The sequence below is a fragment of the Numida meleagris genome, chromosome 3 (genome assembly GCF_002078875.1).
Source record: "Numida meleagris isolate 19003 breed g44 Domestic line chromosome 3, NumMel1.0, whole genome shotgun sequence".
Classification (NCBI taxonomy): domain Eukaryota; kingdom Metazoa; phylum Chordata; class Aves; order Galliformes; family Numididae; genus Numida; species Numida meleagris.
Window position 1 is genome coordinate 10,280,270 of NC_034411.1, and position 72,089 is coordinate 10,352,358.

The window sequence follows — 72,089 nt, forward strand, 5'->3', positions numbered from 1 at the left end:
TTATTTACAACAAGGGTTGGATGTGCCATAATAGCATCTACCCAGCAGCTAAGAAACATATAGGAAATGGGAGAGCAAACCACAGAGACTAACAGAAAGATGCCTGACAGCTACAGCTGCAAGCCTGATAGGAAGAATAACATACGCTTAACTAAAATTATTCAAAGACGGGAACAAAGAGATGATCAATTCATCCTGTTCCCCCTGCTTAGTAATCAATCTACAACAAGAATACAAGGATTAGAAAACTTAGCAGAATTACAAATCTGGTATATTTGTTCATGTTAAGCATGTATATTTCTATGCAAATAAAAATTTTGGTTGCCAAGCCTTCACTTTAAAAAAAAAAAAGTGAGACCTGAGATTTCCCATACAATAATAATATACAAACTTTCAGTTAGTATCTCAGTTCTCACATTGCTTTAATCATTATGTTAACTGGCGCCTACCAATAGTACTTATATAAGAGCATGTGACTCTTAATCCCAGGGTTGTGGGTTTGAGCCCCACATTGGGCACCACAAAGACTGTTGTAGTTTAACCCAGCAAGCAGCTAAACACCACACTGCCCTCCTCCTCCTCCCAGTGGGATGGGAGAGAGAACCGGAAAGAAGGTGGAACTTGGGGATTGAGATACAAGTATTTACTAAGACAGAAAAGTAAGAGAGAAATAATAATGATATATAATTATTGTTATCTTTGTATGCGTATACATATATCTTATTATTGTTACTTCTCTGTGTGTGTATACACAAACACACACACAGGCAAGTGATGCACAAAACAATTGCTTGCCACTCACCAACCAGCCAGCTGATGCCCAGCCAGTCTCCGAGCAGAGGACATTCCCCCAGCCAACTCCTCTAAGTTTTATAGTTTTTTTTCACATGATGTCAGATTGTATGGAACATCCCTTTGGCCAATTTAGGTCAGCTATCCCGGTTCTGTCGCCTCCCAGCAACTTGTGGCCCCAAGCTCCCTTGTTGGCAGGACAGTACCAGAATCTGAGAAAACTGAAACGTCCTTGGCTCCATACAGCACTGCTCACTCACACACTTTTCACAACTAGAAATATCAGTGTGTAATTAACATCTGCTTTTCTCCTAAAGCCGAAAGATAGACTCATACCAGACGCTATTAAGGAAAACATCTCTGTCCCAGCTGAAACTAAGACGTGAGTACAAGATTAGCCTTGGTAGGTTACTTTCTGAAGGTACAGAATCACAGAGTGGGATTGGAAGGGTCATTGAAGCCCACTCAGCCTCAGCCCCTGCCATGGGCAGGGCTGACCCCACCAGCTCAGGCTGCCCAGGGCCCATCGAACCTGGCTTTGGGCACCTCCAGGGATGGGGCACCCACAGCTCTGGGCAGCAGTGCCAGAGCCTCACTGCTCTTTGAGTGAAGAATTTCTTCCTAACATCTAACCTATATCTCCCTTCTTTCGGTTTAAAGCCGTTCCCCCTTGTTCTACCAGTATCTGCCCATGTAAAAACTCCATCTCCCTCCTGTTTACAAAATACTCTTAAATACTGGAAGACCTCAATGAGGTGCCTCTGTAGCCTTCTCCAAGCTGCAAATGTGATAATAAAATCAACTCTTTCAGATGCGGTTCGTAATAGGGAAATAGAGCAAAAAATACATGTTTCTTATTTTGCATAGAACCTCATTTCATCTCTGTCTCCTTGTTATTGAGGTATAAGTTTGAGGTGCTGGAGCAAAAACCCAGGATGCTGATCTGCAGATACAAGTCCTTGCACACTATAGCATGGAAGCAGGAGATAGGGGCCAGTGAAGTAAAAATACTAGAGGGAACTTAATCCAAATCCCTTTAATAAATCCATACTTCTACATTCCTTAATCTCTTTTATATCATTGGAAATCAGCCATCTTCATATTCAGTGCTTTGAATCAGAATTCAAAAAGACGATGCAAAATAGTCAGTGTTCACTATGTTTTCTATAATTACTTTCAGACTCTAAAAGCTTCCCTCCACAACCAGAGAGCTGTTAAGTAAAAAAAAACAACAACAAATATTCACACTCTTCACAAGCAAAAACTTTTCAGCCTGAAACCTTTCCCATAAGAAGATAGTCAGAACATTACACTGACTAGACTGCATTTCTGTCAGATATTTTCAGCTGATGCCATGCAGGTGGTGTAAAGCGTTTGGGTTTTGTTTTAATGTAGTTCTCTTTTCCTTCATGGAGGCTGGCTGAGCAACTGAAGTCTACTAGCTATACAAGGCAGTATGTAACAAATTTGGGGGAACAATACTCACGTCTGCAAAGCTCTTCCACAAAGCAAGGCAACACAGCATATGTACTCTGCATAACTATGCGTTATGAGCAAAGTTTTACAGATGAGTAAAAATGCTCGTCAGATCCTAAAATCTGGTAACCCCTTTGCTTCAGAAGATAATGCTGAGGTTGTGAAGGGCATACACTGGACTGTGCTGATGCCTCAGTCCATGCTGCATCTACAAATTTCATGTTCCCTATGATGGCTAAAAGTACTGCTCCACTCATGTGTTACATGGGCACAATGAGCAGAGCCAGGTACACACTTACACCTGAGTTTCAGTCATAAACCATTCTGCAGAAGGGAATTGTCCAAGCACCATCTTCAGGGCCATCTGTACACTATTCATCACACTTGGTGAAAGCCCCTGAACTCAGTAACACCCTGTTTATTGTCCAGGCCTGTCACCTAAATATAACAGAGCACAAACTAATCATTTTTACTGCTATCACAAAGCTGAGCATGGGAGGCAAGGATGAAGCTGAGAAGCATGCTAACTTGCAGTAAGGAACCTGAAGCGCTACTTCACAGTTTTTTCAGAATGGGCAACAGAGGCTGCTCTGCACTGTGGGCTACTTTGTAGTTTTCAGTGGCAAAAGTGATTACTTCACATTTTTTATGGACCACTTTGGAAACATGCATACACCCTGGGCAGCGAGGCTGGTATCCTACTTCCAGTTTTTCCAGTCTTTCCATTTTGCTGAGGACAACGCTGTCCTTCCTCACTGTAAACAGCTAGAGCTCTATAGTATGGGTGAAACTACACATACAGCAACCTTTAATAGTTTTGGCTGAAATCAGAAGCACATTTAACAAAACAAAACAGTTTTACATTCAAACAAACTATTCAAACCTATGTTACACTTCTCATCAAATACTAAATTCAAAGGGGGGAAAAAGCTCCAGTTTGTCACTGGAAAGAAAATCCCATCATGGTATTTTTAGGTACAATTCTCTTATTAACCCCGCTGTGAATTCTGAGTAATTCCACTGATGTCAGGGCTATAATGGTGTAAAAAGCATGAAAAATATGTGGACAACTGTATCCCACATCACCACCAGAATCACACAATGAGTAATGGACAAGGTGAGGCAGAACTTCAGTGTAACCTTGCAGTGCTGAAATGCACAAGTTATTTTATACCCCCTACTGATGTTGGTCTATTGTCAACAATATTTTCACACATTTACATTAACACACCTGCTAGGAACAACATAATATTTTTTTGAAGTACCATTAAGATCACAGGGATTATTGAGTAAATTAAGGGCTTGGGCAGTGATTAATCATTTCAATATAATTAAAAGTTAATTGCTTGCCTAAAGAAACAATATCAGAAATTTATTCATACGGTGGGAAAATAGGATTGGACAGCTTAAGTTAGAGCAAAACTTTTGTCCTTCCACTAAGGGAGAGAATTAAATTACACAATGATTTTTAACCAACACCACCATTTATGCCGCAGCATTAAACACAAAGATTAAACTGAACAGCTGCAGCAAAGAAACTGGAGCAATGGCATTAATAAAAACACAAGGGCCAGCCATGTTGTGCACCACAGGGAAATTCAGTTTTGCACAGTTGGTGTTTTAAGGCACATGTGACAATTAGCATAGCAATATAACTTTCTCCTTGCTGAAGCATTATACTGCAAATTGAATCATTAATCTCATTTACAAAACATTCACAATATCTAGTACACCTTGATTGGCTGAGGCAATTTCTTCTCATTAGTGTGTAAATAGCTCAATCTTGTTCGCTTTAAATGCGGGTCACTTTAACTAAATATAAATACTTCAGCCTCAAGACCCTGTAAGAACTGTTCCTGTATTCATACGAGCAATTTAAAGTTCCAACATGTTGAGAGTGCTCTGAGCTAACACCTGCCCAGACCCCATGGCTGCCATAGTAGAAGGCTTATTGCAGTCATCATTGTGACGATGAAGGCTCAAAGTTCAAGGGAATCAAGGCTAAGTCCATTGAAAGGCTTCATCTTCTAAAGGAAGCCAAGTTGACTGAGGATCCTAAATTCACATTTCTGTAGCATTGAAACCATGCTTTCCTACCACATGTACAGAAGGGCAAAGACCAGTCCCTCACTAGTAGAGGACTGCTGCCAGTAAACCAGGCCCCAAAGGAACAGTCTGTGCTTTCTGACAGCAAATGTAACTCAATTACTTGTTGCCTTGACAGGCTGTAGCCTCTGGCTTCATCATGTAATCCAACCTGCTTCTACATTCACTGCTTGCCTCTCCTTTATTAAGGAACCCTTATTTTTGAAGAGCAAACATTGGGTGAATAGAGAGGGACTGAAGCTGTGACTTGCACTGGGACACAAAAAGGGACTTACAGAATTTCTAGCAAAATCACCCTTTCTCTGGGGAAGCTCTGAACACAGAGCTCCACACAAACAAAAGCAAAACAAGGAGTCACCTACATTCCTTATATGCCTTTTCCTTCAAGTACGTAACTTTAAAGCCTTCGTTCCCTGCATACATAAACAGCTGGATGATTAAAACTGTGCTTCTTTTCATTACAGCACCTAATGTAACAGAATACCACTGACGCTACCAGACACAGAGAAGAGACCACTAGATCAGCAGTGCAATAACCCCCATCCCACAGAGACAACCCATGCAGGGAGGCAGGAACACTGCACCTACCCACCACCTACTCTCCCACTGACACCAAGCACAGGCTGTTTTCAGTGCTTTTAACTTAAAGTAAATCCTTCTGCCACCTGTTTGGAATTTCAATCCCCCTCCCCCGTACGGCTTCCCCATCAATAGAACAAATATAGGGTCAGGTGTGGTGTAGCATAACACAAACCCCCTTGATCTGGAGCACGCAGCAAACTCCAACACATAATGGCTCTGAGGTTTGATTCCCATTTCCTTCAATGTCTATCAGTCTCATTTAAGCCAAGTAATAAACTGCTAAGTAGAAAAGGAATCTAACTTTGGCCTTCTTGCATTTATCATAGTCAACTCTTCTTGTGTTTCCAGAAGAACTTCTAAGGCCAGCCAACAGGTCATATTAGTCAATGGGCTCATCAGATCATCACATTACAAAGTACCTGATTTTCAGAGTCTTTAAAAATGCATGAGAAGACCCCTTAAAATACTAAAGAAACTATTACATGTAGCAACAACTGTCCTGGCTTTGGCTGGGAGAGAGTTAACTTACATTCCAAGTAGCTGGCATGGTGCTGTGTTTTTGATTTAAGATGAGAATAAATTTGATAGCACAGCAGTGTTTTAGTTGTCGCTGAACAGTGCTTACACTGTGTCAAGGACTTCCCAACTTCTACTACCACCCTGCCAGCAAGGATCTGGGGATGCACAAGGAGCTGGGAGGGAACACTACCAGGATAGGCCAGGAATCAGTCAGCAGGTGGTGAGAAACTACACTGTGCATCACTTGTTTTGTATATTCTTTTGTCATCATTATTACTACTATTTTCCCTTCATTTTCTGCTCTACTAAGCTGTCTATCTCAATCCATGACTTGCCTTTTTTTCCAGTTTTCTCCCCTGTCCCACTGGGGGGATGTGAGCAAATGGCTGTGTGGCTCCCTTGCTGGGTTAAACTACAACAACACCTCAGCAAAGAAAAAATGAATAAGTAAATAAATAAAACCACCTATTTACCTAGCTAAAAGTGAAGGTGTTAGCCCAGACTGCTGTAAGCCTCCCATCCTCTGCCTTGGGATCTGGCACAGCTTCCCTCTCTGTTTTAAGGCCCACATTCTCAAGAAGTGTATTTAAGAAGAGAGGCAGCAATGTGGCTAGAAGTGTTTCTGGTAAACTGGGAAATTGCTGTTTGGACAATGTAAGAGGGCTTATTATGAGCATCTGCTGTCTGCAGGCTCTGCCGGGACAGAACCTTCTGCTCTACTGTACTGAATTTCTGTCTTCATACATACAGAGTTGTATAAAAATTGATGTCTAGACTTATGTTGTCTTGTTCTAGATTGATTTTTTGATATTTACAAATGAAAGCTAAAGTTCAGGGCTTTTTCCCACATAAAATCCTTGCGCTCTGATGTGAAGCACAGCCTTACAGTGGCAGCTCTGACTGAGGGATCCTGCTTCTCACACCGCTACCACTTTGGCTGAGCTGCAAGATTCTGGGGCAAAACGTGGTCAGATGCAAAGCGTTTCCAGAGTTACAGTATAATGGGGTCGTCTGGCTCTGTGAAACCTCCAGGCATTTCTTCATTTAGCTAGTCATAGTAAACAATTAAATAGCGTGTGTGCTTTCTGAGAGTTTAAAAACATTAGCATTTTAAGACTGTTATTATGAATTTTTATCCATCACTGCACTTCCTTGATCCAACTGAAATTAAAAGTGCTGTCACATCACAAGTATAAGCTTTTCTTGCTACATCCATCCTAGAAGGAAGCAAAAAATGTGAGGAATCTCAGGGAAAAGGATCACGATACCTCGTTTGTCAGACCAGTAAGCCCCAGAAGATTTGTCTAAATCTCTGAATTCAGAGATTTTGAAATACTTCTATGATACTACAAACAACTGTACCATCTGAGAGTAGGATTACATTTCTTTATAATGGTCTTATGTTTTTTGTGTGTGACTGAAAGGGCTTTCTCATCTGCTTCTTTCACCCAGCAACACTTAACTCTCTTGGGCCAACCCTCCCCCAACCTTACAAGAAGATGCAAGGAGCAATGTTTATCTGCTGCTAATGTACCTGCAGGAGTTAAAGTATGACACTCACTGAATACCATGAATATTTATAATTGTAACCCACTGTGGCATGTGTTTTCTGTTTGTGCTTTCATCACGTTTCTAGGTGATATACATTTTTTTGTTGTTGCTGAGAGTAAATACAGGAACTCTGAACTATGAACAATTAGAGCTCTTGCTGCTGTTCATGAAATATTAGCTGACCTACTTCATTGCAGTTTTAATTAGGTATTACTCCCATGCTGGTCTCGCCCCTGTGGGCATTACACAGTTGGCACAGATATAAGCATTTCTAAGGCAGGGCAATTCGCCGGGAAAGATGTTTAGAAAGAAATCCTTCAAAACAAAGGAGCACCACAGGCACTGCAGTGGTACCAGGTCCTCACGAGCCTCCCTGCTCCCAAATCAGGATGCAGCAGTGCCAAAAGGGAAATCCAACCCATGAACCCACCTGGGATCAGTCCCGAATCCCCCAAATACAGCCTCTGTACCAAAAATACTGAAAGCCTGGCACTCTGTGCGGGGTTTTGTCACCTGCAAACTCAGGTGTAGAAGCATATCGATGACCTGCAAGACTCCTGCAAGTCACTGTAACAGCCATCAAAGCTGGTGTTTAATTTCCCCAAATAGGTCTTGCTGCTTCACGCTTCAGTAACTGAAATCATTCCAAATGAATTATTTTTAGTTTAAAAGAAGTCTTCTGAGGAACAGCGAGGCACAGATCTTCGATTATCTACTTCTTATACCCATCAGCAGAACTATGGTATTTTGTTGTTTCATTATGGTAGTTCAGCTGTATGCTGCTGCATACAAATACATACTGCAAAAATGTATTCCCTGGGAATTTTTACAGATTTCCTTCTCTTTTTCCTCCTTTTGCCAAGATGAATAACTCTGTATGCAAAATTTCAGTGTTCTTTGTCCAAAAATAAGCAGCAATGTATTGAGCAAGAATATGATTCCATGTCACATTAAGCAGATAAAGTTGTACACACATCAAAATAATTTCAGGAGCAATTAAGGATGAAATAGAAATCAGGGGAGCCTGTTCTCCCACTGAAGTGTGCCAGGAGAAGAAAAAACCCTTAATGGCCACACTCCTCTAATTATACCTAACACCACTGTATAGGATACAATGAAATTGATACCTATAGCTGCATCAATAGGCATTTGGAAACAAAAAGAAAAGTTAAAAGCTTCCACAGCAGTGAGGTTTTGAATTTCACACAACAGGTGTGTTTTATCTTTTTTCCCCTCAAAGAGACAAGTTTTGGGGTCGCTTATCTCATAGCTGTGCATCAGGCCATGATTCTCACCAATTTTCACTGACCAACGTTAGGAAACATTTTCCCTCTGTTTGTGAGTTTTAGAGTGATTGAAATTCCTTAAATCTGTTTTTCCTATCTCAAATGAATGTCCAAGTGGCCACAACCAAATCCAATTAAAATGACGGCACAGTCTAACCTTTCATCTTTAAAATCAAATCATTTTTCATTAAAGCAATTCAGAAACCTTGAAATGAAAGGTGAGTGGCTGGAACTTTAATGCTTCCAAACTCAGGCACGGATGAAATGAAGCACCTGCATGTCCAGTTAGGAGGCCTCACACCCTGCACGCTTCTCCACTTCTTGCAAAAGGGGATATGTCGTGATTTGGTAGAATTTCCCTTCTACCTTTTATACAATATGAAAGACAAAAGAAAATGACGGTCTGGGGAAATAATATACAGTCTGTTAATTAACCATTATAAATTATCCATTATGAAATGTTGACTGAGCAGCTGGATGACTACACAGAGTCCTGGGCAATATGAAGGAACTCATCCAGCTGCCCCTTCACATGGTTTTGCAAATATCTCAGCTATGTAAAGGGAAAACTTTCACATCATCATCCACAGACTGCACGTGCAGTGCCTCACACATGTACAGCGCTCTGTACAGCAGCCTCACGTCTCTTGCTAATCAGAGCATCTTTCTTTTTCACCTCAAGTAAGGTTAGACAGCCTCTGTATTTGTTTGGACAAAACTGGAGCTCAACTCCCAACAGAAGAACTGTCACACTTCTTGCACTGTGTCATGGTCTCAGCAGGAATGGAGGAAGTGAAGGAAATTAGGACTGCAACGTCACACAGCACGTATTTACACCCAGGTAAGGACAGCCCTCAAGAAGCTCACTCACAGCACAGTTCACCTGCCACAGGGCAGCTCTCGCAGCCTGACTTCTGCAGCCATCTGAGGATACGTCCAGCTTGCTGTTGGTGCTCTCTGGGTAAAGCAGGAACAGGCAGACCACCACATAACACAGCCCATGCTGCCAGCAAGTTAGGTATTTAGGTATTAATGTCATCGTTCAGGTATAGTTTCTTCTATGAAGAAATGAAAAAATGGCAATTGAACCACAGGTACAGGAAAGAGGGACAGAGAGCACTTGTAGCTACTATAAAACTGAATAGATGTAATCAATAGTTACCCAAGTTCAGGACACACCTGAAATACTTTAGTTCACTCATTAGGCTTTTTTTTTGTTAGCATGCTAGTGACTGCTCCGTTTGTGATATGACACTTCATAAAGGTTGTGTGACTTAATGAAGCAGTCTTTCTTCCCATCATCTACAAACATCCCGTTAAACCACAACAGGCTTCATTAAGGTGACATAAAATGAGTCAGTTTTCAAGACTTCGCAGGAGAATTTAGTCACAAAACTTCACAATGACATTTATAGGACTTGCGTGACAGGAATCTCAGATGAAATACAGCAGTGTGACACCCTTACCCAACAGCACTCCTCAGCTTTCCCTCCCTTCCCTGGAAAGGGGTGTTGGGCAATATCATTTTGTCATGATCCAGGATACCTAAGGGACCAGACCAGAAAGATGAAATAATGCTCTTCTGAAATAATTGCAAACTCACCACCTCTCTCCCAGACACCACTGAATGTTGCTGGACTGTGCCCAAAGACACAGAGGTGGGATAGAAGCGTTTCTAAAACCTGTAGTAGGACAGGATTCCGCACCCGGGCTGTGGATCCTCTTTAGAGATCATAAAGATGTTGCCAGCTTTGCCATTTCTTCTCCCCATTCATTTCTAACTTTTGCAGGGCTGCAGGGCTGACCACTGGAACCAAACAGACAAGACTAGGGGCAAACATGCGAATGGAAGCGTGAATTTAAGTGAGCAAAACAAGGTGTTTGTTTTGTATTTACACAGGCTAGAACTTGAACAAAGGGCCCCAAATTTTGTCCCATATGTCCATATGCAGAAAGCTTTACAAGTGAACCTTAGTTCTGTCTGAAGGATGTGAAATTTTCTGTCATAATTATACTTATTTCAGTGAGGGGATATGTATTCAGTAAAGCCTCTTCATTATATTATTTTTCACTTCTTATTTAATGTACTAATTGGAGACACCAAGAGGTGAAATAAGAGTTAAGGACTATGATTTCAATGGACATTTTGCCTTGACAAATCTGAAGACCAGGGTTAAGCCTAACCAGTACAGTGTTTGAACAGGTGAAGTAGACAGTACAAAATTGAAATTGGCACTGCTTGGTTTTGTTGCAATAGTTTGGCACATACCTGCTGCACATGCAGATAGCCTGAGAAACAACATTATGCAGCAGTCAAGCCACAGCATTCTGTAGAAAGGGTGGAACTCTCTGTGACCCCTATCATCTTGACATCTTAAACACGATGACAACAGTGCATATCTAATCTATCCATAACCCACCTTGCCAAAGCAGTCAGTCTTAAGCTGATGAAATGGAAATGACTAAGTGTAATAAATCTGAGTCACAATATAGGAGCAGAGAAAAGAGATTTGAAAACCTGTATGCTTTCTGTTCCTTTTTTTTTCCTCTAAGATTTAAAAATCACCATACACAAATTGAATTATAGCTTGCTTTTCCTGAACTATAAGTAAGAGACTTGTCTTGGAGAAAACAGAGAAGAAAGTGATGACTCCCAAAGAAATGTCACACACTAAAGACACCAGAAAACTTATTGCAAATGCTATGTTAGGCCATTAATCTATATGCAGGGCAATAAGAGATCCCTTTGTGGTTACTCTTGTTTTAATGGCTTGTGAAAATCATGGTGTGTTCTGTGTTGTGGGTTATTCTTTTTGACTGAACATGTAACAAAAAGCTCTCATGCACACTTATCCCTTCTCATACAAGCATATTAATCATCACATTTCATTTTTATTGGCATTTATTTCACTATTGTTACACGTGCTGGCATTCTGACTCAGCTAAACATGTAACGAAAGGCACTTGTGTGACACTTTGGAGAGGCTTAAAAGAAATACTAGTGAAAATCCATCTTCAGGGATTTAGCAGCAAGCTACAAAAAGCATAATATGCTTGTGAAGATGACTAAGTGTTGGGCAGACTGAGCCTAAGCAGGAACACTTTCAGATGGTCATAAAAAATACACTTGTAATGAGCGAAAAGTAAATATGTTTAGCTTTTGTGGAAATATGTTTAGTGAATCATGCAAGTGGGCAGTTAATTCCATTTCTAAGGTTGTGGTGTCTGGATTTATAAATTTCTAGGCAACATTCAGACAAAGAAATCTTCTACAAATGAGATAATTTCTGTTTATATTCTATATTGATGCTTATATTAATTTTCAAGCTACTAACAAATAACTAAAGACAACAGTCACAGAATTTGCTGCTGTGTGAGGTGCATGGCATACATAGCTGCTCATATTCATATAGTGGGACTATCCATGTGAGGATATAGCGTGAAGAGAGAGACTCGTGCATTAATGTTTCAGGAGAAAGCCCTTGGAGCATATTACACATTTTGCTTCATGGAACATAGGATTATTTTATCTTCCATCCTATTTGAAGCACAATGAAATCAATGTATGCCTTGCTTTGAATTCACTGAGGTTTGAATCAAATTCACAACTGTAATTACGGAGGGCAAAAAGTGATCATAATGATTTGTGATCACATGGGTGATTACAAACTGAAATGTTGATTTACCATGTTCATAGTCCATTTCCTTTTACTTGTGTGAATTGAAATTGATTCACGCGCATCAGTAGAAAATGAATTTGATGTTCTGCTTTTTTTCTTCCTGTAAATTTGTCCTGAGCAGACAGCAGCCATTTGCTTACTGGAGGCCACCGGCATCTGCCATTAGTGTTCTGACCTGCAAATGCTAAACTGCTAGTGATGCCTTTTTTATGACTGCCGCGAACAGTTGCTTAGAACTTGAGGGCTTGCCTTGGTGGGGAATCCCATGATGGTGGTAGCATATGCTTCCTGCTGCCACTCAGAGCACTGGGTGAGAAGAAGGATGGACACGCTCACAATCTCAAGATTACACATAGCTGTAATTTGAAGTGATGCTAAGCACAACAGGTTTGACTATGCTGAGTGCTCTGCTAAGTTTACCCTGGCTAATAGTTTTGATTATATTTGCAAAAACAGGCAGTCCTTAAGGCTCCCTTTTGTCTGATTTCCTACCACTGTCTTTTTAGTGCTGGTCCTAACACGTGCTCCTAGCTAATAGGGACAATTACAGATATGCTGAGAGTTAATTAGCCCAACACAAGGACAGGTTTTCTGGCAAGTTTCCCAGGTACTTGACTGACATCTTGGCATGGGCTCATCACAAGTGCTTCATTGGTCTGTGAATACGTATACATATCACAAGTAAGGCAAGGGTGGAAAAGAAGGGGTGTTTTCACCTAGTTATTAGAAATAACAACAAATCACAAAAAACAGGTGTAACACCTTTGCCATTCTGGCATAGGACACAGAAAAAATGGCCATCCGGTAGGCTGTGGGGAACACAGGGAACCTCCCAGAGGCGCATATTTCCTTGAAAGATTTCTTAAACAATTCTAAGTAATGACCATGACTATGGAAATACACAGCTTTGTGCAGAACTAATTAAAAAAAAGGTGGAATGGTACCTTGACATGAAAAAAGCATGCATCTTTGTGTTGAAATGCATCCATCTCTATCCTATTCATGTCCATTTTCTAATACAATCTGTCTATAGCCATTTAAATAGGATACTGTTTTAATTTGTTTACATATGTATGTCACTCTGAAAGTAACCTCTCTTATTTATTTCCATGAAAACTACAACAAAGAGCACAATAGCACTGTTTGATAGAGCAAATGCTCAGCTACAAAACACTACGCTACAAAACAGTTCCGTATCAGACATCGTTCTGTCAGACCACCCCTCTGCTGCCACCTCTCACATGGCAATAAAATATAACAGAATATTGGAGGGAAGGTTCAACTTCTGCTGCCATATCATCAACATCCACCTCTGATGTCATGGGCCAGCACAATAAAATAGGAAGTGTTACTTTCAGAGCAGCCCTATTATATCCTTTCTTATTATCTATCTGAGAGAGCAGACCAGACCTCTTGTTTATTTATTTGTAAATTATACAGATTTAGAGGCTTTATTTTCAGAAACCTCTTTCATGGTATCTGGCTATTCCAGCAGGTTAAGTGTCAGATTCTTTCTCATTATAGACAAAAGAAAGTCTTGCACTAGTTCTAGCGCCTTTGCAAAGCTCTTCAGAGTTTCTTCATAGCATCATAAAATATTGGAAAATATTGTTCAGGATGCTTGGTGTCACAGAAACTACTGATAACATGATAATGTTGCTTTTTGTGCTTGTTCTTTTTTGTTTTATTGTACACTAGGATTTTAACGTGCTTTTTAAGTTCTGCAGTAAAGGACTTGAGAAACTTAGTAAACCCACACTAAATAGTCTGAAGCAACCTACTGTTTCAAATACTGATAGCTATCACACTGGGATGTATACACATATATATGCACCTATAAATTGGAGTTAAGAGTTTAGTCTGGACTGCAACATGTCAAGAAAGACGACAAATAGGAGTGAATTTGGAGGCAAAGAAACATTTGAATTGAACTTTGAAAAAAGGGATAACAAATAAATAAAACGGATGGAATTTGATCCGTGAAGTCTAGAGAAGAGAGGGTGAGCATAACAGTATTGAAATTCCTACGTTGCTGGTAAGAGAGTAAGAATACTGTGCTTTCTCTGCCCTGGCGGGCTGAACTGCAGCAAGGAGAGAGCATTCTGGCTGTGAAGACAGTGAAGCACTTGAGTAACTATCCTGGCAGATTGTCCGATGAAATATGGTACAAATGGATCAAGCAGACATGTGTTGGGAATGGCTTCGGACATTCATCTGTTTGTTAAGAAGAGTATCAGACTGGAAGCGTCCCTTCCAGATTTATGAGAAGACTTTATGGTCTATGACTGTTTAGGAGGAGTTATTTTCCCATATGCAAATAATAAGACTCCAGATTGAATTATGAGTCCTACTGAGTTTTTTTCTTCCCTTTACCCAGAATGGGATCTGCATTATGAATAAGTACCCGAATAATCCTATATCCTTGTTAGATTTTGTTATGATAACAAGTCTCCATCTATATACAAAAGACTCTGGACTGGTGATCTAGCTAAGCTAATTATAACAATAAAAGTGAGCATACTCACTGGGAGGTACCTTCCTTTGCAGCTCACATCTGTCCCAGTTGTCCAGTGGGTGTATTTGATGGAGATGAATAACCATTTCAAAGCTGCTTCTCCATCATTTTCCCACATTTGAAACCCTTCTAATTCTTCCAGCACCAGACTGAGGAGCTTGTCATTTCCCAAAGCCACCACGTCATTAATACTATCTGAGCCAGAAGCGTCCCCAGATTCAATCTCTTCAAAATTCTTCTGCAGCTTCATCTCCCAACGAGGGATGCTCCTGGGTTTTGAAGACTGAATGCCTACAGGAGAATAAAAAAAAAAAAAATCCTGCATAAACCCGCAATCTGTTTAGCGGTCAGTAAGAACTGTTGTAATGATGCAGGTCAATTTCGTGTGTGTGAACTAATGCGGTTATCCCGAAAAGGTACATCTTAAAAACTAGTCCTAAGCTTATCTGAATTTGCAATAGCAGTGCCCACTTCCTTTTCTACTACAGCATCATGGCAGTACCCTGATTTCTGTTGTATTAAATTATTTACCTGTAAAGTGTGACAACCTCATTATTAGAAAAAATATCAGGCCAAACTGAATTTCTTTCAAGCTCTTCTTGTAGCTCAAAATTTACGGCTTGCTGATCTGTAACTTAAATCCCACAGATAATGAATACTCCAGATGTAGTCAAGAAAATCACAGAAGGCTCTGAGGTTAGGACAAGAGGTTTTTTTCCTAGTCTCCAGTAAAAATTACCTGCATACTAGAAGCTGAACATCTGCCTGAGTGCTCTGTTGGATCAAAATCAAAATGCTTAGCACTTTGCCAGGCAGCGCTCTGACAGTCTCAAGGCCAGTGATTTTTTTTTTCCCCCAGGAGAAAGCCAAGCTATCAGAAGATTAACAAAGGAGAAATAATGTTGAAAATATCAACTTATTGCCTTGCTTCCTCAAGGAGATGACATTGTACATCTTTATCTTAAATTAAGAAAAAAAAAGGTTTTAGTGGTGTAAGGTAATAGTAATAACTGCGAAAGTTGGGCATGCCAGGCACAGTATTTAACAAGTCTCTACTTCATCACAGGCTGCATTCATTTACAAAGGAGTCCTTCACGATAAGAACAAAAGAAACAAAATTTCTTTGAATGCTCTGAGTGCGCTGACTGCCTAATGCTTTAAGTGCCACTTCACAAGCTAAGCTGACAAGAAATAATAATATAATTTGCCAATAACGACCTTCAGGTTGGGCAATTCCTGGCAGTTAACCCAGTCTTTAACCCGACAGCTCTGCTGCTCCTGGAAGGTGCCTGATCCTGAGGCTTCCATAGCTAGGACAACTGTGGGAGTGCTCAGAACAAATAAATTAACATTTTTATGTGTTGGAAAGTTTAAATCTGAGCTGCACATTGCCATGGAGACAGTGCTATTTAGAGCACAGAGATTTTCCAAGTAGTGAGAACGCAGCTTAATATCCAGAAGGAAAGAAGGCTTCAGGATTTACATTTTCTTAGGTTTACAATCACTGTACTTTGCATGTAGGAAGTACAGAGATAATGTTAATTGATTCTCTGAAGTTATTTGTACATTCTGGAGACATATCAGGAATGTCATATTGGAACCATCTCTCTCTCCTCTGCTCGGCTCCAGTTCTTGTAGCATGGCCTTCCTGCAATACCTTAGCATATTACTTGAGCCATCAGAAGGGACAACATTAAACACTGCTTAAGCATCAGTCAAAACATATTGCAACACTGCCTTGAATTTGCAGGCTCTACATACTGCACCATGTACCCCAATTTACAAGTGTCAGAATCTGTTTGAAATTCTTTAAAAAAATTAAATATATTTTTGAAAACCAGAACCATTCCATAAGTCTGCTGGTAAGCACAAGAGAAGTTGCACTGTCTGGATGTCAGACAAAAACTTGGTGTTTGTAAAAACACTGTGTCCCCCAAAGCATGAATCCATTTTACCAAGAAAATTGGTAAACTGAATATTGAATGAAAAAGCCATCCTGACATTTCACATTTCTTAGTGTTTTATTTTAAGGGCTTTTGTCATCTTGTCAGGGACTAGAAAACAACATGAATGAGCCTGTATTGTAAATATTGATTCTAAAGCAACCTATTAGAAATTCAACATATAACAAACGTGTGAGAAGATGAAAACTGCATGAGTTTAGTTCCCAAGTGATCATCTGCAGTTTTCACTAGTGCTTCAGTTTTGTTTTATTGGCTACACCCTTTGATTAGCAAAATTGTTTTTTTTTATGATTCCCCATTTCTTCATTTTAATAACTTTTTAAACAAACGATGATTTGTGAGATGGCTTACAAATGACTCAGTGCAGTGTGAAACAGAGTGCGATTCACTCATCAGGATACCGCCAAGTGACATAGGCTTTCCTTGAGCTTGCTTGTGGAAAAGTCATAATACAAATGGAGCAGTCCTGCTGAATGCCTGAAAGTGGGTTTGAAAGGTGAAGGGATCTAGGATCAGAGTGTTCTGATTAATATGTAAATTGTAAAGGAAAGCATATGTAATGTCATGTGCAACAACATATTGCAAACAATGCTATGTAAACTAGAAGTACAGCAATAGCAAATGAATCAGCATTCCTCTCATCAAAAATGCACAAGACTAGACATTGGATGCTTGGATTTTAGTTCTTGATGTGTGTAAATTCTTGCAAGGCCTTTCATATTTTTCTCCCTGCTCCAGATGTGGAACAGTAAGGTGATACCCAATAATAATCCATTACAACTGTCAAAGTGAAATTCATTGTGTTGGAGGGTGAGCAGGTGCTATGTATTAGTTACTTTTCTCTCAAAAAAAATTCTAATGTTATAAAACATGCACTGCAATAGCCTGTATATGAACAAAGATTAATTTACTCAGATGTGCAATAAACTATTAAAAACAGCTCAGCTGTGCAATAAACTATTGAAAACAGCTACCCCAAACTAATATGGCAAATCATTATAAACAATGAGTGAATTTGAGAAAATCAGAAATTGCTCTCAGACTGCCTCCTGTATCTTCTGTATTTCACAGTATTGAGCTACATTCAGGAGCATCTCAGGCTAAGGCTGTCCTCTGCCTGAGGGGAAGATCACTTTTCAGGAGGTGCTGCCATTTGAGGACTGGTAGGACACGAGTATCCCAGGTGGGAGAGGGGACAAGATGATCTATGGTCACTCCCTCTCCACAGATGTTATTTCTCTACGTTCAAGGATCTGAATTAGCATATTTAAGTGTATGTTAATGCAGCAAGTTAGTCTGCTCTGTATTCCAAGCTAAATCTTGGAGCCACAGTTAAAAGTGCACCAACCTGAGCTAATAAACTCATCTTCTGCATTAGCAGACCAACATAGGACTTGGAGCAAAGACAGAACGAGCTCACATTTTCCCATAAAAACCCTCTTAAATACACATTATATTGGTATCCAAATACAGGCATAACCACAATCAGAAATCCCAACTGCCTGCACTAGCAGTTCTAGCCAGTGTATGAAAAATCGCTTCATACCTCTGAGGTAAATGAGAAGATCATGCTGAGTGTAGTCCCAGAACAAGATACTGTGCTTGGGACTCTGCCAAGCTTTGTTTGATCAGCATCCAGAGCTGCTGTCTTCTTTACGGAAAGGAAACAAACACCACTGAAACAGAATAGAGATAAAGTGAGAAGAGTGATAAGAGGGAATTCTTTAATTACTCACGTTCTGAACTTCCACTCCAGTTGTGAATTTTCAGACTCACCTTAGGACAAGTATCTGGCAACATTTACAAATACTCCCAATGAAGCAGGAGAGTCTCTGCATATCTTTCAGAAAGATGCTGTCAATTATGCGCCCTTAGTACTATCTTCATTTGCTACTATTACATCAATAAGTAATTGCTCCCCCTCTTGCACAAGTGATCTCTGTCCATGTAGAGCAGTAGGTGATAAAAGACCACAAAGGAATGAACACAACTCTTTCGCCTTTAGTAGACAAAAAAAGTTTACAAACATATGAACACGCCAATAGAAATTCTTCATGATATTTGAACATTCTAGAACTCAAGGGAACGTTAAGTGCATGCTCCAGGAGTGGCATCAGATTATTTCAGGTGGAATCCTGCAATAAGGTGTCTTACTGTAGGGATGAAGGACAATCTGACACCTTTCCTTTCCCCTCATCTGAAAGGGAGGTGATGGCAAAATAAGCAAAGGGGAAAAAATAACTAGTGAAAAACGAAACAAACAGACAAAACAACAACAACAACAACAAAACCACAGCAAAACTGTTTCTTCCACAAGATACAAAAAATTCCTGGAGCATCATGGTGGAACAGTGGCAGCAACACATTCGCTGAGAAACGGAACAGAGCTGGCACCAGCGGAGACAGAGGTGCCAAAGGCTAGCTGGTTCATAATAACACAATAACCATTAAGATTATTATTGCCTATTATTCACTGCATAACAAAACAAGATAAACATTACTGATCTACTTTTCCTGGCTGAGGCTCTGAAGTATCAGCAACTGTGAAGTCAACTATTGTATTCATTCACTTCTCTTAAGACACGATTCACCAAAGTACTAAGTTTGTTCCTAACTTCTAGAATCTAAATAGATTAATCAGTTTTAATAGGACTACTCAGATATATAGATCAGACACTGAAATATGTGTCTTGCAGAATAAGGGTATCGAAATCTCACAAGTTGACAGTAGTGCAAATCCTACCAATTTTAGTGGGCATACTCCCAGGTCAAACCAGAGCGGAAGAAGAACCTGTCCTGCTAGAAACATCTGGCTCCTGAATGAGTGCCCAGGGTAAGAGATAGGAAAATCTATGAAATCAGTGAAAAAATCTTCACTTAGGGGCCTAGAAAATGGAAACTTTTTCACTCTCTCTTGCTCACTTCTTCAGTGTCTTCCAAACTCTCACCCCTCCCTGACTGAGGCAGGGATCCTCAGGGCATACAGGTTTTGTGCACTACCTCCCACTCAATCACTCCACAATTTATTTACATTATAAGATTTTGAGTTATAACCATTACTGCAAGACCTTATGCCACTGCTAATGGACAGCAGGATGCCACCCTGCATGTAGTTGCCTAAGGATACAGGAAGTAACACCAGCTGTACCTCCCTGGGTACTGCAGGAAATTTAGACCACACAAACACTAATAATTTTTGGAATCATCAAAGCTCCGTGTATCAGCAACAACAAATCATTCCTGGTGCACACAAGGTTGCTAAATGGGTCCAAAGCGTGATAAATTCCCATTCTCAGTGAAGTCAGTGGGTGCAGGGTATTATCTCATTCGGAATTTGTATCTCAGTTGAGATCTTGTACTTTAGTGCAGCAGTGCATGACCAGTTAAGGCAAAAAATCATATTTTAGCAATTGTTACCAGCAGAATCAAGCAGTGATTCTACAAAATAGCCATCCATCCCCTCACTTAAGTCTTACAGCTCTTTCTCTCTAATAATATCCTTTCTAATGTCATGTCCACTCTTTGTAGTAGCTTGGTAGAACACAGAAGGAAAATTCTCACTCCAGAGAACATGTGAAATAAAAGCTGAAGTTAATGGGGCGATTCTTCCCCACTGAAAAACAAAAGAAGCTTCTCAATGCATGTCCTTAGGCTACATAAAGGAAATTCAGTGTTACTTAATCTTCAACAGTGAAAATCTATTGCACATACCCTAGGGCTAAAAATAAATCAATCAGACACCAAAAATATTGTTGACAGTAATGAACTCAAACTGTAAAGAATCAAGACACATATAATTTTTCTGATTTTTAGGTTATGTTCTACAGAATAAAAAACTCCGAGTCTGTAGAGTATGCTGGATCTGTAAAGCCCAACCTAATAACAGAGTCCTGCTCACTCAGAACACCGGTTCACAAATGAACCCACTTCCTAAGGCTGACTGTACATATTCTGAGAGCCCCCCTGACCGCATGCCATGACTCTCCTCCAGCTGCACATCCTGCTCCGACACCTGAATCGCCTCTCTTTTTCCCTTCAAACAAATGAATGACACCCAGCATCCCCGAAGATTACAGAGCATTTTAGAAAATCTTTACTTATTAACAGATAACTCCTACAAGTTTATGGGGAAATGAAAAAAAAACATCAGATGATACGACCACTAATGCTCAGGCAGAAGACAACAATACTTCCAGAAGCCCAACAGAGAAACTTCACCACTTTGTTAGACCTTTTTCATCCTGTAATGTTTTCTGGTGTGATATCACAGTCAGTAAATTTTTCTCTCCATGCTTGGCAAGACTCCAGATGGTTTTTATGTCACTTGTTCAGACACAAGAAGAATGGGACGTTTGGGGTGAAATTATCCTAGTGGGCATTGCTGCAATTAGAGAGATGAATGGCCATCGGCTTTAATTAGAACACTAGGCTAGGTACATGCTTCATACCCTTATTTGGATCCAGCTCACTCAGCTAGGTAGTGTGGGGCTATGATTCAGTATCTGTAGAGCTGCAAACACTACTTCTAAATGAGGGGCCACTTCAACTCCCTGTTTACTTGCAAACAAAATACAACTTAGTAGGAAAAAACATCCTGATTGTCAGGAACACTCCTGCCTCATTTCTCCTAACAAATAAGAGCTGTCCTGTGCTGGGAAAGGTCATACAAGGATGAAAAGTGAAACTGAGACATTTATATTACAGTTATAAGAATACCCGTGCCAGATAAGATACAATTACATGCTTCAAATCTCATTCTAACATTGGAGTTGTTTTTGTGCTACTTGTACAGGAAAACTGGCCTTCAAGACATATTCCCTTTGCTTTTCAAACTTCATGAGATAACGTTCTGTGCTACGTATCTACACAAACACAAAAGTACTAAGAGAACATTATTAAGGTCATCAAGACAAACTCTCTTAAGGTTAGGAAAGAATTAAGATTGCTAATGCTGTCTCAGCTCAGATTCCCTTTTCTATGTGACTTAGGATATAACCTTTGATGATACAACCATATTTTCCTGCTTCCTTTAATGCAGGGAATGGACTGTACTCATTTAATGAGCATCAATTCAATGTGTGTTTTCTGCTTGTTGTTCAGCGTATTGCCCCAGGCTTAATTTACTTCACATTTACAAAAGTGGTTCTGAAGACAGAATTACTAATTTCCTCCTGGATGTTCTGTGGTGCTCGTTTTGCCACAAATGGCACAAACATTGTGCCCTTTATCTCCCCAACACTTTTGTTAGTGAGGAAATGGAACCATACACAGTTTACAGAAGGGAAGCCAGTACAAATAAATTTGAATAAGGAAAGAAACCACTAATTTTTGATATTTTGTTTAGTGCCAAACAAAAATCGTGATTAATGAATGACAGGACTTTCTATTAGTCTCATTTTTTTTTCCTCTTGTTCATTGTTTAAGTCATTTCTCAAATTGCTTTGGTTTCAACTCAGTCAGTTCTCCACTGTTTCCTCTTCCCAAACTTCACCTTCCTTCTGACAGCAGTTCCCAGTGCCAAATGGTTGATAGCTCCTCAGCCAGCCGGTCACAATGCCATCTTTGTCCTTCTGTCAGATGTTGCTATGAATCCCACCCTCAGTTGCTTGTCAACATTTTTCCTTATCCCTTGCTTCATTATTATTTTAATTATTATTTTTAAGTCCAGCCAGTCTTGCTAACTCTTTCTTCACACAAACTTTACCTCTTCCCTCATCTATTCACCTCTTGTTCATCTTACCCAGCACTCCCAATCTCCTTTCCTCACAGCTTTCAGTTTTTTTTTCCCCCCTCCACAACCTCTGCACTTCTAGCTTTTGCCCTTTTGCCTCATGTCTCATTGGCACCAGAGTACACCCATCTCTTCAGCAAATTCCAGCTCTTGCTCTTGTGAAAGGGTTATATTTCTGGTATTGATGCCCAGCAGGGGATATGCTTCTTGTAGAGGAGAAACAAAATCCTTTTTGTTAGTAGTGCTCAATCTTGACATTGTGATTACCAGATGGGTTGTTTTAGTCCCATAGAACTCATGCCTCATGCAAGCAGAAACTTTGAAAGACTTAGCCATCAAACTTATAAACTTACTTGAACTCCAACAAATCAGAAATTTTCCAAAGGCTTACAGTTTGACTGACAGTGGAATCTGTTACAGTTTGTCATTATTCTTTTTTCCTTTAATGGATATGATAATGGGAGCATCCCTGACAAACTACCTGCTACACTTTGACTTTGAATCTGCACTCTGAAAGTGGGAACCAGTCACCTCTGACAAATCACCCAAACAGAAAACTTTCCATGCTTCAGCTGTTCACTTGAACAACTTTGTTGAAATGTTAATAGTTACATATATATACACACACATATGTATATATTTTCACATAAAATTTTGATGGGCCTGTTACAGAAAACACTGACCTCAACATCCATGTTTTAGAGAGTTATAACATTCTATTTTCAGTTTCTTGTAATACGAAATGTTTGGTAACTTTAAATTATAGAAAATGTCAGCAGCTATACCTATAATACATGAATGCACAGACAAAAGAAGTGTATATGTACTTCCATAAAAAGAAAAACATTAATAAAAATATCTCTCTATATAGATACATTCACAGAAATATGATCATATACAAATGCCTTTAAGTTTCCGTTTACTAAAATTAAAAGACCTAGGGAAATAATTTAAAGGAAAATATTTAAGGCAAGAAAAAGTCAAGTTTTCTAAGCAAGCTAACACATCAATTTCCAAATGCATATTCCAACCATACTGTCCTCTCACAGCTCTTGCAAAAAAGTTAACTAGCTCTTGTTAGTAGTGGACAAAATATCAATACCATAGTACAGCTGAGATTCTAAATATGTGCTGTCAAGACTGCTAAGTTCGGGAACTTGTGGTAGTTACAAAATGCACCTTGAAATCTGCCTGCACCCTCCATTGCCATTGCAACAGCAAAATTCCCTGCATATTAATAGCACTAGGATCACAATATTTAATAATACCATGACAGTTGACTTTTTATCAGTGTTGTGAAAGACCCAGATGGTAGTGATGACACTGCAGACTTGAGGACTGTCGCTAACACCCAGAACAAGACGGCACAGAGCCCATAGCGAACAGGTTTTGTTTTGTTTTAAAACAACAGATGAGATCAAACCCAATATCTACCAGAGTCAGAATTCCTCAGGCTTCTGGCACATTCTGTTATCTCTCTATACATCAGGATATCTATCTGGATGACATCAATGGCCATCGGATATTTCTCTCATCCACACCCTATGTCCCAAGTAGTCCCAGAGCCTGGAGCTGCTACTGCTTGGCCACCTGGCAGAAAGGTATTAAGGCAGTAGAGGATGTCTACTCCTTAGGGGAGTTTTTTAAGGATACATTTATATGCCTGACAGGGGAATGATTAATTCACTGAATAGTAACATGTTCTGTCTAGTTAAATTATATATATATACACACACGTCTTAGCATGGTACGTTCTATGTACTAAAAGCTTGTAAAACACACTGACAGTTATTATGCTTTATGTAAAAATATTTAAAATATAAATACTTAAATAGATATTAAATAAATGTTTAAAACATAGATTAAAAACATAGATAGTAAAATTCACATAGCACATTCCCACGAGAATGGGATTAGATTACAAAAATCAACTATGGCGGAGCTGATTAATGAGTTTGGAGACATGGGTCCTCACAGCCGGCCAATGCCTTGAAGAATGCTGAGCAAGAGGTAGAACTGCTTTGTGCAGGAGCAGCCCTGAACGAATCAGGCAGCAAAGGGGAACATCCTGATCCCCAAAGTGCTGGCCCAAACACGCACAGAAGGACTGTGGCCTCGACTGGTGCAAGCATGATGTGTACAAGTGTCACTGAAGTGAAATCTTACTATAAAAATTGTTATTGGCTCTCCTGACTCTCCTTACTTGTTAAATACATTTATATGTCACTGAATTATGTGACCACCTTGTGGCCGTGTGGGCACCATGACAACGTGCTCTGTCTCCTCGGCACTTCCGACTCCAACCGAGCATCACTCCTTTCTGCACAACTCTTTTCCAAGAACCTGTTTTTCAAAACCCAAGGAAATATTGCATAACTACTGATTAGCAACACACTTTGGCTAACCTACACTCCTGCAACCTTAGATTTGAACAATAATAAGGGAGATCAGAGTGCCCACTAATAGGCTTTATAGTGCACTACTCTGAAGGCTGAAAATTACACAGCATAGCAATGCAGTTGGCTTACAAAGCACTGCTGTAGGAGTTAGATGGCAAAGATTTATTGCTTTTGATTTTATGCCCCTCCAAGTGTTGAGCATGGAATCTGCACACTCTAAAGACAGTTGAACAAAGGGGAGAGTGTGCTACAATGCTATAGGTGCAGTTACTCACCAGCTGGGAACTCTACACATATGCGCTCCCTTGGGCACTGCAGCTTTGCCTTGGTCTTTTCCTGTGGACGGAGGATGAGCCAGGAATTTCCCTCAAGAATAGATGCTGGAAGTTTATCTGATAAATGTCTGTATGGGAAAAAATGCTAGGAGTGTTTCCTTCTGTTACTCCCATCAGAACTGCAGTCTGAGAGAAGACTGAGAAGAAAGGTACCATTCTTATCTTAAATCTTACTCATCTGTGAGGCAAAGTGAATTTTATTATGCAATGTGTTTTCCTTTAGCAAGGATCAGGCACTGATCCAGCCTAGCAGTGCCTTCGAAGGCAGCAACACATACCTGCTCCTGTGGCCACAAACTGGTCAGAACCCAATAATTGAAAATATATTTTTTCCTGCATACTTCTACAATACAAGCAGCCAGCAGCAGTATTTTATTCATTGTACCGTTGGTTTCTACGGAAACAGATGTAGAGGAGTTAATTAAGATCAAGGGTTAGAGCTGATAAAAATTGGAGTTTCCAATGCAGATCATCTATCATGCACATTCAAATTAGTTTCCACAACAAAAATATCTATTGCAGAGAAATTATAATGGCTGAAGCATTTTAAGAGAAGTAAATTAAAGTGGTTAAGAAGAGCATAAAGCTATACATTTGTATTTTGTTTATCCTGCTGAAAATGTATTTACTTTCATAAATAAATAAAAAGTTTTAACAGTTTGCAGCATTTGGGTTTTACCACCAGATGATCATGCTCAAAAGCAACTCTCATTCCAATCTGCTTACCAACGTTCATTTCTTTCCATTCACCCAAGGACCCTACATGATTTACACAGCTGTTAAAACATTAGGTGAAAAGGAAACACTTCTCAAACCTTGTTTTTTCTTGTTCATTCAGTCTCCTGCATATAACAAAGAGCTGGCTGCCCTCAGATGCTCTCTGTAAGGCAGCATGCACATAGCCATCTCCACGTGCACCATCTGAGGCTCTTAGCTAAAGCTGGATGGGTCCTTGCTTTTGAAAGCTGTATCTAGATGAGGCAGTTCCCAAACCCAGGTTTTAGCAGAAAAAGCTGTCCTCAAACTGTAATTAAAATGTTGTTGATTCTGAATTTCAAAAGCAATACCACATCTAAATCACAGAATCATAGAATTGCAGGGGGTGGAAGGGACATCCAACCCGCTTAAAAAATAAAATAAAATAAAAATAAAAAGTAACAGGAATAACTCTTTATTCTTGCTTTCAACATTTCAGCTCTGCAGGGAACATCCTCTCCAAATAAACTTGCCATCAATAAAATGAATTAAATTACTGCCGTCCTTCAAAACGGCATCAAAGCCACAGCCAGAGACTGGTTTGTATCAGATGTAGTTAGATTTGAATTTAGTGTTTTGCTGCCTTTCCCCACAAGGGGTTTAGGAATGGGCCAGCATCAGCTGGATCTCCTAGAGGTCGAGGGTAGCATGTGCCACCACTGAGGATGCTTTGTCTTAAGGATAGTTTTCCCCATCCCCTTGTCTCTCCCTGACACCACCCTGTTCATCTGCCTGCAGGCTGCTCTGTGAGCCAGGAGGATGCACTGCCGTGATTAAAAACACAGCAGCCTTTCCAAGCTGTCTTTAGCATAAAGAAAAGCGTTCAGCTTCAGAAGAAAGCACGGAAATTCTATGTGGGAAGAGTAGGGATGAAAAAAAAGTGCAATTCCAGCTTGTCTGTCAGTTTACTCACTTCTAACCTGTTTATATTATGACCATCACTGTAGGAAGGAACTCCTGATGTTTGCTGCATGCACAAATCCTACTAACACGTTAACTACAATTAAACAATCACTCACTCCTTACTTCCACTGCAATGCAATCACTCTGTGCTTTTTACCAGACAGGATTTACCAGATGCTGACACAGTACACAACTGTTCATAACAAGCCCAACACATGCAGATGCGGTATAAGCCATAACTTATCCAGCAGAAATTCCATGGGGAATGCAGGTAGCCAGAATATAATTTCTTAAACTGGAACTGAGACAGGACAACGGGGTTTAAATCCCTATGTGTTTGGATTAATTTAATTGCTAAATATATTTTTCCACTAGTTGTTGCAGGAACAACTTTATTTTATTTTATTTTTTTAGCCAGCAAGTTAAATAGCAATGTCATTGCAATAATTCTGTTCCCACCGGTCAATTCTGCTTTTTATGTGACTTCCAGGTCTTCTGCATTATCCCTGCCAGACTTGGAGCTGCAATTCCTAAGGATAGGTACAAAAAGCCACAATATTGGGGAAAAAAACTGGCAAGGCAACCTGTGAAAATTCACCTGGCATACACTACTTCAGCCAAAGAAAGCTGACAACAGACGTGAAAATATCCTTGTAGTGGCCATATTCATTCTTTAATAACATCACGGAGACAAACGGTCATAGAACCTTTAACTGTTGAAATAAAATTAGCTTTCGTTACAGTCTAAGAAAGTAAATATCATGGAGTATGAACGCAGTATTGCTGCGGCATACCGAGAGGCTTATGCTGTCTATCTGCTGTATTGTAATTTAACATTACTACTATTTCTCACAGGATTTGCCCTGGCAAACCCAAGCATTAAGGGATTTCTCCCACCTCACCCAAGACTGACACGATGCACAATGTCACAAGGCATAGTAGCACAGGAAACTGCTCAGGAGTAGCTTTGCACATTCCCACTGAGATTTTCCATCCTGTCCGCTTGTACTCTTTTATGTTCTGCCCAAAATGACTTGGGAATGTAGAAAAGAAACACCACCCACAGGTGTCCACAATACTGCTGCAGGATGTGGTGGCTGAATACAGACAAGGCACCCCTTTCCCTAATAATAAGCGCACACACAGTCATGTGAATAAGACCTTATTCAAAAACACCTCCTTCTGGCCTTCTCGTTTTCCCCACTGATGTTCCAGATCCTCCTACCTGCAAATACTTCGTGCGTTTCCCTGGGAGATGAGGAGAACAATGCCCCTCACGAACACACCCAGCCCAACAGTCTAACAGAAAGAACTGGGATGCCTAGAAGTGCATTTTGCAGGTTACCTAAATAAAATGCTAAAAAAATTAAGTTTTCATATCTCTATTGCCTGTAAACCAAGGTGTGTAATTGCCAACTACACAGAGCTCAGAGGGAATCATTGAAAACCTTTAAAATCGACAAAAAAGCTCTTTTCTACTACAAAAAAAAAAGTGTCAGGAATGTAAAGTTCTATGTAAAGTCCTTCCAGAGCGTGAAGGAAATGCCAACTCACTAAGAAACAACACTGCAGCCTGAAGAGCACATCAGTTTTTTAGGGGAGGAATCCCACTTCTCCCTGTCTGGGGATGTGCTTGAACCGCACAAGTAGTAGAAGCCCTTGCAACAGGACATAGCCGTGTGTGGACTGATCTACTTGATGGGCAACTCTCTTCTGCTGGAGGAGAGTACCCATAGGATGGAAGAGGAGGGTGCCCAAAGTCTCGCAATATTGGGCTCAGACTAATGGAAGAAGGATCAAAAAACTCAGTAAAGGAAAGCACACTCCAGAGAAGCATTTCTTCAGAAGTTCTCTAACACAAATATCCTGAGATTTACAGAAACACAAAGTACAGAAACTGGAAGAAACCGCTTGAGATTCACTCCCTCACTGTCACATCTTCGTATCACGTAATTCTTCCCATACATTTCCTTAAATTGTTCACCAGAACTAGGTATTTTTTGGGGAAGAATGGTAGAGAACATTATTCCTCTAAAGATTACAAACTACAAATGTCTATTCTAAACTTATCTATGGCAAGAACATGCAGATATGTTTCTTTATGCATCTGTGTGCAATAGAATGAAAAGGAGAGAGAAATATTGTTATTTAAAACTTTTAATCACCTGTGGCTCTTCTGAAGTAGAGATCAAGAGCATCTGCTCATTAACTCATGGCAGAAACACAGCTTTACAAGCCGTCATGAAGAAAGTCAAGGAGCAGGCATTTCCGTGCCTTCAGCACCCCAATGCCAGTCCCACAGCACCCAACTGGCAGCTCTCTGCTATCTCAGCTTAACTCCTGGGCAGCAATGAACTCTTCTTTTTCAGATAACTCTTCACAGGTATCATACGCAGTCACTCCACATGCATTGTGTCCATCAGATTGCCTTACTGTAATAAGCAGCTCCATCCCTGATCATTTCTCCTAACCAATACTCCTCCTTTACTTTTCCCTTCACATCACTGATAAATCTTGATAAAGTAGATTAGGACACTCCTTCTCCCATCACCAGCACTGGACTTCAGGTTCCACAGTAGAATTAAAAAACTTCTTTTTTATATTTCTCTTTTTATTTTCCACCCCAGGACTGACCCCAGCTACAATCGGGGTGTCACAGTTCAACTGCTAGCCATCTTGGCCTGCTGTCTGAGATGCTTCTCCTATGAGAATGGCAGAGGGTTAGGCAACAGGTGCCTTTGTTCTTTTGACCAGAGCTTCCTTTGTTCCTGTTCCAATTCTGTTCCTTTTGCAGTGTCAGATCTAAGGGCACTCTTAAATATTATTTTGATCCGAAATCTTTTAACTGTTTCTTGTTAACCTTTTAGCAGCCAGAATTGTAGTACATGGGGTATAATCATTTCAAACTTTGAAAGTTTTCCCTACTGAATAGCTTAGATCAACTATAGAATGATTGTTTTATACAAAGTACTTTCACTAATATCATTGACATTTTGTTTCAGAACTGAAAACTCTTTATGATGTGCAATGAATTTGAAATATTCAAGGAAGTGAATTTCAGGTCAATATAGGTTTGAAAAATTGAAGTACAATAAAATGTAAAGAGAATACTTTCTGAAGGAGGGTTGTGTGACATTTTAGCATGCATTTCTTTTTTTCCCAAAGCTTAAGCTCAAAACTAGCAAACAAATAGAACTACTTGAGCTCTATCCAATTCCCACATTAAAAAAAAAAAAGGCATTAGAATCTCACACTTTATGAAATAAAGCTTTCTTTCAACCAACCCAGTCTAATGAAATGTCATCAGCCAGGTAGCAGTGTTCACACCACAGCCTTACTACATCAGGGATAAGCCTTTCCAGCCATGCAAACCTTCTCCCTTGTTTTCAGCCTTAAAGCACCATTTCTCGAGAAGCTGGACCTCAACTTGATTCATGCCATCAAGTCTCAAGGCTCTGCCTTTGATGGATATTAATACCAGCATTGTTCATTGAGCCTCTCTCTGCCAACGTACCTTAATGAGGATTTGCCACTGTCCAACTGAGAGGTTCTCTGAAATGCCATTTGTAATCCTATATACAATTATCCTATGCTGCCAGTTTATAAATATTTTTCATCTCACCGAGTACAAAATGTTAGGTGGAGCACAGACCTAAAGGAGCAGAACTGCTGGCAGGGCTAGCTCAGGTGATTCACAAGGATGGCTCAGAAGCACATCCTTGGTCCACTTATGGAAGCGGCTTTCTGGACCTGGGGCAGCCTTGTAGCCATAAAATCTTCAGGGACCAATGCTATTTTTGTAACTACCTGGAATCATCGGGAAAATGAGTGTCACCAACCTGTGTAATGGTGCTCCAGAAGCAAGTTCCCCGTCTTGCCTGCACATAATGCCTGAGTATATGAAACTCAGCTAGGAGAAGCTTGACAAGGAAGTACAAGACCACAGTTTTTAAAATGAGTTTCTGTGTATTTGCAGGCCAGTTCCTTAGCTAAACTGCACGTGGTCTGTATATTTTTTCCTCAGAGATTCAATCAGTAATTAAAATAAATTATAATTAATGATTCACCAAGCCCTGAACACTTCATGAACCTAAACAAAAACAGAAAACAGCTGATAATTTAAAACAAAAAATAACACAAAGTAATAGGCTTATTCATCAAGCTCTTATGTTGCCAGCAACATAAAAGAGAAACGTTAAATAAAAATAACCCTTCTTAGAAGGCACTGGTATGAAGTATCTTGAGCTCCACCAAAAGAAAACTCCTACAAGGTTTCCAGTAAACAGGTATCCATGACTCAATCCTCCTCTACATCTTCTGGACATCTCCAGTCCCTACCAAACAGATGTGATTTCTCTCCTCCCACTGCAAAGCAGAATTTGTAGAGCTTCTACAGTAGAAGAATTTACAGTGTGGAGTACTTCCAGCTCTGAAGCGAGGTGAGGTTATCACAATGGATTTAATGACGGATTTAACACAAAATGGAAAGCCATACAGTTATGATTAGCAAAGCCAAGTAAACTGAGCCTAGTGTAGCCACTCATTTCATTAGCTCCCCATCATCCAAGGGAGATTTTTTTCCCCCCCACAGCTCCCAGAATTTCTTGGCTCATTGATCCAAACCATCAACTCCAGCAAACTTCCCACCTTCAAAATCACCGCTGTGCTTGTAGCACTGAGCAGCACATGCACAGGCTGCCTGCTCTCCCTGGGTCAAAACATCACATAGTCTGGCTCTGTGCATTTGTCCCTCAAGTACTGCCTATTTCAAGAAACCAGAGCTTGATTTCCTAATACAGTTTTGTCCATTTGTTCACAATAAAGTCTTATAAGCTTAAGATAAAGCACTTAAGCCTATAACAAGAGACAAAGAAAACAGTAATCTGTTTTTTAGTTAATAGAGAGAAAGAAAAACCTACAGATTGTTCATCATTTTAATTCCTCCCCCTCATGTCCAAAGCTTAGTCTCTGTGGGCTTCTACACTCAAGATTCCCCAGCACAAACTCCCCATAGCATTCCTCCACACCTGTAGCGATCGGAAAGATCGATATGATGGAAAAGGCATTACAAAAGAGGTGGAAGGACCAGCACGATAGCAAGGTGCTACAAAGGAAGGGAAGCAGATCGCTCACCCGCATCAGAAGATTCTGGGTTCGTAGGGAAAAGCTTCCACCAAGGAGGGATCTCCAGAAAGAGATCCTTCCTCAGCCCTTCAATGAGGTCTAAGAGAATTGCCTTCACCTGTGCTCCCAGGGCTGACTGGGTCTTTCCTCCAGGTGCTCAATCAGTGGTTCAGGCCATGACTCAGCAGTTCCCATACAACACCCCAACCCTGCTACGGCATACAAATCCTGGAAAGATGTGCAGGATAGGACATATCCTAGGACAAAGCACAGAGTTCTTAGCACTAACAACTTGCAGAGGCCACTCTGCAGCAGCATGGGAGACAGGGGGTCAGAATCATGCCTGATGCAAGCTCTTTTGCCACCAGGTCTCCAGAAAGAAATTTGACTCATCCACCCAGAAGCAAGGAGGCAAGATGTACAGCAGGATAGTCATAGGGTTTTCAACAACAGGAATGTAGTTGCCACCAGGGAATTTGGAGCTTGCTTCTCTTCTGACACAAATGTGGGCCAAAGCAATTCCAGCTGTCACACCACTGGAAACCTAACATGCAAGTGGCATCAGTGGTTGCTTTCTATCCATTTCTAGTGCATCCTAAAGAATTTTCAAAGCCTTGCATCCTCTGTGCCACTGCTGATCACAATCTCCTCTCCCAGTGCCACTTTCCCTGGAAACGGCCACTTGGATGTGCTTCATGCCTGGGTACAGACAGGGCTGCAGGCTTTTCTCCTGATTCTCACCAGCCCTTCAAGCATGCGGCAATGGCAGCTTTTAATACATCAGGCCTGCAGCCTAAGGTCAAACACGGCAGGATAGAGTCCATGCTGCCTCACAGCAGCGAGTTCCCCCAACTTACATTCTTTGTAAGGTGCTGCTTTGCAACTTTCTTTTATATATTGTAATTTGATAGTTGCATTAAATTCTTTAGCTCTTAGAGAGTGGCAAAATGCACACAATTCGCCTTCCCTGTGACACTGATTATTTAGAGTAGCTATAGCGTGGCCTTGTGTCTCTACATTAAGGGGTATGAATCTCTGTCTGCCTTCTTATGGAAGCCCTTTCCATTCCTCTCATCTTTTTTAGTTGTATATACTCTTCTACTTCTGCTGTACGCTTTAGACAAGAAAAAAAAGGTGATAATTTCTATTTATATACCATACAGAGAGGCTATATGCAGAAAAAAAAAAAAGGCCAATAGGGAAGGAGTAGGAAAACATCATCTACCTAAAGCAGTGCCATAAGTAGCCAGCAAAAGCTTATAAAATAACGAGACTCACAGCAATGACTCAAAGTGAATATTATACACTAAACAGAGAGGTGTTACAGCAGCCTGTCCAAGAAAAAGATTTAATAGTTATTTCACAAACGCTCCTGAAGCATTCAACTTGATATGCAGCTGTGTTAACAAAGGAGGCAAATAGGATGCTAGAATGTCTTGCTAGAGGCATACAATGTACATCAGAAGAATGACGGTTAAATTACTAAACAAAGTACTCCACATGGACCAAAAATAGACTCTGTTCCATACTTGCTATCTACAACTTATTGCAAGTAAATACCAGCAGGCTACTATCTTTATTCCTTCCTGTTAGTCTTTTTCTTCCTCATAACAGTATTTGTCCAGCAAATACTTTGTTCACAATGATTCTCTGCATTTATCGGCTGTGATTTTTGATATAAAATACATGTCAAGCCTATTTGGGAACAATATTGAGCTTATTCCTAAGCTGCTCACTGGGCAAAACCACAGAAGGAATGAAGGGAGGGTCTGCTCTTTCTTCTTTTTGAATTTCTCTATTAGGCAGATCACTGATGCTAATAACCACATAGTCTGATAAGGGTGTAGCTAAGAATCTCTTTTTCTGTACTGCTGCAAGCAGCCATGACTTCCTTCTCTCCAAAAATGCTTTGGAAACAAGCCCAGGTTGTTCCTCTGCTGAGAAATATGTATTACTTTGTTCAAGGGAGCAATAAATAATATAAAGGGGTGGATGGAAATAAATACCTCAAATTGAACTGAAAATAAAGAAAAGTGAGATGGTGGAGATCACTTTTAAATTCTGCCAAGGTCTGAGAAAATGAAGTCCATTTGAAAGGATAATTTTCCTCTCAGTTATATTGCTCTAGATCAAAAGCCAGCGTTAACAGATTGCTGTGTACAGGACAGATGTAATTGCAAACAATATGCAGCCGAAGTATTTCCAACCCTGAATGTTAACAAGGCATACGACGGATCTAAAAAAATATCATGATATATGTGTAAATTATATCCTTTGGTTTAAAACAGATAAATACAATTGAATTTGTCTTCTCGTTTCTGAAACTATAGGAAGCAAATTATTTTCATAATCTTCTCTGCCAGTATGGAAAAGCAAGCATTCAGATATGCACACACACATACAGAAAAAAAAACACTTTAAAGTCACCTGACTTTGGGAGCCAAGAATATAAGGAAAACACTAATGTTGCAGGACTTGGGATAAAAAACACATTGGTTTCCAGCACAGCAGTTCATTTGTTCTGAATGGGCTTTCAGTTACATTGATCCAATTCAACAGCAGGACTTGTGAATAAGGATAAAACAAGTTTTGCGACACTTCTTCAATGATCATGCATCTCTTTTTAATATAGGACAATGCGAAAATTGTCAGTGGTTCCTTTTGAGGATGTGATTTTAATCTATTACATTTATTCTCCACCTCAATAGCATTGTACTGCATTATACCGTGAGAACAAGAATAGATTCTAGCATGCAGAAAAGGTGGAAAAAACGATTGAAAATGTCAGCGAAAATTCTTTGTGGAACAAGGCATATTGCACTCACACGATGAGGCGAAATACTTGTTTCCTGGTTTTCATGGGAGGATATTACTGACCTACCTGAAAGGCTGAAAATTCTATGACTGCACTTATTGCTTCTACACTGATAGAAGTCAATGCTGACTGGGAAACAGAGGACTTGAACAAACAATTGCCATCTGAGCGCACAGAAATTCCTTATGGTACCTCTCCCTGACATCTCCCAAGGAAATGCTTAATGCTTTGCCCTCTCTGCACCTTGAATGCCTCCAAACCTGCCTAAGTACGTAGTCTTTCTCTTTTGGTTCTTCTAAAATGACAAGGTGATGAGCCATTGGATTGAAAAGAAACAGCCATTTGGCAGATTTATGAAGCGCACTAAAGAGCTGCACAGCACCTAAGCAAGTATAGATACATATATATTCAGGTCTTTGGACTGTGGCTCGATAGCCTTGTTCAGGGTCCCTAGAAAGTAAGTCCAGGTGATGACCTACAACTAAAATAGCAGAGAAAAAAGAAAAAAAGATAGGAACTGAGGGTAGGGGAGAATAGTCAAAGTTTTGTAGAGAGAAAAGATTAGGATGAATTTTAATTCCAGAAGTAGAATATCTGAACTATCATGGAAAGGAAACTAAAGTATTTATAAATGCAACAATATACTTCCTAAGTGCAAACTGAATAGGTATATTTAGCTTTCCGCAGGGATTCATGAAATTAAGTTCAAATAGGAGAAAACTGGCATGTGAGCAGTGTTATTTCTTGTAATAAATGAACAATGAAACAAGTACATTCGTGAAAGAGAGGGTTTATCTCGCACAGCATACTGATGAACAAGACACTCAGCTCTCCTGGGACGGAAAAAAAAAAAAAAAAGACCAAGAAAACCCACCCACATACAAAACTTTCCTATGTTGTTTTAGGATAACATTCACAGAAGAGCCAGCAGCTGCACCTGTCCCCCTAGGTGGGAAGTCAGGAGATTGCTGCTGCTCTCTTTGTACTCTGCCTTCTCCAGTGCTCTTGCTTTCACAGCGCCTATGAAGCCTGCTAACTCTGCTGTGGTCACTGGAAAACAACTTGTGCATTAAGGTTAGCTGGCCCAAATTGATTTTCAATGCTGCTTTCACTCTAAGACAATGTTTTATTGGCTTTGGAGGTATGCTTCCCTCTGAACTGCAGAGCAAGCCTGTAAACTGATGTTGTGAGTAGCAGGGGTTGCACCAGCAGAGCTGGCAGCTGAACGTGCCCCAAGCACTAGGTTGGCTGTCACTATATCAACCTGAGTCACTGTGAAGAACAGAGTGACTCCATTCCCGTCTCTACACCAAATTAAGCCACTGCTGCAGAAGAAAGGCCAGTAGACAAGGCCTGTAAAAAAACCTCAGGCAACAAAGAAGCTGGTGTTAAGTTTGCAAACAGTCATTTACTGCAGAAGGGAAAAAAATCTTAAGACAAAAAGCATTTTAAAAGCCTGGGCATTAGAAGTTCAGATGGTAGCAAAAAGAGAAAACCAAACAAAGTTCTGCACCACAGCTATCTACATAGATACATATATTTAAAGACACTTGATTTTGTCCTCTTCTGCAAAAGCCATTCACCTGTTTGCAGTATCTGTACCTTGTAAAGACGAGACACATTTAAGTGATAGCTGTCACTAAAACCTAGAAGCGGTTCATAGGCTGTGATGAGAGGAAACTTAACCCTCTTCCTTTGTATTAGTTTGCTCAAGCTGAGGAGAAAATCTGGTGCATATGACATTAGACTACACAGAAGCAATTAAATAGATGTTAAGACCAGAAGACCATCACGATTGTGCAGTTTGGCTTTCAGCGTAACACAATGCAGAGAGCCTCACCTGTGATCTTTGCCTCAAGCTGCAGTTGAGCTGGAACATACCTTTTACAAAGAAGATTTTAAATGACAGAAGATCTACACCATCCCCACCTCTGTTCTATGACTGTTTTGTGACCTGCACTGTTAAAATATGTGGCTGTAATTTGTAGAGAAACACATGTTTTTTCAGTGCTGTGCTCCCTTCTTTGCAAACTATGGTATTTTGCATCTTTTCTCCATAGAGTTTTTGTCCTGATTCATCAGCTTTCTTCTCTTAATCTACATGCTTCAAACATATATATTTCTTTTACAGATGGTTTTCAGATCACCTCCAAGTCATTTCATCTTCTCTGCTCTCCTCAAGTTTTGTAGCTGAGAGTCCAAGCTGAAAAAAAAAGCTCAAATTGAACAAATGACCTTTGTAACTTTTATGTGCTCTGAAAAATCCTATTTCTCCCTTAAGTCCAAAGCTGTAACTTCATGATTTTACTGCAAGTCTCTTACTGCTTGATATTTTTAATTAAACTCCAACTTCTAGAATTGAAGACAACAAAAATCTCCGGCTCCAGAAGAGCTTGAGTCCTCGTGGTAAGCAGTAAAACTTGAATAAGCGACCCAACCACCACAAAAACACAGTCTCAGAGGTCGTATTTTCTTATGATTTTAGGCAGCTAAACTACATATCAGAATGCACAAGAGGTGCTCTATTATCAACTGAAGGAGCAGCAATCTCCTCCTACCAGAGGCTTCCCATCATTTCCTGCAGCCATCTCAAGCAGGCCTTGAGATATGGCCTTCAGCAGCCCAGGCCTGAAGCAGAAACTCTGCTTGCCCTTCTCCTTTACAGAAGAAAAACACTCAAAGAGTGTTTTCAAAGAGATGCTAGAGAACCTCTCTAGTTTTGCTGAGAAACATGTTTCAAGAACCTGGCCTATGGGAACTCCTGTTCCAACAATCTCACTTGCCAAGAACAAGGATTTCCTCAGTGAGAAAACAAAACTCTATCAGCAACAAAAACATAAAGGTCTAGTTTTACCTTCCTGAGAGCCTTTCACCCTCCATAAAAGAGAGAAATAATTCTCAAGAAACAAAGCAACTCACCAACTCCTCTGAAAGAGTGTCCTGGCCCAGAAGCGTAGTAGGCACATCTGAAAACTATCAGGGCTTCATGGACAGGCATTCCCCAGCTCAGGACTGGGTAAATTATAAACACCCATCAGCTGCAGCTCAGGGCTGAAGCAATCACTGTACTATGCTCAGGGAGAGCAGGATATCAGCTGAAAATGTTATCAGGTAAATTGGTCTTATGCTGAACCTGTTGCAGAGCTGGAACACGTTTCTGCTTGCTAGATTGCCAACCGATGCCTTGATATTCCCCAAAAAGGGAGGAACAAAACACAACAATTCTCTGGAAATTCACTTTCTAATGACTGAAAGTTGAGTCAATAGGTAAAAAAAAATATATGAAGAAAATTCTCAACCATTTACACAACAGCAAATCATTGAAAGCAGCCAAACAAACATTTACTCTGTCCCCTCTACTTCACTCCTACAAAGTAAATTCTTAATCCTGGTAGTAGCAACAAGCTCTGCTGGGCAAAGGGAAATGAGAGCCAACTGCTGAGCAGCTGGGCAACTAGGAGATTTCACTGCTCACCAATCTCACGTAAGCTTAGCAAAACAGCACTATTAGGGTTATATGATATATCAGTAAAAATACTAATTACTGAGGCCCAGACTCAAAGCAGTTTCTCAGAACAACATGCCTACAGCTAGCACGCAAAATGAGCGTGCTTTACGGGGATACACATTCCCTACTAAACAGAAACAAACACGCACAATTATTATCATTTAGAAAAGACAAAGGCTGCCAAAGCTGTGGAAATGCCATCAGTGCTCAGAATAGAGTCCTTTATTGTTTGCTACTAATTGCAAGAAAAAAGAATTCACAGACATTTCAAAGCAGCTGCTGTTTTGTCCTTAACAACTCCTTTCGACTTAGAAAGGAAGATTTTCATTTTAACAGCCTCAGAAAGCTTTTATGGCTTGCTACCATCCAAGGCCATTCAGATGTGTTATTTCTGTATTGATTGTGTCATGAGGTTCAGCAAAAAGGTCTAAGAAGCTAAGAGAAAAGCCTGTAACTAGAGAAATTACTGTTTAAGTCTCCGCAATTTCTGTTCAATTAAGGGTTACTTCTCCCCCCTGCACATATACTGGCCTTGTTAATTTTACTGGTAAAAATCTATGCAGACTCAATTGCTCAGGAGACTACAGCTTGATCCTTTGAAGCTACAGGTTCCAGCTGCTGTAAATCATCTGTGGAGGGAAGCTGCCTTACATTATCTGAGAAGCTGGCCTGCTGTGGCTAAATACTCCCCATCTGGTTCAATCAGTCTCCCTTCTGGAAAGCCCTAAGGATTGTCATTTCAAGCTGTATTTGTCTCTAAGACCTTTGTAATGTTGATATTGTGCATATGGCCAGGAATATCCTATCCTCCGCTATGCTGGGCACTGTCTTAGGAATGGCTGAGCTTGCTAGATGAAACTCAAGGTGCCCACCTGCTTAGCAACATCCCACAGACAATTTTATTTCAGCTACATGCCTTTCTTTTGAGGCACTGATCCTGCTTTTATTAGTCTGCAAAATGGGCAGCCATTATCATATGTGCCTGTTAGAAGCTGGTGTCGTATTTACAGCTTCAGATGAGAAAAACAACAACAAAAGCTTCCAACTTCTTTTGTGAAAATATTTCACTTCGGTCTGCTTCTCTTTTTTTTTTTTCTAGTAGGGATTAGTGGCTGTTTTTCTGTCTCCAGATCTCCAATTAATACATGGCCATGAGTTTAAACATCAAGAGAAGCTTTGCTTGAGCAAGGAGTGAGCAAAGCTAGGGCTAAATCAGCAGAAGAGAAAGACAGGTTCAAAGATGCATCAAGACTCAGGAGACCAAGTTCAGTTCTTTGCTCTGTCATAGATTGTTTGTGTACCTAAATAAACTATACAAGGTCAGATTCAAAGTGGGATGTAGGCAACAACACAGCAAAGGAGGCACAGCTGTAAAAAAAGCAAGTAAAAAAGCTTACACACACAGTGCTTTAAGCTCCTTGTTATCAAACCCGGACAGGCATCAGGGCAGCTCAGTCCTGAAAGAACTGACCAATCCCTCTATTGGCACTCTCCTCTTCCCTGCAGGTTTTTTGTTAGGTTTTCCAGGATAAAACCAACTGATGGATCAGATCTCTTCTAAAGGAGGTCTAACTTTTTAAAGCACCCCTAAAGTTAGCAGCTTATTTTTTGGCAGCCACTAAAGGACCCAGCTCAGGAGGGCCCCTCTCAGTTCACACATCTGCCAAAGGACATTCAAATGTCTGCCATCCTGCAGGAGCACCTGAGCTATCACCCGCGGGGATACCCCACAGCTCTGCTACTACTGTGTCACTGTGCAGGAGCAATTGCAGAAATCGCAAATTGGGAGACGGTGCCCATACTGCTGTAGTTAGGACACACCAAAGTGGGTCCTTGCTCATACTTGGAATGCATTTATATTCCCCTCACACCACTGCCAGGCAGCACACTACAAAGCTGAAGTCCTTCCTACTGCTTCTCATGCTCTCAGGTTATTTCTGATGCAGGAAAACAGCTTTGGTGTGGGAAGGAATGAACAGGAATGAAATTAAACTTGGATCTTCCTGAATACATAGGCTGGCCACTAAAAGTGCTGGGACAAGGGAGTGAAAGCCTCCTCTAATTTAGATATTGCAAAATATCTGGAGGAAGACAACCAAGCACCAGGAATACAGTGGGATACCCAGACAGAGAAGAGCGTAGCTGATGATCCAGAGCTAAATATCCTCTTCGAAAAACCTAGTCAGGTGGCCAAGGTGTACAGTCTCACACGTACACTTGCTCATGGTGTTTCTTAGCCAGATAGCTCAAATCAGAGACATCCAAATATACTGGCTTTAGGAAGCTTCTCAGGAAGGTGGTTATTTTAGCTCCTGTTTTGAGGAGATCAGTCTGTCCTGTATATGTAGGCTCCTCTAAATGGAGACTAGGTGTCTAACAGTGTTCCGGATCCCATATGGGCACCAGATGACTGCAAGGTAGGTACTGCAATATTGTGATTCTTTATTAGATTTGGCCTTTAGTGTTTCATCTCCCCATCTGTATTTTCATGCTCATTTGTAATTACTACAGAAAGATATTCAACACTGCACCACTTTTCCAGAGCAGTTACAAACGTACTCAAGCAGGAACAAAGCACAATGTGCATGCTTTTAATCTGATTTTATAAACTTGACACATAACTTTTGGCATAACCCTGTAGGGAGATGTTTCAAATTTAAATAGCATTTCCATTTCACATCCGGGGAAATAACTACATTTCTCACAGCAGTGGCTAGGTGCACATGCAGGCAGCCACACTCTCACAGCTTCACTGTCACTATGGCACAAGAGAGACAGCTTAGGGGAATTAAGATGTGATTAACCCCACTGGATACCCATTAGCTCTTCCAACCAGGTGATCTATCAGAGGCCATCAGTGACTTTGACTTTCTTGAAACACTACACAGTGAATCGAGGCGGCTCAGGAGTTACTGCTTAGGTGTTCAAATGTCTCTCTGTTCGAGGGAAAAAAACACATGTAGCAACCTTATCTTCTATCCCTAAGGAAATCACCTCTGTTGGTCCAGTGGGGTCAACTAGTGTGACCTGTGAATCAGACACCTGAAATAGCTCCTGCTGTCATTGCTCCCTCCTAGAAGGCTTCTCCTGCATACCAGGGACAGCTGCATAGGGTGCTGCCTCTTTTAATCCACCCACAGCTACAGTCAAGTGCCAGAGCTCCTGTATAGACTCAGCAGCTGTCTGTGGTTGGCTCCAGGTAGCTTCTAATCTGCACCACAAAGATGCTGGGTTTAAAAGAATGGACGTGGTCATGTATTAACTGATCTGGGCAGCTAACTGTGGCCATCTGCAATGGGTTGAGGACGTGACACCTGAGTTACCTCAGCCACTCAAGCAAGTTTTGAAAATGGAAGCGGAGTTCCTAGTTGTAAAGGAAATTGTTGAAATACTACCTATTGAGTTTATCAAGACTTTGAAAGCAATAGCAATTAAAAGAACACAATAATTACATTGGTGTCTATTCTCTCCCGGTTAAGCAGAAGTCTGCGTGTCCATCACAGGGTGGAGAAGTCCCTTCCCTTCCATGACTCCTTGCCCCCAGCCCTGCTCCATCACTTTCACTGGCAGCACAAGATGATATGTCAAACTCTGAGCAGCATCTGCTGAGGTTCAGGTGCCTCTTTCATTAAGCTACAAGGATGACAAGCCTCACGGACAGAGGGAGCACATGGCAGGAGGTTGTAAGGGCTTTAACCACCTCTGTGAGACTTACCAGAGCTTCTTCTGTCAGGGAGCCTTCTGTGTTGCAAATGAAATTTTCATGAAATACTGAGGAAACCTCATTAACATCTCCCTGAGAAAATGACAGCACCAGGTACTGAGCAGTACCTCCATTGTCAGCTTCTGCCACTGGCCCATCCTGCTACTTATCCCCCTGGACACGTGCACAGAGCAGTCAGTACCCCATAAGCACAAGGAAAACCCCACCTGGGAGACTGATAGCTCACAAATGATTTTAGCTGTTGCAGAAACACTACTTCTGACCAAAAATACCGAGATATTCCAAGGGTCTGAAATACTTAGATGCTAAGATTGCATGTGTAAACAGCAAGAATGTTTTTACACCACAGGGATGTGTAATGAATAAGGTGATACTAACAACTGACATTAAGTACTCAGTGTGAGCAAAAATAAAATAGGGTGTTCAGTGTTCACAGGTGTGAAATTCTTTTGTTCTATCTTTTTCTTCTTTTCTTGTTCTCACTTCAGAAATGAGAGACAGCTTTTACAGTGGGAAGACAGAGTTTTGCACATTAATAGCCCCAGTGAAGGTCAGTAAGTGCGATTCGCTCAGGTAACGGCTGAGTACGGTGGATCTCATTTTATTACAATGGCAGAAGCAATGCTGATCAACAGTGTCGTATTTCCTTTTCTTCAGCACAAAAGATGAAGTGATTGTTCCATGAGACAGCAGTGTGGGAAGGAAACAAGGAGAGGAATGATGCACGCAGCCACGCACTCACCACACCTGTACTTCTGTTCTGCCCTTTCTCAGTTCTTCCTCTCTTACTGCTGACAGTGGGGACTCTGCATTAGTACTCTGGGGTTTCACAGTGTTGCCCCAGGTTACGTGAGGGTCCTTTTCATACTCAGAAGATGCAAATACCTGCTTCATGAAGCCTTTCTGCATGGGAATACCAAAGAAATAGATTGGCGCTTGGTATTTCTGTCCTGAGTGCACCCTGTTTCTGGTTTCTACCACTCACCCGATAAATGCTATGCCTGGTTTGTCCTGTACAACAGGTGTACCTTGTGAAACACAGTCTTGGACATGTTGCAGACTGGCTTTTCAGGGATAAAACAAGAGGAACAAGTGAAAAGATTGGATCAAGAGACTGAGAGGAAGCTAGCAATGCAGAAGAAGTTGAAAAAGATTTCTAATAGGTGAGGTTAATTCTCTTCCCTCCGGAACCTTTTTCCACATTGATTTTCTAATCATTTTCCTAAAGACCTTCAATTATTTACCTCCATACTGCAGTGCTGCTCCTGAGATAAACGCTGCATAGCCCATGCTGCCTGGGCAGAGGCATTTTGCCCACAAATAACTGACAATGACTGCGTTGGTCTTAGTGGGGGCAGCAAAACAACTAGGGTTCCTGGAGAAGAGCAATTATTGTTGAGAAAGTCTGGATGGGCCTCAAAGCATAGTTCACTAACTTTTCTCCGTATGCTCCTTCACTTTTCCTAGTACTGATTTACTGCATGTTAACGAGGCTATTAGAAACACAATAGGAATGTTGCTAAAAACCCCATGCTGCTGCTCATTTGAAAGCAATCATACAGAAGAAAACCTGCCTCTGGAACACCAATGCAGAGCTCACAGGCTGCTCTAGAGCAGCAAGCACTACTTCAGTCCAGGAGCTACTTTTTGTCCTCCTGCTGCAAGAGAGTGCTTGTCAACTGAAAAAGTCTCTGTAGGCAATCCATATTTTTTCCCCTCAGTTTACTGAAGTGGATTTATACACACTCTGTCCTGTCCCACCCTCCCTGGCACATGCTCACCTTAATGCCACAAGAGAGAGAGAAATGCAAAGGGTTGGATTCCCTACTGGTGTAAATCAGCCTACAAGATAAAGGCTTTAATCAAATATTCTACTTACCTCCGTGTCCTAAAAGGCAGTACATACTTTCCAGTGCCACTTCCTGGAGCTTTCTGCTCCAAGTTCCCATTCACAATTTTTCACCTCCTGTTTTATCAAAGGCTTTAGAACAGTTCCTCAGGGAGTATCTACATGGTGCAATGAAGTGTTTTTCAAGGATAACAGAGTTAACCCCGGACTAATGGAGTTATCAGGAACAAAACAGCTACATCAAAAAGCTGCTCTGCTGGCATGGTTGTGCTGACTGCAGAGCAGGGTGTATGGGCCAGCCTGGTGCGTTACAGCAATGCAGACTGGCACCAGCGTTTTCCAAGCTAGCTCTCATCTCCCTGTGTTGCCTTGCCATGTCCCATCAAAGCCCTTTGAGCAGCTGAATGCCTTCAGGCTGTTAAGGTCTTTCATCTGATTGCCCTCTATTTGCCTTTCAAGAAGAATAGAATCATCAAGGCTGGAAAACACCTCTAAGATCATCATGTCCAACCCAACCAAGGACATTTAAATGATATTAAACACTGTGTTTAATCACCAGCCTGCTGTCCACAGATAGGGGTTTTCAGATGCCTGGTGTCCTCAGCATACTTTCAGCAATGAGAATCCAAACTTTACATTCTACCTATCTGTGCCAACCTGCTCGACAGTCACATGGGAAAAGATCATAAAAGAAAAACCATAATTCCTAAATATCACTCTCTTACCTATGAGGAAGCTCAAGGGGAAGGCAGAAAGGGAGCTGTGTAGTTCATTTCTAAGGGAGGCTTACCAAAGCCAGCAAAGTAGCCAGGCACAGGGAGGAGCGTGCACATTCCTATGAGCGAGCAGTAAGTCTTGGAGCAAGCATCTCCTGAGAAGGGAGAGCTCTTAACTCTCTGTGGCTGCTGCCTCCATGGAAGCTTCAGCTGGTGACCTGCTGTGGTGTTTGTTCATCAGCAGGAGCAGCAGGACCCAGCTGCTTGGTGTATATTACAAAACCTTGCACCATAATTAGCACTTTTAAGTTATTAGTCACCTGGGAAGAAATCAAACTGTGATCTAAAAGGGAATATTTCTATGCAAAACACCAGTGCCTGCAGACTTCCGCTCACCTTCCCTGTTTCTGCAAAAGTTGTGCTACAGAGCATGCATCCAGAGCAGCTGTAAAGGGGGAAAAATGAGGTTTTATGTCACCAGGGGGAATTATTCTGTTGTATCATCCCCTTCACAACACACATCTGCTTTTTTAATGGGAGTGGGAAACATTGATTATACATTTATGCCAAGTCTTGCCAGTGCTAAAACGCAAACTGCAATTTTGTAACAAAATGCAGTATTTCTGAATTATTGCTCTTTGAAGCCCCAAAGGAGCACTTCTGAGTTCTTTTTATTTTAGTTTGCATTTTTCCCCAAGACTAGGTAGATAGATTTGATGTAGTGATTTGCTGCTTCTTATTTTGTTTCCTCAAATGACCCACCCATCCCCAAAAAGACCTTTCAAATTTCTCAACTTTTAGCAAGGTATTCCTAAGCCAAAAAATTAACTAGCTTTTTTTTTTTTTAAGCAGAAAGTTAGATGAGCAGACCAGACTCCAGCCAAATATCCATGCCTACAACAGTGAAGAGGAAAGTTCCTCCATCCAGATGTCCAGCAACTGCTGCTGAGAGCAGCCCTAGGCAGTGGCTGCAGACAGTAGGGGAACAGAAAATAGCTCCTTCCCTGGCCATTTTCCCTGAGTTTGCTTCCTACCTCAGTGAGGACAGTGACAGCCAGGGAAGAAATGTTGGATGAGACACCATCCTGCCCGCAGGAAGCTACGTATGTTCCCCATTTACTGGCAGATTATCCCTGCTCCATGCGAGCCAGGGAATTCCCACAGCTGTGCTGCACTACTGGGCTTCTGTTCACACTGACCCTGATCCAAAGTTCTCAGTGAAGCCAAGAGGTTTGTTTTTTTTTTTTTCCTCTTCCCCCCCAAAGGGCCTTCACAGGGTTTTGGATGTGGTCCATTGCAGACAGTAGCAGTGGCTGCAGCTGAGACGCTGGCATGTGTTTTGCAGGCGATGGGAATTGATGATCATAGTTATTTTTTCTGCCCATAAAATCAGTGCAATATCTTCTGATATTCCTTGCCTCTCTCTAACAGAGTTCTTGTTGTGCTTTACGACTGACCAAGTTTCCTGGGAAATATTAGATTTCATATCAGTTTTTCTCTCTGAATTGTTCTCGCTGGGATGCTTAGACACCAACACATTTATATCCAAGGGATCCTGAAGAGGTTAGCCAGGGGTGATTACGTCTCAAATGATGTTGTACTATAATTGCTCAGGATATCAGCTTAAATGAAATAATCTGCACAGGAGAGAAGAAACAGTAAAACCAAGGAAGGAAATTGCTGCTATAATTACTAGAGTATTTCTCTTTGAGGTATTAAAAAGAAATATTTATAACGTAAAGAGCTTGGAGAGGATGGCATGTGGCAACTACAGACTGGCTGACAGAGCCTCTCTTACCTCACATCAGCCACAATGAGCTTCCTGAGCATTACTTATATATAAATGGAGGGTAAGAGTAGAAGGTATGGGGGTAGATAGCAAATGACCACAGTGATCAACTAGTTCAAATGCCATATAATAAGTTATAAAAAATATGAGACAGGTGCTCTCTTTCAGGGTCTTGTGCCACTGAAGTCATTCAAGCTTGGACATAACTTCAGTAGTGGCACAATCAGACCCACAGCCAACAGGGTAAGATGGATAGCAAGTCATGCAGTACAAATAACTGCCTTGCTTTTTCCTTCTGATCCTTTTAGTCTCTCCCTTCCAGATTGTCCTGAACAAAAAAAGACCTGAAATTCTCACAGCTAGAGCAGACTCCTCTTTCTAAACATATCAATACCGTGCAAACTTCTCGTTTCCTCTACAGCTCTTTTACTATTTCCAGAGATACGTGTTATTGACAACTTGGAGAAATGCATTAACTGTGGGTCTGATACTTCAAAACCTCTTGTGCATTAAGATGCAAGTACATAATAGAGTTAACCTCACAGAGAAGACATGCATGGTAAAATAAGAAAAATCTAATCAAGTAAGGGAGCATGTCCTAAACTGAACCCTCTGGCCCCTGAGAGTAACTAGATATAGGGTTATTTCAGGCATTAAGCAGAGCCCTAGTGGATTCCCATTTTCACAGTCTCTCTCGGTACATGGGATTACAGGTTTGCGTTTTATTTCTGGGGTATGTCAGTGTGGCAGGATCCTGAAGAGGGACAGGATACAGGACACTTTCTAACTCAACTCTCAAAGCTATTGATGCTCATAAGACCTGAACTCCTTGGGGAACAGTCTGAGAACTGCAAGGAAGCCTCAAAGCAGACCAGTTTTAACCTTTTTCTTCAGATTCTGTACTGCACTGAGCAGGGCCACCAGTGCCAGCAAATGGACTGGAAATTCCTCAGTTTCAGGATTACTCACCATTTCTGCTCTGTTGTAGCTTTGAAACAGCAGATTCTCAGGGAAAAAATGTAGCTTACAATGTAGAACAAGAGAAAAGACACTAGAAATTGATGTGTGGTCCAGGTGAACACCATCCACCTCTGTTATGAGCAAGGTGATAATGATTGCTGCCCAGCAGGGAGGTCACTCTGCCCTAATAGATGGTGTCAGGACTTAATAGGGATGCAAGCGTACCTAACATGTCAATCACAGCTAATGAACCAGGGACACTTTCATAAACACAGCTTCCAGTTGCACCCCACATTGTCCTCTCTGTGAACACAGAGGAGCACTATGGACATATTATTGCAGCATGCAAGCAGCCCAGCTTTGTTTTGTCTGTTTGTGAATGACCCCTGTGTATGGCCATGCACCTTGAAGGGCTTCTGAGATCACAGCAGCATCTCTAGAACTAGTCTTGAGCTGAAGAAGCTGGGTACTTACTCCAGGTGATGAACAGCAGTGCTTCATTAGCAGCCTGTTGCAATGTTATGGTCCGATAGGTGCCAGTGATTCATGATGTAAAGTTCTATTTCATTACAGTAATTCAATTTTGTCATGATAGCGGCTAGTGTTTGGTTTGTTTCAGATACTTTCATTTCCACAGAAATACCAGGCACAGATTAGCAGGAAGGAAGGAGAAATCTCACAGCCATTCCAATGTAAAGCCGTGTGTTTAGGTGCAGTGAAGGAAGCACCGCTGCCATTGTGGCAGGTGCCCTCTGGAAAACCAGAGCCACATACACCTGCACTCTTCTACAAGCACAAAATCAGCCACCACCTCTTCTCCCAGGAGGGACCCACTGCATATATTCCTCTCATCACTTCCAACTCCTGCTCTGTCGCCATACAACGGGCCTCTATCCAGAATTTCTCCTCTCTTGCAGTGCTTCCAAATTACACAGAGCCTAGAGCAGACATGAAAGATGGATTCATTCCTCTGTGCCAGCTGTATTTAATGCACAGATCCCAGCCTGCTCTCAACACAGAATCTTGCTTTTCTGCCCAAAACATTAGGATCAAGAGCTTTCTCTATAAATCCACATTCTTCAACATATTTGCTTAAAGTTACTATCCTGAATTGGAGCACCGAAGATATGAATTCATAAGTATTTTCCTTTCTAATACGTGATTTGTATACATAAAAAAATACATCCCTGAGTATGTTCAAAGCTGTGGTATGCTAGGCAAGGTATAAACACATTCAAAGAGAATCCGTACCTGAGAGCTTAGAGACAAACAGACAAGACAAAGTGGGAGGAAAAGAGGAAACTGTTACCCTTACTTTACAGAGACTTAGAAAGATTGACGTGACTTGCTCAAACTCCTATAGAAACTCTAGGGAATTGAACAGAGACCACTGGAATCTCTACACAAAATCTTAATTACCGAATCCAATTTTCCACTCTTCCTTTCATATGGCTTCTTCATACATTAAAACACTTCACATAAGCTTCACTTCTTTTCTCCCAGGGGGAATAGCAAAGGCTGCAAGTTGCCCTTGTTAAACTAGGTTGCACAGCCAAACAAATTTAAAATGATATCTCAGCAAGATTCTGCAACCTGCCTGTGACAAATAAAAGGACTTTCACCCTGAAAACGTGTGAGCACTTGGGAAGACTAGCTGAGAGAATTTAGCAAGGCTCTTAATGAAAGAGCTGAGCTACAGTATGTATATGCATGAGCTCATGTATTATTTAAACCATTATGATCAGAATAAGCATTGTGAGCACAGTACTGAAAGTGTCACTAGCATTCATGCATCGAATAACTTGCCCTCATAAAGGTATAATAATGTGTTCATCAGTTTTGTTTATACTCCCAAAGCAGTAATAGCATGAACAGAAAATAACCCTATATGTTGCAAAAAGCACATAAATATAAATCTAATTATATCTCTCCTTGATATTACGACCAAGAAATGATGATGCTCACTGAAGAATAACATCTGAGACTAACTGCATTCCTAAGAGCCTTCGTCTGTTGCTATGGTCAAGCCTGGCCTGGGATTTTAGGGGTTAAAACAAATATATCTTGCCACAGCTAGTCAGACTGCCTCAGAAGCCTGGTGGTAGGTCCTTTCTCTGACAGGTGAGAGATTCAGATTATATTTTCTGTGATGCTGCTACAGCTCACCCAGTGCTTGCTGCCACTTACCACACATCTCTCTCTGGATGCCCCAAGGACTGACAATTAAATCACAGCGCTGATGATGGCTCCCTGGGAGGATGTCCTATTCTCAGTGTTCCCAAGGATGACTGTGATGCATGAGATGGTAGAGATGGTGAGAGAGGAGAGCGGTCATAGGAAGGACCAGTGAAAGAACGTGGCAGTCCTCGAGGAACACCAAAAACATTCATGCTTACATCCATACACACTTTATCAACTGAAAAAAACGAAGCCAGACAAACTGAAATTGGTGTGTAAAAATAAATATAAAAGCCATTCACAGATTGCTGATTGTACTTAAACAGTTGCTTCAGTGCAAGTTCTCTATACTAAATTGACTTTAAGAGCAGCAATTTCAGCCTCTTGGATTTTATTTTACCCTTTTACATGTTAGCGAATTGTACTTTCATGTGGGAAACTTAAGAAGCAGCCTGTTCTTGCTGGTAAAATGGCAAGACTCCCACTGGTTTCATTCAAAGGTTCAGGCTGTTAATGATGAATCAATCAATCAGTCAAGATATGAGAAGCTGCAGAGAGAACAGGAGCCAAAATTGGTCTCAAAATTCAGTGAGCTCATGTGTTCTTATGCTTATTTCATCAGCTGAATCAGATCTGCTCTCAGGAGTAGTGAGGAAAGATGCATATCTAGGACTCTGTGAGTAGGTGTGTTTGGTAAATGCTGTCACTTGGTTATCTCACTGCAGTTCCTGTATGCAAAGAGATCCAGAAGAGTACAACACAATAGGAGTGGTGCTGACTGGGCACTAGGATTAGAGTGGACAGGGCAAGGGGATGCCAGAACAGAAGAGGACAAGGTGACAGAAACCCAGGCGCTGCTAACACATAAGGCTAAGAGCAACTTGGTCTAGAGGGAGGTGTCCCTGCCTATAGCAGGGGATTGGAACTAGATGATCTTAAAGGTTCCTTTCAACCTAAACCATTCTATAAGTCACTGAATATTCAGGCCTGCACATGCTATTGTCTGCACCAATCTTCTGCCCTCAATCCTCTTCCTGCTCATTTACGCAAGTGTGAAAACAAAATCATATCTGTGTGGGCTACATTTAGGAGGAGATATTTAAGACCTTTCTCCTGCCTCTTCCAGGAAGCACTGTGGAAATTCACTTACTTGCTTTGTATGGTTTTTATGACCGGATGTTTAAAGGATATTGTAAATCGTATTATGCTAACAGTAAATGCTGGACCAATTTATCCCCATGGCCTAAGTTATGGGAAGGAGTGAAGGAGAAATGCTGACTCTCATATTTCTCTAAAGAGATCTATCGGTAATTCTTAAATCTTTTTTTGAAAGAAAAAAAGGACCTTGACAATTATCTTGTGTACTAATTACACTGAAGTAGTCCATAAAGTTTGAGGAAGAAATGCATAAGTGCTTATTTACTCCATAACTGTAAAAAGTTTCACTAGATCTATTCCGTTTTCTACCAAAACAGTTAGAAGAGCTAAGCAGAAATAGCTACTGCAAATAAGTGAGTGAGGTATTTATAACAGAAAAGCACAAGGTTGCTCTACGATGCAGAAAGGCTTCAAACTACACAAAAACAACCAAAACACTGAAAACATTTATCGGTTGTGCACTTGAGATGGGTATGCTTAAAACAGTTTACTGAATGAAGCAAGTTATAACTGACTAAAGCATGCCTATACTGTTTTCTATCTGCAGCTTTAATGGTATGCAGAAAAGCTTTTAGTATTTGATATTTAAAGCTTGGAAGGGAAGAAGCTTTAAAAAGAGGGAGAAGACTACAGAAAGCTATACAGCATTCGGTATCCTGGTGGCTGTTGTCTTTTCTGTTTTCCCCCCATCTCTAAAATCCTACATGTCCAGGGCCAGAATGTTTAATCAGAAGCTGTCGTAATCAGATAAATGGCAATTCAGTGCAGTGATGCTGCTCAATGAATGAAAAATTGTTTGTTTTGATCAAGTCCTTATGAATTTCCCAGTTTAAATCAGTCTTCAGATTTGAGGCTATATATGTTCACAGTTCTAGTACACAAGAAACAGACTTGCTTTTTTTATTGCCTTGCTACTCTCTGGAAGAGAAGAATGGCCTTTGTTCTCTATATACCAGTATTTTTCCAAATATTCACACTACATAGAAAGGAGAAGACCTATGGGAATTAAGAACAAGGCTCAGGAAACTTGGATGTGGTGACCAGCTCTGCAGTAGGCTTCCTGAGAGACCCCAAGTAATGATTCTTCAGCCAGAACGTGACAAGCATGAACACTTTTTCTGGGCTTAAGCACTCTTTTATTGCTGTTGAATGATTTCTCTCTGCACCAGCAGCATAAGTAGCTCTTACCTCAGTCACCACCATAAGAACTGCAAGAAGGGACAGCTGGGGAGCAGGATCATCAGGAAGAGATCATGGACTGAGAATATGAAACTGGCAGGAGTTTCTACAACTGGTGAGAAGTGGGTCCTCAGGCTCCCCCGTTGGGTTAGCTAGTAGTCCTCTGGGAAACACACTCTGGCCATAGGGTGACAAGGGAACTGGGGACAATCGTAAGGCTGGCATTTTTTGGTTTAAGGGAATCCCCCTTTGATAAGTGTATATACAAGAACTGGTTACACAGCTTCTGTACCTCAGACAAAATCAGAGAACAATTATTTTCCTACATCAGCTTGGGTTACGTATCAATCCTGGAAGACTTTCCAGGTGGGTATTGGGTATGTGCAAAGCCTTATTGCAATTAATAGGGCTTTTTTATTGAACAAAGTAAAAACCTGTAATGTGATGCGTCTATACCCTACCAGTGAGCAGTGGAGAGCAGAGCTTAGGTTTTCCAAAGGCAAATAGCTAAAATGGTTCACATGTTGTTCTCTAAAAGGTCTAGCATCTATTAGATGATTATATAAAACTGATCTAGATTTCTGTAATGTAGATTTTTAAATATGTAGCAGATCTAGGTGAAATTAATCCAATTTTCCAGGAATCATTCTTTTTTGATTCATTTATGGACCCTAATAAACTTAGAACTGTGGCAACTTAACTCCTACAACTGAATGAAAGCTGGAGGTATTCAACACCTGAACATTCACTCTACCACCACACAGAAGTTTGAAAGCACACAGAAAGTAGGGATGAACTGTATGACAGAGAATTAAGAGCACCACCTCTGATTTTCTGTTGTTCCTTAAGAACATAAAGAATTGACCAGTTTGCTTCAGTTTTCTGGGAGTCAGTAATTCAATAAAATGTTATATACTTATTAATATGCAGGAGAGACAGCAATCAATGGCAGCGTAAAACTTTAAAAAGTTAATGAATTATTTAGGGCTCTCTCTTAACTGAGCATTTTTTTCAGGCATGTTTTTGAGTAGCTAAGTGTATTTGGAGACCTAGTTATTTTTCTCATGCAGTCTCTGCTGGCAGCTCTTTATCTGCCTAGAAGTCTAACTAGCTGCAGCTAAGGGTGCAGGCTGAAGATTTAACACAGATGAGTCATGATGGCTTAACAAGTTACCACCTGTCTCCTCAGCTGACATCACTCTCCATCACAGTTTTTTTCCCCCCTGAAGTCAAGGCAAAATTCATGAGACTCAGCCCCATTCATTATCTCTTAAGCTAAGAAACGCAACTCTTCAGGCAATCTCAGAGCACGCACTCATGTAGATACAGTGCCTCAGTAAATACATTATAGCTTTAATGAGCTTCAGTAACACAATTCAAGCCAATGGCCTGACTACAATACAGAGTGGCATTCTACTTCAGTAACTTAGCTCTTTGTATCTGCTCTGCTAGCTTTCACCCTGCTTCTCCTTAAGCAAAGCCAATACAAAGCTGCCCTTGATAGAGCAGTGTTGTTCTAGACATATGCTCATTTCTCATCCTGTACAGAGAGAGACCTAGGAAGGGAAGAAACCCCAATATCAGCAATTGTAGCTAAATTAGATACAGTTACACTTATGTAACAATTTGTGCTGTTTATTTTATCCCCCATTTCTTATAAACATCTCTTGCCACAAAGCTCATTTTGCCCGATATAAGCAGCTTCTCTGCTAGGAAATATATTGGTATAATTTACAAAAGTATTTCTGCATCACAAAAGCTAGCGCAGACTGGGTCTTGGTAAATAAAATAGAACTTACGGTCAGCTTTTCTAAAGAGCTCAGCACATAATAGCTCACTTCACCGTGTGCTTTTGAAAGCTGGACTGCATTAAGGTGTCTTTATGGGATCAGGGCTTGAAATAACTCAAATCCAGTATTTACTCTGAGGGTGCCTTAGCTCAAGAATAGAGATCTTGGCTCTTCTGAGGAGGGAGGAGAAGTAATGAAGGGCAAGGAGGAAAGAGAAAGGTGAGATTGCCCTTTCCCCCCTATATGCTTTATGTCTTTTACACATACTCCTGAAGGATGTATAGAAAAAAGCAGAGCAGGTCTGCATTGTCAGGAAGCAGCCGATCCAGGATAAGGCAGTTTACATTATCTTTTTTTACATCAAGACTCTGGGGGAGGTCCTGTCCTTGCTTCAGACACAGCCTTTTCAACTGCTGTGAAAATAGTAGTTACATGCTACCCCTTGATTAGGGAGCAATATCCATCCCTGAAAAAGAGACAGGTCATCCCTTTCTGGAACAGCACAAAATAAATCAAGAAGAGCTGACTTAATTGCTGAAGATTTGGTACAAATTCCCACCTGTTCTGACTCAAGGGGTTGTGAAGTACCACAGAAGCTTTTTTGTGAAATAAGATACTTTTCCATATTCTAACCGCTCTGTTTACCTTATATTCCTACCATCTTTTCATACAGCAGATGTATCATGGCCATTTTTGTTTTGATCTGGTCTTGCAAAAGGCCTCAGTTCATCTATAACTTGATGCTGTCAGTGCTGCTTGTTGCTGTAGTAACAAAGTAGGGTATATACCTTCAAGAATCACTGCTGCAGAACTGCTGATTTCTCTAATAAGACTAAAGAAAAAAGTTGAAAGACTATTTTGATTACATCTATTGCTTTTTGCTGCAATGCTGTAAAAAAAAATCAAACTTGAATGTTTCCTCTTGCATGAAAATATGAGTAAGTAGAGCTTTCTCCATCATACCTGATGGAATAAAGGTCTGAATTGTAAATCCCATTGATAATGGGCATACACTGCCGGGCTCAGGTCCTTGTTGGCATAACCATGAATCACGACAATAAAGCCTACAGAATTATGCTGACATACTGGCTCTGAGTAGGGAACCAACTAACTTCTGTGAAGCTGCATCAGCTTCCTACCCCAGGCTAACTTGACACAGCATTGTCAACAGGTATGATGCATCTGACGTTTGGTAGCGGTTCAGAGGTAGATACAACTTCTGCTTCTAACAGGAGCTTTGTTAATCGAGATCAACTTCTTTTCATTTCTACTGCTTACACTGTAAAACTGGATGAACAAGATTCCTATTCTTGAAGTTTTCAACCTCAAACAAGCTTGCTTACTATTGTGTGGCTGTCTTCTTTCTTTTCCCCTCTGAACACACCAGTGTGGCTACAACTGTACTTGTATGCACAGGGGGTTGTGTATGAGCTTAGACAGTACAGAAAGCAAGACAAGTTTCAGCAGTAGGTGTTTTGGAAATGAGTTCTTTCCATATTGGACTTGCACTGGTATAAACAGACCAGATAAAAACAAGTTCACTACATGGCAAATTCAAGTTTAGGACCAACAATATGCCAGTGCAATTCATCTAGGCAATGGCCTGAATCTTAACCAGGAGAAAAAGCTTGGAAGAAGAGACTTTCTCCCCCTCTATTCTCACTAACATTTCACCGTTCTTTTAATTAAGCCTTAGGTTTTGTAGTCTGGTTCATGTACTTCAAGTGCTATGAATGGACACCATTGTAGCAGCAGAAAGATTGAGCTGGCAGTATTAATACCTTTATAATTTAATCATTTGAAACAAACCTTTCATGTGAACTTTCACAAATTATTTTAAAACTGCAATTAAAATTACTTGTTATTCTGATTTTTAATTATTTGAAAGTTAAATGTTTGCCTCGTTAAGAATCCACAAGGATCATTATGATTAAACTCAGAATTGGTATTGTTCATTCTCAGCCTCATGAAAAATGCCAAAAAAGGGAGAAAACATATGCAGTGGCAAAAACACTTCTCCTTTCAAAAATTCCATGTGGACGATAGTGGGAGTAGTAAAGAAGTGTGGCTGCTTAGCAAAGAAGCTTTGGTAGACAGCATTAATAAGCATTTGAAGAAAAATGAGACTTCATGAATCAAATTCCATGTGTGAGTAGCTCGGCAGTCCCTGAAGCAGCTCACCCATAGCAAGGCTCAGGGGGACCAGAGCCACCCTGCTATAACTCCTAGGCTATCATAGCTCTGCATCTAGCAGTTCTAATTGATGCATCGCAAACACCCCCAACACGTATACAGAACCAAGGATCTTACAGGCATACAACAGAAAGAAAAAAATCTTGCTGTTTATGAGGGTATTCAGAGCTGTTTCTCTCCTTCTCTTCCTTCCCTCTTTATTTTCTCATGTGATTGCAACCACTATTGCTGGTGACATTCATCACTCTTTGCTGTTCAACCCTGTTATCACCAAGTCTCTCTGTTAGATTTTTATTCCACTTCTACAACGTAACATCTCTACAATATTTGAAAACAATTTTGAAAATTGCAGAGTCCTGTTTGTGCAGTCCTCATTTTGTTAGGCTGCATTATCTATTGCTGTGCAACATCAGGCCTCTCACATCTCACGCTCTTACTGAGCCAAATGTGGCCATTAAAGACTTCACAAGATTAAGTCATGCCCCCACACCAGCCTACTGTCCATTTCAGGAAATCAGACTGGTTTTATGTTCTTTGGATTGTCTTTTCTATGCTGCATTCAGGTTGTTTGTGTAGGGCTCTCAATTTGCTTTTGGAGTATTTTCTAGTATGCTGACACATCCAGCGTTTTTATGTACCTCAGAAGAAAACCCTGCTTGTGACTAAGTTAATGGGAGCTTTGCTTCAAACAGCATGCAAATTAATGCCAAGTGATGCTTTTCAGACAGAGACTTCTACAGCATGCAGCAGAGTTTGCGTAATGGTTCCCATGGATAAGTAGTCACTAAAAGCTTTCACATGGGGTGCAGAGCAGCATAGCAGGGACAGACCATGCTCACAGGCAGAGAAGCCTTCCAGAAAAGCAACGTGTGAGATCAGGCACCAGACTGTTGCTGCAACTTCATTTATACAAACCTTGACCTACAAGGTGTGGTAACTGATCAGGATTCAGAAAGACTGGCAATGATTCTAAGTTTAGTTTTGAATTCAAAGTCACAGGAATTTCTAAATCAGAACAGATGATATCAAAAACTCATTTAATACACCTAAAAACTCAAGTCATATTCTTTTTGCTGAATTGAACCATTCTCAACTGAAACAGAACTGTCCCTGAAAAAGATTATATGTACAAATAATGTATGTTTCTATATTTAACTATTCACTTTACTGAAATCTAATTTTTTGAACTTAAGAAAGACTTAAAAGCAGTCACTAAAACATGAATATGTCCATTTACAGAAATTCAGATTTGGAAGTCTTTCATCATCAGTCTATATCATCTGTAATCTAAAAGAATTACTGATGACTATTCAGAACACTTATAGGAAGAGTTCATAATAAGAAAGTATGCTAGAGGAAAGTGCAATCACTCCATAGTTAAAAAAGCAGCAATGAAGTTCCATTCTTAACAGAAATAGAAGTTTCCCTGCCTGAAGAAGATACAAGTGAATATCTCCAAATGTAGCTCAATCTTTCGTGGTTTCTTTTAATACTGACTAAATCGACAACTGATTAATATTAACTTCTTTACAGGAAACAATTGCTTTCAGTGACTATTGGGTTAGAGAAGACTGTCAAAACTCTGGTTAAAATAATATCTGTATTGCAAAATCTGGATGTGAAGTTCTGCAAGGCTGGGGCTGTTAGGTGCAGTTCTACCACTCTGAAGAATGGCCAAATCATGCCCTCCCCCAGCTATTTCTCCTAGATCAACACCTTCTGCCCTCTAGAGCTCTGGAAGTCTCAGCTTTGCTTACAGTATATTCCAACAATTAATTAAGCAACCACAACATATTTCTACAAGCAATTGCAATGCAGTCACCACTCCACACATGAGTGCGGATCTCAGTGTTGGAAATGTGGATTCCTCATACAGTCTGTATCTCAAAATACTTCCATGTTCTTCTTAACCTATTCAAAAGAAACTAAGAAAGGAAAGCGGTTTTAAAAAAAAAAAAGATGAAGGACAGAGGGGTGAAGACAGTTCTGAAAAAGTATCAGGATGCATAGCAGCAATTTTCATCTGGTGCTTGGTACTTCATATTAAAAATAGCTTAGCTTTATAATAAAGAGATAAAACCATACTGGTGTATAGTAAGGCACAAAGAACACTGCAACAATAATGTTTTTGTTAATATCAGAAATAAAGTTCTGAAGCAGCTCAAGCTTCAGTAGTTCCCATTACTACGCTTCAGTCAACTTCACAGAGAACCCCGCTTGAGCAGACTAGACACTTTTCCAGATAGAAATAAATAAGAAGATTAACTCCACAAATGCTTCTACTGTAGAAAAACTTACTGGCCCCCAGCCACAACCAATTCAAAGAACATCTTGAAATACAACAGAGGTCAGGTCTTCAGCACCAACTGCCTTGCCATGAAGTTTACTCCTACTGGTTGAGGACTTGCTGATGTAGGCATAGACTTAACTTTAAGCCAAATCCTGCAGTCCTTACTTACAGAAAGCTATTAAATAGGTGAGAAACTGGTTTAAGTAATGACTTGTTTGTGCCACCTGCATTTTAAAAGATCTCCTTAAAAGGGGCCTGCAACTTGACGTAAATAAACTTTCTGAAGAACTAGGCATAAATTCTCCCTTTCCAAGCATCATCCTTCAACAAACCAAGATTTAAACAAATTAATTACCTAAAATCATTCTGCTTACATAGGGGAATTTGCTGGACAGTATAAGTCAAAGTTTACTTTCATCTTCAGAGTATGTTCGTAACAGCAGTAGGACCAGAGCAATGAGATGTTACAAAAGAACAACGCTCACCCACCTCCAAAGACCTAGGTTCACCAAAAAACTCCACAAAGGAATGATCTCCAGAAAGTGATCCTTCCTCAGTGGCAGTCAGCCCTTAAATGAGCCCTAAGAGTCAGGCTCCACCCCTTCCAGTTGCACTGTGAATTGCTTTCACCTGTGCTCCCAGGCCTGAGGGGGGGTCTTTTCTCCAGGTGCTCAATCAGTGGCTCAGACCATGACTCAGCAGTTTCCATACACATGTAAATCAAAAGGAAGTCAGTAAAAACCCAGAATTCATAAGAGAATGCAGTTCTGGCCTTTAAATTCTGCAGCAATGTGCCTTTGCACTGGTTTCCAGTAACACCTAAATCTAAAGAAAACTCTCTGTGCAATTAGCTGACATGGCATTGTACCTATAGCAAGCTCACAGTTTTCTAGCAGGAAAACCCTTCTGCCAGGTGGACTGATAGACAGTGGTAACATGTCTGCAACCTCTCCAGGTGTAATTAGCAGGGAATTAAACCCACTTGCAAGCCCCAAAAAACTGGTAGGGAGGGTGGGGTTTTCCAGGGAAGCTGGGTTCTGAGTTAATTACTTTGGTAAGGTTTGATACTGTGTGCTGAAGCTTATCTGGTCAAAGTTTTCTGGTCAAAATCTTTGATATCTGGACTCGCAGAAAATGAAGGATATTGGTATTGTTATGGGATGAGTTTAATTATTGTGGGATGCAGCTGCCTGGGTGGCTTTCAGGCCTTACCTCCCTCTCCAAGCACATGAATAGAAGTGAGCTTTTCCTCTCTGGTGTGAGGAACAAGCAGTTAAATCTTTAAAGAAACAATTAATTAACTCCTAATTAAATTCCTAAGCCTCTTCACTGCTAGCAGAGGAGTACCAGGGGAGATGGGGAGTGGAAAATGACAGGAAACCAGTACTGTTTTCACCTGAGAGCTGGACTTCAGGCATCTTAACTGTGTGCCATGGCAACGCTGGCATGGGCTCAGAAATGTGGTACGGAATGAGCGAATCTGAAACTTGATTGGCTTTAACATTTTCCCAAAGTTTACCTCAGGTGGCTATTCAGTTTCTTTTTCCTGATATTTCAAGCTAAAGCTCTGCTAGTGGGGCAGTGTACGTATGTGTGATGCCATGACTTTTTTGAGAACTTTTTCTGGTAAGACCTTTGCAGCTGAATTGCTCCTGTTTCTGTACTCACAGCAGGTTGGGGCTGCATCCCTCGCATCTCCTCTCATCACAGCTGCTGTTCCTCAGGATGCCTGCTGCTGAAACTGAACTGCTAGGGTGCCGTGGCTCTAAGGGCCTCAGCCCTGCAGGAGCTTGAAAAGTGAAAAAGGGAGACATTCATAACTCAACAGCCCTGTTGTGAGTGTTGGCTGGAGAGGACAACACATGGCCCTGTGCTGGCAGGACCTCCCTGTGTAACCTACTCTAGGGAACCTGCTTTAGCAGAGGGGCTGGGCTAGATGATCTCCAGAGGTCCTTCCCAAGGCCTACAGTTCTGTGACATGGCCTACTACAACCTGCCCGCTGCCTTAAGGACTCAAAACTGGTCCTGGGTCCTCTGAGGCCCACTTTGTGCTGACCAACATCCATGCCAGAGTACCAAACCCAGGACCTTGCAGGAATGACAGCAAAGGCAGCTCTGTGGAGACGTCATAAGGGACCATACATGTTTCCCCGTGTCCTGGCCCTCGCTGACCTTCCCTGAATGCCAGACCCAGCCCACACTGGTTTCTGTGAAGCCTGGTGTCTGTGTTTCTTTAAGGTGCTGGCTGTACTTTGACACGTTTTGGGAGCCGCTTAAGTTGTCAAATGAAGCAATCTGCTTTACTTTTGACAGAAACAGTATTTTAATTGCAAATGGAAAAAGAAGGTTTACTGGAAAATGGCAGATCAGTGGATATGCAGCAGCTGTTTTGTAAAACCTACCCATTTCTCCAGACTGGAGGGCACCTTCAACAGCAGCTGGGTCCCCACGGCCTGAAAAAGCTGATGCAGCCATGCAGGCCATGCCTGTGTTTTCTCAGCCTGCTCCATCCCAATCTGTGACTAATATCATCCAATAAATGCCTACTCGCTTGCAAATGGACTCACTTCTAAGTCCAGCAAAGGTGGCTGTAGTTATTTTTGATGCCCAAATTCCATTTCCCTTTGCGTTTACAGTTATTTGCTGTAACCAGACCTATGTGTTCACATTTGCTGTCGGCTCCTGAGCACTCTAACAAACGAGGTAATATGTTTATTTTTTCCAGAAAGCATGCTATTGTTGACAATTGCTGTCATGAACTTTTAAATCTCTCAAGTGTATGCTGGAATGAAATTACCTTACTTAAAACCAATTTCCTTATTAAAAAATGCCACATTCTTTGAATTAAGTCTACCCTTTATGTAAATAGTATGTTTTTTTTCTTAAAAAATAAAATAAAATAGTAGTCTACTGCAATTGAACCTCATTTTCTGCAGGAGAACTGTCATATGGAAATCTACTTGTTCTAAACAGTGAATGAAGATAATTATCAGAGAATCATGGAACCGTTTGAGTTGGAAGGGACCTTTAAAGGTCATCTAGTCCCACTCCCCTGCAATGTTCAGGGACACCTACAGCTCAATCAGGGTGCTCAGAGCCCCATCCTGCCTGTATGGTAATGAAGAACTGAGAAAGGAAGGGGTACATACTATCCTTTCCAGAGGACAGAGCTTACAGCTGAAGTCTGTCAAAGACCTTAAGAAGCCTCCAAAACAGGCTAGTGAAAGCTGGAATGACTTCTGGCCCTGCATCTCACAGAACTGAGCTCTGCTATCTGAAATTTCTAGCTCAAATTTTAACCTGTGGGGAATGCTTCTGGTTTCATGGAGAGTGAAGACTGATCAAAGGAGGCATAGACTGTGAGAGCCTGGCAGGCAATGTTATCACCCCCTAGCATTCTTAAGTTGTAAATTGATTAAAATGCAGCCTGGATATCTCTTTTCCCCCTCTCCCATGAGGGCCAGAAACATTTTAACATTGGAATACTTACAGACTCCAACAGACAGGGGCTTTAAAGCAAAGCAAACAGCCTTAATTCCAAATAAAATTGTACTGTCAAATCTGTTTTATCACAGCATAATGATAATGGACACCGGTAGACAGGGCTGGACTGAATTTAGAAGCAAATTTCTATAATTAGTATGAAAATCATATTTAGGTGCCCAAATTAAAAACTGTTTTGTTAAACTATAAAGAAGTCATATCAGAGAAATTAACAAACACAGCTGTATATTACAGCCTGCGAGTGCCCTATTTCCATTGTTCTACATTGTGTTTGGGGGTTTTCTGCAGTTTTGTCTCTTTTTTTCTTCATCATGTGAAGCTTTTTTAGCTACTAGGCCACAATAATGATTGATTATGGAGGCCACAACTTAAAGCAGTTAACTGTTGATGGATGATGCAGGTACTGAGAGGCCATTAGTTTTTTTTTTGGTGAAAGGGAGAGCACGGTATAGACATAAGAAGAATGAATAAATAACATGCAGAGTTAAAAAGTGAATAATTAATTTTTTTTTGTAGTATAACAAAAATCACTATTGTTAAAGCTCAACTGTGCATGAAGCATGTTCCTCAATAAAATGTACAGTATTTATTTAAAACACACACACATGAACACACCCAATTAGTAATTCCACTATAAAGTAGTTCAGAATGTAAGTTTACGGTTAACTGCTTTATATCAGCAGAACATAGAGGCTATTTTCTCCAGATATTTCTGAACATATATTATCTAAAATGCTTCAGTCTATACCTAATTAAGCAGATAAATAAATCCCATTGAAGTCAAAGAAGCTACTGATGTGATTAAAGGTGATACATGTTTAAATTCTTCTTGGAATTCAGATCCAAAATCTTAACTCCATCCACAATCTGCAGTGCATTTTGGCAGGTTTAGATGCCTACTTAAATCAATAGGATTAGATGTTTGCTTGAAGTTAGCAACGAATTTAAATGCCGTGATAAAAAGGAAAGTACTCACGTAAAAGATTAGCTGCGGTTGAAATTTTGCAATTATTATCTAGGAATGTTTTTGAGGAACTGAAATATGCTCATTTTTCCATTAACTTTAAACAAACTTCTAGAAAAAAGAAAAGATCTTCAGTTCTAAATTCTTCATCTCATTACCTTACATTCCATCATCTTCTTTCAGTGAGAAAAAAAGCCATGGAAAAGGAAGGGAATTCTTTTTCCAGTCCAGGGGTGGCAGAGTAGGAGAATATTAAGTTCCAAGTTCCTGATATTAGAAAAAAATAGGTATTTTCAAACTAAGTAATTCTGTACAGCAATGCATTATTGTTTTTGTGCTGTTCTAACTGGGCAAGCTGAACACAGGTCTTGTAGAAGGTTTTCATTTAAGAGCTCTGAGGTCTTTTTGCTGACATGAATGTCTTCAATTTTATATCAATTCCAACTTTTTTTTTCATGCCTATAAGATAAATTGATACCCCAGATCTATGTGCAACAAGAAAAAAAAAAAACAAAAAACAAACAAAAAAAACCAACAAAAAAGCAAAAACCAAGCCAGCATTTGTATTAAGAAACATTTTTATTAACAAAACAGTAAATTCCACTTGCTTAGCATTTCCGATAATGAATAAATTGGCCTTGCAACAAATAAAAAAATCGTAAATATCTATCACAGAAAGCACTATAAGGTTAGGGGCATTGGGCCTCTCTTCAATGTCTTAGGGTTGAAAGTTTCACACATTATTTAGTGTTTTGTTAAAAAAGGCAACACAATACAGTCATAGAAATGAAGCCATCTCAGTCAAACAAATTAGATTATTATAGAGAAGGGATCCAATTTTATGTTAGGTAGTTGTTTTATGTCTGTTTGCTTGTTGTTGCTGCTGTTTTTAAACACAAAGGAATATTAAATCCACTTGCTGGCACTTCTTACGTATCCATATTTTTTTTTTTGTTAAATTAGAAAATTAAAGAGGAAAAAGGAGAACCTTCAGAAACAGTATTAAAATTGTGTTTGCTTCTTATGGTAGTAGCAGAACTTTTTTTCCTTGATGTATGGATTTATTTAAAGATTAATCTACCAAACTGCCTGGAAGTTGACCTAACCATGCTATTTCATGAATGCAATCAATACCAAGCAGAAATGACCATTCCGTCTCACCCAAACCATATTCTGTCATGTCCCATCTCCTGTCACCAGTTTATTCTTGTTCTTCCACATTTCGTTAAGCACCAAAATCTTTCAATACTGACCATCATCTGGCTTTCAACTTCTCTCCTGCCTCCAGCTCAAGTCTCTTGCTCCCAGCAATGACCCTCAGTATACCTCACCCTGCCTTTCCCTGAGTACAGCTGTCTTGCAAAGGTGGGAGGAATTATGAATGCCACAGGTGAACAACCATCTATTAAATGAGTTTTGAATGGACTTTGTGAACCTGTTCTCATTTCTCTGGAAAAAAAAAATCATTTCATAAATACAACTTAACACACCTTGTCGTGGTTGGCAACCTTCAAGAGAGGCTATGTGTATTTTTAAAGTGCTCTGACTCCCAAACAGATAGCTGTACCAATCTCCAGCATTTTCCATCAGCTACAGTGAGTAACACACAACGAAATGTTTTGTGCCTGCTGTTTAAAGCTAATTTTATATTCCTCCTTCCTGCCTGTAAAGTATGAACATCTATATTCCCTCTCAGGAGGCCTTCCAATGATTTGGTTGATTTCCATTGAACTACCATCTTTCTGTCTAACGTCTTCCCTTTGAACTTCCATGTAAATAAAATGTTATGCTATGATTTATTGCTGTGAACCTAACAAAACAATACTGGAAAAAAAAAACCCTTTAACATGTAAATTATAGCATTATATTTAATACATTTAACTAAAATGCATTAATGCTTTATATATGCGAGAAAAGCTATTATTTTAAAACATGATGAACTTATATTTGTCTGGTTATGATGCCTTGCAATTCTGCACAATCAACTTAGCTAAATAATATTTTTTATGTGCCAAAATGCCCACCATTGAAAAATACTATCGTGCACCTCAAGATTATTTCATTTTTGGAGAAAGGGGTAAATTCTGCAGTAGATTCAGCCCGGATAATTAACATGGGTCTTTTTAGATCTTTTACCATTCAATGCCGTAGTAACTGTTGTTTGTAAAACTGAATGCCAGATCAACACTGTATGATACCTCCTAAGATTCTCAAGAAACTCATCGTTCTCATAATTTTGTAAGAAGAGGTTCCTGTAAGGCAAACCATGCTCTTCAATAGTGAAGCTCTGACTGTAAGCCAAAGACCAGTTTAAGTCTCTAAATACTTAGCTAATTAATGAAAGCATATTTCTAGGAAAATTGGCTATTCTGATCAACTTCATTGATGCATAATCAGGAGCGAGAGATGGGGATAGAAGGGAGAAGAAAAATTACAATAGATATATATTTTTGCTTTCTAGTCCACTTCTTTCATACAAACTACGAGAACTTAATTGCAACAGAATAGAGGCTGTACAGGTAAGAAAAAAATTAGCTGACTCTTATATACATTCATACACGTCCCCCTTAGTATAACCACTACACTGTAAATTAAAATGAAAAAAAGAAAAAGAAAAACAAACAAAAAAGTCTGTGACAATTTATAATGGCTGCAAAAAAAATGAAGTATGTCTGTTGCTCCAGATGTCATAAAACTCTCTATACCTAGCAACACTTATAACATTGAGTTTACCAAAAATGGCTGAAGAGCAGATATAGTTTGCATTTTCTATACAACAGGCTATAAAACATCACTTATCACAGTCCAGAAAGCACATATAGATGTGTTTTTATATAAACATATGTAATAACATATTAAGCGTGCATGAAAATTTCCCAATGATTGCATCTATGCCCTCTTGTTTCCTTGTCTTTCTTTCTTTTTTTATTTTTATTTTTTTTGTGGAAATGTGCCTTATATTCCAGATTTTTTGTTTTTTGTTTTTGAAAATAAGGCCTCCGTACTATTTTCCTCACAACCAGAAAGGGGCTTTTTGAAAGTATTTCTACATAAGTCTTCAGAAAAGCCAGCACTTTGTTTCAAATGCAAGTTTCCAATCACTGCTTCACTGCACCAGACGGCAAACTGTCTATGTTTGCTTGTTGAGTCACCATATATAATGACAGTCTTCTCTGACAATAAGACTAACTTACTTCTCAAGAAAGCACTAGCACTTTGGCTAAATCCAGAATCATAGGTAGCTTCTTTTTTTCTGTTTTTTTTTTCCTGTTTTGTTTTGTTTTGTTTTAAATTTGTTTTGTTTCATATTGTGCCTTGATGTTGTAGTAATACTCCTTGCTTTATGAATGCGTGGTGCCATCATTGTCTTTCAGAACTGTTCCAGCAACATAAAGACAGGCAGAGTAAATGAAAACACTGTGGATGTTAGGGAATTTATCAGCTCCCGTTTCTGAAAAACAAGAGCATGAAATGCTTGTTTTTAAAAACAGTCTTTCCTCTCTGATTGCATTCCCTGTCTTTTTTGTTTTTGAATGTGCTTCATAAAAAGTAAAGTAAATAAGTTTGTATTATGTCTCAGATAAAATGAAGACTATTTCTATACAAGCGTTCATTTAGATGTTGAGATCAGACATAGTACTCCTTATCCTTATTTTTCTTGTTTTTGTTGGAACTTTTAGCGCTGTTGGGCTGTTTTTCCTTGATTACAGCCCCGTTGGATTGTGCTGAGTTACTGATGTAGTTTCGACTCTCGTCTACGTGATACGATCCTTCGTCTCGGTTCCTGTACTTGTACATGGCATACAGGAGAATGAGGATACACAGCGCTGCTGCCGCCACGATCCCAACTACCATGCCTGTCGTGCTGCTGGATTCACGAATCACCTCAGATGAGCCAGGATACTCCCTTCCTCCTCCTGCCCTGGTAGGATTTGCTGTAGGTAGATAATGAAATAAGGGAGAGGTTATTTTTGAGTTTGCACATTGAATTTAGTCATATCTACATGCTACTACCGTGCATCTTTCTAATTGCACTCACAAGGTCAGGACTGTCTGCCAATGCACCCTACCCTACCAGTCCCGAAACGTTCAGGTTTGCAGCCCATTCCATTTTCACATCTGTTAGTGGGAGTAATGAGGCTTTAAACAAGGAAAAGGCCAACAAGGAAAATGTAATGTTAGCCTTCGGAAGTATAATTTCTCGAAGTGTTGTTATTAAGAAAAGAATAAGGCGTGCCAGAATCTAAGTGCCAGAACACTGACATCTGGGGAGAAAGGCTCTCTCCCTCTTCCTTTGCCATTTTTTGTAAAGAACAAAAAGTGACTCTTCAGTAGTTACTGCGAAAACAGTGATAGTGATAATAAGACATACTAGCAAATAGAATGGGGGAAAAAAAACCCAAATTCCCCATAATAATAAATGATAGCAGTCAATAAGATGGCTACAAATAAAGTATCCTCAGTTATTCTTTAACCTTCTGTCAACAAGATTCTCAATTCCTCCTTTCCTTCTAATGTCTTCTTCAAATTAATTATACTTTTCTTTATTTTTGAATGCTCTCCAGCTTTCTCTTTCATATTTCACAGCCTTCCTCTAATGTAGCTACGCTTTAGAGCACTTTTTCACTCAGTTTCTCCCTTTCTTCTTTTCTTCACTGACCCGACATTCCCAAGGACAGAAAAAAAACCTCTCAAATGACATAGAGCAAGGGCTTAGCCTTCTAAAAACCCCCATCTCAGGCCAGATTCTGTTCTTTTCAGTTGTGATATGAACTGAACCGACTGACCTGTGAAGTCTTCTTGATAGGAACTATTGTGTTGTCTGGCACATTTTATCCCCTTGAACAACCATGTAGAATGAAAACTAATTCCAGAAGGAACTTTTAGGTTAAATGCCCACATCACATGCAATGCATATCCACCTCCCGTGATCTCCTTTATTTCATTTAGCAGAAGGAAGGGGGGGCAGATGTTTGTATAGAATTTCTCTGAGTGGCAGTAAGTGAGATAGATCTTCTGTAAAGTATGACAGACAACAATGAAGTGACCTGGGTCTGTGCAGCATTTCTCTAATTATATCAGCATTTCCAAAACCCCGAGAGGCTGTGAACCCTAGCAATGCCAGCCTTGGCTGAACTCAGGAGCCAGAAAGAACAGTGAGTGAACTAAGGCTTCCCACAGAGCAGTGCAGAATACTTCCATTAAGCATCCAGGCTGGCTTACAGAAACCACATTTTAAGTTATTATACACTATACAGTCAGTATAGTAGAAGTGTTAACTAACAGTACTTTTAAAAGCTAGGTTTACAATATATCCATAATGTCAGTTTTGTCAGGCCTTGCTACAATCAGCAATGCAAATACGTGTATTTAGAGCAGTGTCTTGTTTAAGGTGTACAAAGGCACGCTGTGCCCCATAGCCACTTTTGCACAGTAGACGTAATGGGAAGATGATGATTTTAAGCACGCTACATTAAAGATAACACCACACAAACTATCTACACTGGTGAGAGAATTGCAATGAGTTTGGACAACCAGAATTAAAAGCAGCCACTAGCTGCTTTCCCATGCTTTCCCATTGACTTCCACAATTGGTCTGTGAATAGTAAAACAGAAAAAAAGCCACAAACCCTGAAAAGAATAAAGCTGCCTCTATACCTTGCTATCACTCATTACTTATTTATTGGTGATTTGTGTTCCTGCTGTTAGAAAGCCACTTCCTGGCAGTTGTCCCACATAGGTTCAAAGAAGGTGACATTTTATTTGCCTGAAAGAACAGAGGCACTATAGCAAGATTCAAGAAAACTGTCATTTCTGTCAAATAGTATTGTAATTATATAATTTTTTTCCTCTGCAACTTCATAGTTGTTACATGTTGGTACAATTGATTTATTCTAAGAACAGTTGTCATAGAACCAATTTTGCTTCACGAAGCTCAAGAACTTTATCTCATTTCAGGGTAGATGTCACCCTACTAAGAAATGGGGTCTGGCTCGAAGTTGTAACCCTATCAGATCCTGTTTCTTCATTGTGTCTATTGTAGCAAACAGAAATTCTTTTACATATAAGGAGTATAGACATTGCATTGTTACAGAATAGACTCCTAAGTATTTCCATAATGAATGAAAATGAGACAGTCATGTTATTGTATGTAGTTTCAGGAAACAAATTTCTGTCTGAGAAATAATAGAAGAAACTGAGTAAACTGTTAATACCTGATGGACTAAGAGCTGCTCTTTGTCTTGAAAATACAGACATTTGGGCCAAATACCATCACTAACTTGAAAATTAAATTAATATCCACTAAATGACACTTAATAGCTTGCTTATAGGAAAATTGTCTTTTAACGCCGCATCCTGGAAAACATGTATGGAATAATTTTCATCATTACCTAAACTCTTGCCTTTCACCTGATGGCATCCTTTTATTTTTAAGAATGTTTTCACAATTATCTCATTTATCCCATCTGCCTCAGGAATATTCAACCATTACATTCATTTTATTTAAACTTAAAACATTTTCAGAGCATCTGCTGTTACATTTGTCTGTACTTTGTAAAAGGAGCAGTTCAGCAAAGGAAATGCCTTCTTGCCATTTTTCTTCTGCTTACATTAAAATATGCCTTTAACCTAGCAAGACCTTCTGAGGCAAATGAAGAAGAAGGAAACAAGAGGAAAGTTTTAAAAAGCACATGGGTTTCTCTGCGAGCATTTTGGGATGGAAAGGCTCATGGAGCAAGTGTTATAAAGCAAGCATCCAATCTTCAGACAGGGAGGAAAAGGCCAATGCTTCCGTTGTATCTTATGTAAATTAGCAAATCCCCAGCCATTAACACTCCTGAAACAGCTGCCTCTTATTTAAGCAGGACCTTCAGGTGACTAAGACAGAGATATACTAGGTGAATTTACCTGGATACCTTCTCCCCTGCAAGAGAAGAACTATTGCAAGCATGCACAGCAGATGACATAGGTGGAAAGCAAGTGACAGTTAGCAGGTTACAGACATCTTGCTCTTTGCATCCCTGCACTTCGAGAAACACATGATGCAGCTTTCAGCCCAGCATCTTTGCAGCTGAACCACTGCACTCACTGGCTCCTGGCACAGCAGCAGAGGTATACCTACGGGAAAACCTTGGCTGCTACTTGTAGCTACTGCTACTAAGTGTCCACAGCATCAGAATGCCACAAACTTCATCCCAGGTGAAGTCCCTTATCTTAAATGACAAGCTAGAATCTTTGGAGGTGAATCAAGATTAAATACAGTAAAAAGAACCCAATATTTAAGTATAAAAGTCATGAAAATATTCTGAAACAATCTACCTGGAGTTGAAGATACTTAAACGAGGATCAAGAGAAAATCATAAGGACTGTGACCATGTGCAGACCACACCATCACAGTGAGAGGAAATAAAAAGTCATCTTGTGGTGCAATGATCCCTTCTTAAAGCAACTGCTCTGAAGCACAAATCTCAAAAGCATATGACCAGCATTTTTGGACTGCCTCAAAGACCAGCTTAGAACAGAGTTTTAAAAGCCTCTTCTACCACTTATGAAGAAAACTTTACATGAAATAATAGCAATTGAACACAGTTTAGCATTGTGTAGTAATGGATTAGAAAGTTATTATTCTTGACTGTACTTCTAAAGTGGTTTAAAATTTAAAGGGAAAAAGCTAACTATTTTCAGTGCCCAGTTTTCATTAATGCTGTGAAAAGAAAATTGGAATTGCAGACTCCCATGGTGTTTGTGAATTGAAATTAGCAGACTTAAAAACAAAACAAAAAATCCAGCAAATGGACCCCAAACGTGTTTTCTTTACATTTATGCCTTCTCACAAACTGTGAATAGGAAATTACTCACAAGACAAGAATGTTTAACTACTCCGTTTGCAATGAGGCATAAAGGCAATTATTTACAGGACACATATTAATTTTCACTCTGCGTGCTATCATTGTAGACCTGTTTGTGGTTGACTTTCTACAGCATTGTTGGATTCTACTGAACTGGTTTCTGTGCTCACTGCAATTTCAACGTCTCATTGCAAAGAAGATGTTGGAAAAACAAACCTCAGTGCTTCCTCTGCTGAACAGGTGGGATAGGTGCAACTGCAAAAACAGGATCAGGATCTGCTATAAACTTGCAAACCCAGCATGGTCTGAATACAGGGTTATTTCAGCCCACTGCCTTCCTCCTTGGCCTCAATTAGCTCTTGAAAGGAGGCAAAAATGGGCTCCCCAGGGGCTGTCCAGCAAAGGATGAACTGTCACAGAAGGGAAGAAGTAGGAGGTGATTCCACTGAGCTGTTATCTCACTGACGGGTTTTTATCAGACTTGGAATGGTCTGTATCCAAGGCACAGGTAATCCATGTGAGAGAGATACCACAAAACCAGCTGCATTGCTGAACATACATGCTGCACTCTGGTCATTTTGACATCAAAATTCACAGAGAATGGGAGCTGAGAGCTGAAACCCATACGGATGTGGTGGAAAAGTTTGGTCCTCGGCAGTGGAGCAACACATTTCCCATCTTGAATTACGCCAATGCATTTGCTCTAAAAAATCTGTCAGATGCTTGCTGAGTTTAAGGGAACAGGAAAATAACTTACTTTCAAAGATTCTTAAAGATAAAATTATTCCACTATCTGTACTACTCTTTGGTGCACAAAGTCAGATTCTTTTCAATTCTATGAATTGAAATCTTGAAGGTTTTTAGTAGGAAAGATATAATGCATTAATATGCCTCTAAAGTGATGCTAACTAATTTAGCTACGCATAAAAATAGTTGAGCAGCAAAACAGCATCCACAGATAAAAATAGTGATTCCTATATTAGGAAGCAATACATTCCTGCTTTTTGCACAGAATACAGTGTTTACTTCCAAGTACAGTGATTTCCATATTGACGTCAAATAATTTACAAATTCTACCACCTTCTTACGACTTCAGGTTTTGTGGATAGCATATTTTTCCTGTGGTTGAGACACAGGAGGGTTATCTCAACCTTCTTTACATGTCAAAATAAATCTAAAGGGAGATGGGTTAGTTGGTAGTGCAGGGGCAATTGATAAGACATGCAAAGAATGGATTTTGCAAGTAAATATGATCTGCAGAGCTGGGGAGAATATATTTCACACAGTTTAATAAGAAGGTTTTGTGTAAACACTTTCTGCAAAACTAAATTTAATTTTAGCCAAAGTGCAAAATGTGAACCAGTATCTCCTTTCATGTTTTTAGCAGTCATCATCCCTGGGCTCTTACTGTTGTGTTTTGTTTTGTTTTTAGTTGTACTGCTCCTCTTTTAGCATTCCTCCCCTCCCCATATGGATGCTTTCTCCTTTTATTCTTCAAATATCATTCCTACCTCTCCCCACTTCTACATTCATCATTCATCTTTGCTTCTAAGTAATTTATCCTGTTTTTTTGTGTGTTCTGGGGGAACTTTGGTAATTATTAACTTCACTTCAGAAATTTTGAGTGATCAGCAGAGTCAACGGATGGCATAGATTTTAAATCAAAGTATTCATAAATAGAAAAAAATATATATGTTTTTGTGAATGTGTTTAAAAACTGTTTGGATGTGGTGCTCAGGGACATGATTTAGCGGTGGGTTGTCAGAGTTAGGGGAGCATGGTTAGGTTGTGGTTGGACTCAATGATCTTGAAGGTCTTTTCCAACCTGAGCAATTCTATGATTCTATAAGGAGGACTAAACAAAAATATTATAATTTAGTTAACATATTCAAGCTTGAGCTAA

At 40.2% G+C, this 72,089-nt stretch overlaps 1 protein-coding gene and 1 long non-coding RNA gene across 27 annotated transcripts in view; both read right to left on the reverse strand.

Annotated features, from left to right (window-relative positions):
* LOC110396490 lies at positions 8,728-37,521 on the reverse strand. The gene is made up of 6 exons (XR_002436999.1): positions 37,454-37,521; positions 36,375-36,737; positions 18,018-18,147; positions 14,518-14,798; positions 9,916-10,119; positions 8,728-9,370 (listed from the first exon to the last, which is right to left on the reverse strand). It is a non-coding gene; the product is annotated as an uncharacterized LOC110396490 (long non-coding RNA).
* NRXN1 (neurexin 1) overlaps positions 62,897-72,089 on the reverse strand; it is a 658,401-nt gene continuing 649,208 nt past the window's right edge. For 16 of the 26 annotated variants that reach the window (XM_021391176.1, XM_021391170.1, XM_021391182.1 and 13 more), the window contains one exon: positions 65,964-66,271. In XM_021391176.1, coding sequence (XP_021246851.1) covers positions 65,964-66,271 — 308 coding nt within the window. Of the gene's footprint in view, positions 66,272-72,089 lie in introns of all 26 variants that reach the window. The other 10 variants (XM_021391173.1, XM_021391197.1, XM_021391180.1 and 7 more) reach the window with 1 other exon arrangement.